At 42.9% G+C, this 72,089-nt stretch overlaps 4 protein-coding genes across 7 annotated transcripts in view; 3 read left to right on the forward strand and 1 right to left on the reverse strand.

Annotated features, from left to right (window-relative positions):
- The window catches only part of sgms1b (sphingomyelin synthase 1b), a 17,744-nt gene extending 10,138 nt beyond the window's left edge, over positions 1-7,606 (forward strand). For 3 of the 4 annotated variants that reach the window (XM_076298047.1, XM_076298045.1, XM_076298048.1), the window contains exons 2-6: positions 606-1,504; positions 2,025-2,142; positions 4,059-4,212; positions 5,148-5,314; positions 5,416-7,606. In XM_076298047.1, coding sequence (XP_076154162.1) covers positions 858-1,504; positions 2,025-2,142; positions 4,059-4,212; positions 5,148-5,314; positions 5,416-5,589 — 1,260 coding nt within the window. In that variant the 5' untranslated portion in view covers positions 606-857 and the 3' untranslated portion in view covers positions 5,590-7,606. Of the gene's footprint in view, positions 75-605; positions 1,505-2,024; positions 2,143-4,058; positions 4,213-5,147; positions 5,315-5,415 lie in introns of all 4 variants that reach the window. The other variant, XM_076298046.1, reaches the window with a different exon arrangement.
- Positions 7,607-8,491: 885 nt separating this feature from the next.
- On the forward strand, positions 8,492-27,166 carry asah2 (N-acylsphingosine amidohydrolase 2). Its single transcript, XM_076298737.1, has 20 exons — positions 8,492-8,624; positions 8,994-9,100; positions 9,807-9,950; positions 10,455-10,631; positions 11,150-11,277; positions 12,216-12,293; positions 12,428-12,548; positions 13,876-14,001; positions 14,356-14,442; positions 19,844-19,948; positions 20,332-20,413; positions 20,646-20,761; positions 21,500-21,594; positions 21,998-22,037; positions 22,845-22,943; positions 23,148-23,243; positions 24,446-24,598; positions 24,852-24,908; positions 25,014-25,102; positions 26,541-27,166. The coding sequence occupies exons 1-20, from the start codon at positions 8,492-8,494 to the stop codon at positions 26,743-26,745; spliced, it is 2,238 nt and encodes a 745-aa protein (XP_076154852.1). The 3' UTR covers positions 26,746-27,166.
- Positions 27,167-28,098: 932 nt separating this feature from the next.
- a1cf (apobec1 complementation factor) lies at positions 28,099-44,560 on the reverse strand. Its single transcript, XM_076298925.1, has 12 exons — positions 44,487-44,560; positions 42,334-42,477; positions 41,583-41,717; positions 40,931-41,061; positions 38,792-39,030; positions 37,741-37,905; positions 37,325-37,422; positions 31,679-31,958; positions 30,622-30,818; positions 29,626-29,762; positions 29,112-29,263; positions 28,099-28,677 (listed from the first exon to the last, which is right to left on the reverse strand). Exons 2-12 carry the CDS (start codon positions 42,430-42,432, stop codon positions 28,526-28,528), a joined length of 1,785 nt encoding a protein of 594 aa, XP_076155040.1. The 5' UTR covers positions 42,433-42,477; positions 44,487-44,560; the 3' UTR covers positions 28,099-28,525.
- Positions 44,561-64,822: 20,262 nt separating this feature from the next.
- Positions 64,823-72,089, forward strand: part of prkg1b (protein kinase cGMP-dependent 1b) — a 152,161-nt gene continuing 144,894 nt past the window's right edge. The window contains exon 1 of the mRNA XM_076298049.1: positions 64,823-65,419. Coding sequence (XP_076154164.1) covers positions 65,055-65,419 — 365 coding nt within the window. The 5' untranslated portion in view covers positions 64,823-65,054. The remainder of the gene's footprint in view (positions 65,420-72,089) is intronic.

The following is a 72,089-nucleotide window of genomic DNA, read 5'->3' on the forward strand; positions in this document are numbered from 1 at the left end:
TACTCTACGCTACGGCATGATCATTCCTCTCTAGCAAGGAAACGGGAGTTTATGAAAATGTTGCTTCAGAAGCGGTAAGACGGTCTGTTATGACTCAGTGGAGCTAAGTGAAAGCACATGTCAGTCTTCGATGATTCGATATATTTGTCTTAGATTTGTACAAATTAACATGAAAACTTTAGTAGATCTTTTTTTGTAGCCTATCTTGCTTACAACATAGGAAAAACTTCAGTGGTAGCCTATAGGCTGTGTTTTCCGTCTTGTTACAAAGCAACCTGAAAACTAATTTTTAACTTTGTCTTAAACCTATGTTACTGGAAAGGCGTCACTGAGGCGTGTCATGGAGTTCTCTGCTTCAGTTTTTTTTTGTTTGGACTGTTAGTCCTCAGTCAGCTTTTAAACTGGTACAAAGTTATTAAAGTCTTCATTTGTATGCATGCCAACAGCAGAATGTGTATTGCGCTCAACTACAGTTTACCCAAAACTGTCCTGGAATTATAATTATTTTCACCAATTCAGCATTGATGTATTGAAATTTCATAAAAGTAATTTTATTTATTTATTTTTTTATTTTTTTATTTTTAAAATCTCATTTCTCTCTACAGGAGAGAAATCGTCTACCCCTCCCTGTGCAGATTTCAGCAGTAAGATGAGCTGAATTGCTGCCAATACTGGATTATCCATTTGGAAGTTTGTTGGGATCTGCTGAGCAGTACCGTGGAGTGTGTCCCCCATGTGCTAAATGCGTAATGAGCACCATTTGAGGAGGTCTTTGTGTCTCTTAGACCCAGCCGCTCAAAACTCAATGCACCTGCACCCCTGTTCTCCCACAGTTTTCTGAGGCAGAGAGGTCTGACATGAAGAAAGTAGCCCAGTGGTCAGTGGAGGAGGTCTCTCGCTGGCTGATGGACGAAGGCATGCAGGAGTATTCTGAGCCCTTCCGGAACGTTGACGGCCACTCACTCCTGCAGCTCTCACAGACGGACTTCCAGAGGCCGCCCCTGTCGCTGGTGAGCTCGGACGGTGGGCAGCAGCTTCTGGAGCGCGTGGAGACGCTCCGCATTGAGCACCATATCGAGGCGCACAAGAACGGACACGCCAACGGCGACGCCATGCGGGACCTTGCCGACGACCTCATCACGGACACAGGGAACGGGATCACCCCCGCCGGAGGGAGCAAGCCCGGGAAACGCAACGGGATGGTCAACGGCTACCACAAAGATCTGGTCAAAATCCCTATGCCCGAGCCCACGCGCTCACAGTTCCCGACAGAGTGGGGCAAGACAGCAGTTGCTTTCTTCTACGCAATCTGCTGCTTCGTGTCCACCACGGTCATGATCTCCGTCGTCCACGAGCGTGTGCCGCCCAAGGAGGTGGACCCTCCACTGCCCGACAAGTTCTTTGACCTTTTTGACCGCGTGGAGTGGGCCTTTTCCATATGTGAGATCAACGGCATCATCCTAGTGTGCCTGTGGCTGTTACAGTGGACCCTGTTGAAATACAAGTGGGTTATCCGTCATCTCTCTCTCTCTCTCTCTCTCTCTCTCTCTCTCTCTCTCTCTCTCTCTCTCTATCTCTCTCTCTCTATCTCTGTATCACTGTCTCTATCTCTGTTTATAATTGCTGTTGGCAGTGCAAACACTTTAGGTTAATGGCTTCACACTCAAAACATGGTAGTTGTTTATATAGTGGCCGGTCTTTGGGACTCTTTCTTTCTCTGTACTCAGCCTCTAAACTAGGCACCTTGGCACATCTTAGATTATCCAATCCGGAATCTTCCACAGAGACGGACATTCCTGCCTGCCAATCATGTCACATAGCGGCTTTAAGAGAGGCAAAGAGATATGAAGTCCAATGAAACACACCTTTGTGTTCTCAAGACCGTTTGTTTAGCGTTTACCCTCTGTGGCTCTGTTGGCTTGGCTTGCTGTGTCAACACCACCATGTTTCCACTCCTGGTGTTTGCCATTGCTTTGTTCTCTTGCGCTCAGGGTATCCCTGATAACTGTTTCCTTGCTCTGTAGATCCATTGTTGGCCGGCGTTTCTTCTTCATCGTGGGCACGCTCTACCTGTACAGGTGTATCACCATGTACATTACGACCCTTCCCGTGCCAGGAATGCACTTCAGGTGTTCCCCAAAGGTAAGACACATTATCAAGTTGTTGTCCAAAGCAGCACTTCATGGATTAAATGTGAAAATTTGCCATGGTAGTTTTTTGTTATGGAGTTGACAGTTGAAATTTCATGGTTGATGTCACACTGTGACACTTATAAGTTACAGGGCTCAGGCAAGTAATGGCTACTGTCATATACTGTAGATAACTTCAATTTCAATGTTCAATTTAATTTAATTTAATTTAATGTCAGGGGTCATATTGCTCTAGAGCATGGTGGCCAGTGACTGGAAAGAAGATTAATATAATTGAGATTACTGTACTATAGAATTATGTTGTGTTATTCCACGTCTGGGATCATGCTTTTCATAAATAGCTTTGCCTGAAGTCCATGGGAGTTCTTCCAATTGGAAAAAGGAGGTGCCCCGGCCATTGCGTGGAAAAAATTTGGGAAAGCTCTATTTTAGGCCGACTAACCTCCCCTGATCCTCATTTTGCATGCCTGCTCTGTCTGTCCTTCAACTGTGTCTGTCAGTGGGGAGTTGCAGAGTTGTTGAAGGGGGTGGGGGTTTGAGAGGTTGGGGAGGGGGGGGGGGTCTGGGGGCGGGGTAGGTTGGAACTGTCAGAGACACATGCTCAACAGATGTGTCTGAAAGATCCTCCTCCCTGGCTATTTTGAGACCGATATGGCATCGGGAAGTTTTCTCTCCTTGCATCACTCTCAGGGGTTTCGAATCCCATAAGGGGAAGCACCCGTGCTCACCCGTTACTCGAGTGAGTCAAACCTCTGAGCAGTCACACAGAGGCTCGGTGTTTATTTTTTTATTTGTGTCACAGGCACATTACCGTTGCTAAGGAGCTGTTATGGGGGGAGCTGAAATACTGTTGTTCATCATCCACTGGGCGCAAGTGACTCACACAGGGGTGAGGGAGGGTGTCAGGATGGGTGTGTGGTGTGTCTGCATGTGTGTGCACGTTGAGGCCTGGACATACTAGCAGCAGGAAATGTGGGAAGTCGTTCATTTGGTGAGCCTGACAGACCACGGGGCATCCCCACACACAAACACACTACATACACACTACACACACACCCGCTTTTCACCCTGTGTCCTTCTCTCCTCTCTTCCGAATGACACGTACCACTCGGCGGGGTGTTTCCGCACGCTGACTGCCACTCCACACCCAATCCCAGAATACATCAGGGTTTGTTCTAGAAGAAACGGCCATGACACTAATTGGGGCATAATATCATTTCGAGCCGGAGAGTGGAAAGCTGATGGAAGAAAAACAAGGGAGAAATTAATGTCTTGGCTGGACTCTAGCAAAACATGTCAATAGACAGAGACACAGAGTAGATTAATGACGAGATGTTTGCCTGTTTTGTTGGTGGTAAAATGCCTGTTTGGGTTTTGTTGTTCACCGCCCTGGTATAATTTGTAGATGAGCCAACCGTGAGTTTTGTGTGAATAGACGTTGTGTTCTTTGAAACTTGTCATTTGTTGGTGCGTGAGAGTGTTAAGTGTGTGTGTTTTACAAATGGCCGCCAGTGTGTCTCTGTTGCTCAACGAACCCCCAAGTGTGTTGGTTCATTTGTGAGCGCTGGCTGTGTTCTCTGGAGATAATGGTTTTACTTCACCCATGTGGTGAGCCGTGCGTTCCTGTGGTTTTACCATTTGCCATCTTTCTGTGTGGCCAACTGCTGATTTATAATCTTGTTGTTGCTGTTACTTTGTAATGGTTTAGGCAGCTGAGTAGAACTGACTCTTGATATCTGATCTAAATTCGTCTAGAGAGGGAGAGAGAGAGAAAGTGTTTTGGGTGGGGTGGGGGTTGCACAAGTAAATGTCATCCACAAGCACAATAAAATGCCACAATAATAAACACAAATGCAGAGCCATTATAATGTGTGTGTGTGTGTGTGTGTGTGTGTGTGTGTTTTGCAGCTGCTCGGGGACTGGGAGGCGCAGATGAGGAGGGTGATGAAGATGATAGCCGGCGGGGGCCTCACCATCACCGGCTCCCACTCCATGTGCGGCGACTACCTGTACAGTGGCCACACAGTCATGCTCACGCTCACCTATCTCTTCATCAAAGAGTGTAAGTGGCGCTTGGCAGTGCGGACCAGTCAGACGTGAATAACCTGACCTCAAAGTAAAAGTCCAACCACACGTATCTGATCCAAAGCCCTTCACCAAACCAGATAGTGTGTTCATTCATTGCACAGGTGGGACCGATACATGACAGGAGGACTTTCTGCTTTCTGAAGCTGGGGTTGCACGCCTCTGCATGGTTCACTTTTCAAAACTGACTGAAGCTTAAAGGAACAACGCAGCAATTTTTCACAACCTCTGTTTCCTCGAAGTCACAGAGAACTGTTGGTACGGAAAAAAAAACAAAAACAATCGGTGCTACCTAGCTCGAGTTGTTGCAGTCAACAGCTAGAGCAGACAGGCAGCTACAGTGCTACACTCTGGGGGCATTTTTACAAATATTTTTTCAGACCAACAGTACTCAGTGACCTTGGGAAACAGATGTATGTGAAAAATGTCATCAAACTTGCAAAATGTCATCAAACTTCCGAAATGTGTGTTTTCATTGTGAGAAGAGGGCCTTGTCTATATGGATCCTGTAGCACGGTGGTTTGGACACAATAGTGACACCTGCTGGTGAAATTTGGTGACCTCCAAATACATACAAACTCATCACTGAATGTGCTCATTACACAGATAAGAGAGGATCTATGCCATTTTAATGTCTTACACAATTACTGAATTGTAAGGTCTAAGTGTTGAGATGCTCAGGTTGTTTGTTATTCTTCAGGGGAGCAACACATAAGACTGCTGTTGACCACAGGAAGAACAGTGTTCCTGTAAAGGAAAAAACTGATGCGTTGTCAATAAACCAATCAACCAATCAACTGCTATCCCGTATCCATCCGAAAGAAAACATAAATGATACTCTGCTGCTGTAGACTGTAGAAGTGAGTGTTAGTTTGATGATTTTAATTGAGATGAATTGCTTGTGTTCCAAAGACTCTCCAAAGAGGTTCTGGTGGTACCACTGGGCCTGCTGGCTAATGAGCGTGGTGGGAATCTTCTGCATCCTCCTGGCCCACGACCACTACACCATAGACGTTGTGGTGGCCTACTTCATCACCACGCGACTCTTCTGGTGGTACCACACCATGGCCAACCAGCAGGTTAGTCACTCTAATTAGACCCCATTTCCACTTCCCAGGCCTGGTTTGTGTTCACTTCTCAATCTCACTTTTAACCCGGAATGTTCTGCATTGTTTCTCAGGTCCTGAAGGAGCCATCACCGAGCAACTTCATCTCACGAGCGTGGTGGTACCGGTTCTTCTACTACCTGGAGGAGAACATCCAAGGCATAATCCCGCGGAACTACCAGGTGCCTTACCTGTGGCGACCGTGGCAATGGGGCCACGTGAAGTACACGAGAATAGACTCCGAGTGAGCGGATGACTTGAGCGACAGAACTGGCTGACCTTCCCAGTGACCTTTTCGTCTCTCAAGCTGCCACTGCATTTTTTGGGCCCCAATTTAACAATAAAAGGGGTAACAAGTGAGTAGAGACTCAAAGGGAGACCTCAAGTGCCAGATTCCCGTCACAAGAAGGTACCCATGTGGAGTACCGCCACCATAACCACCTCTTCCTTACAAGCTCCCAGAATCCCCCCCCCCCCCCCATATCGGACTGGTCAACACTGTGACTTATCGTTAAAAACATTTCATTTAAGGTCGCAAAGCTAAGAGTGCTTCTTTTTATGCCTACGTGCTTCTTGCCACAGGGCAAAGCTGTGCAGAATTTGTCCCTCTAAGTTTGTTTTGGGTATGTGCTAATGGTTGTCCAGGCAACCGGTTAAATTGTCCGTGCATGATTCAAGTCAATGACCCACCCCACGCCATGGTGGCCAGGACTTGGAATGACTGCGAGGACAGACCTGGAAAATGTGTCACAAGGTTGTTATGCCACTTTTCCCTGAATGTTGGGGTGAAGGATGAATGAACAAGTGATCCTGAAGTGTGCTTTTCTGTTAAAAGAAAAACAAGTAAAACTGCAGTGGGATAAAACCACGAATCCACCAAAACACAACTAGGGAAAATCTGGTGGAAGATTTCTTTTTTTTCTTTTGTAGTAGTAGCTTTCCTTAAGAAATATTGCCAAGGTGCAAAAAGAGAGAAAAAAATGTTTTTCTAAGAAATCTAAAACTTCATTTATTTTTCCAACTAATGCTTTGTATATGGCAAACAGATATCGAGTGGTATGTATACATTCCTCAGTGCCTTTTTAGACGTGACTGTACTATCAGCTTGTAAGTCCATGACATTGTGTTTCATATTTCCTTTGCAATGTATAACGACGATGTAATGCCGTAAGGCATCAGTGTTGTCGTCTTTCTGTTTCTTTTTGTTTGTTTGTTTGCTTTTTTTTTAACCTGAGAACCTGAGGTCCAGCAGGTTGCCTGTTTTGCCAAGCTCGTCGCCCCCTGACCTCTTACTCCCCTTTAAGATTGGTGGGCGTCGGTCACACAAAGCTCTCTCGTCCTCTGAATGTTTTGCTCCTCTCGTCTAGCCAAGACGTCTAGCCAAGATGTTTAGCTAATATGATTGTGTCAAAGCTAATTCAATTGTGGTGAACCATTTCATTCATGTTATACTGTTTTTATTTATTTTTCCTGTGTGTGTTTGTCTGTTTATTTTGTTGTTGTTAATATGTATGTATTTGCGGACCCCATAAACGGGACTGCAAGTTGTTCCGAGTCCTTTTTACTTTGTTATTGTCCAAGCCAAATAAGCTGTGTTGCCTGGGCCCTAAATGAAAAGGTCAACTGAGTTTGAGGTGACTTGGGTGCTCCAAGCTGCTGAGATTGTCCCCTGGGCTTTTTTGTCAGCGGTCACATGCGACAACTCCACCGCCACCCCCACACCCCATCTCTCTTCTCTCCCCTCTCCCTCGGGTCCTTTAAAGCACAGTGAGCGTGGAAAAGCACCAAGTTCAGACTTCCAGAGAGAGGATGGTCAGTGAAGGCCTCAAATACCCTCATCTTAATTTTTGCTACACAGAGATTGTTTGTTTGGGATCTCGCTAGTACTTGTTACAAGCTGTTACAGCCCTGAATGTTGATGCACCGATTTTACTTGACCTCAGGGAGGGAACAAGTTTTTTGGGAGAGTTAGCAGTTACATTTTGTTGTCGATGTTGTTGGGCAATTCCACGCAAAACTGTCACATCCATAACGCCAACAACACAATGCCATGGTATTTAGTTGGCGTTATGGACGTGACCGTTTTGCGAGGAATTGCCCTGTTACGTTAATGGAGAAGTGATGATGGGGGCGGGGAAGATGACAGAATTTTTGGTCTTCACTGTCCAAACTCTCTCTGAGGTTTTGCCTAACGTGAAGCTGCTAGACGTGATGGAACAGTAAATGGTCTGCATCCAGCAGCAAAATAAAAGAACTGTCAGCATGCTTTTGGTCTCTTGCGTTTTTCTTTTCCAAATTGTTTATGGACTGCATGGTTTGCTTTCTGGGAATAGAACTACCTTAGAATCACAGAATCCACAGGACCATATTAATATTTATTATGATCTAGTTAAATGGACAAAATCGCTCTGTGCTTTATTTTATTTCATAATGCACATACTTCTGAAATGTATTTGTGTTAAGAAACAGTTCTTGGTGAAGAGTCTGCTATTAAATGTTTTGGGAGAATGAAAATTAAGACCGTAAGCAATGCGTAATAACTTTTTTAGTTATGCAGTCAAGTTTTACAAGGCATAAAAATAAATCTATTATGTTCCGGAGTGTTTTAGATAGCGGTCATAAAAGTCCAGCCCTGCCACCTTTGTCCAGTACTGAACAGTATAATCTTCACTCTTGTGCCAGCGATTATTCTTCAGACAGGACAGGTGTCGAGGTGACTGCGGTGGATTTTACTCGTAAGTATTAGGTTTGTGAATGAACTTTTAAATATTACAGAATTTATTTGACGCATTAATGAAGTATTTCAAGGTTAATGGTTTACGAGGAGATTATTACGGCAAAGGAGCTGTTAACTCTCTTATCTCTTATGTGAGATACCTTTTGGTACATCAGTGGAAATTCTCTTCTAGTTTCTTGTCAGCCACAGTGGTCGGACAACTGAAAACATTTTCTTGCCGTTGCAGTTAAGACATCTAAAGTTCTGAATATTTGCAGCAGTAAGAACTTTAGTTGCTAAACCAGCTCCTCAATCAAGACAAGCCTCTGTTTAGGTTTTCCCACAACCAAACTCTGCAGCGTGAGACCTAGTATATGCGTTGTTGTGTTTGACCGTCTATTCCCACTCAGTCCAGTACAGTCCAGCGCGGAGGGATGGCACGGAAGGGAGAATGCTGCGGCCTGAGTTCCCTGGAGGTTTTGCTCGCCGTGCTGTTCTTGAGCATGACCGGGGTGTCCGTAGGTCTGATTGCAGTCATGGCAGTCGGGTGGAACGCTACATCGCCAGGTAATGCCTGATTCCTCCCTGCTCCTATTCCTACTTCTACATTGGTTGTTCTTTTTTTGTAAGTCACTTTTATAAATAAATAAATTTGAGCTAAATTAATAAATGTAAATGTATACTATTGACCAATTGCCTCTATTTGAGCTCATGCCAAATGCAAACCACATGACTCGGTACCCCGTGACTCTCAAATGTGTCATACATTCAACTTTATTTTCATTTTTTAATATATTCATTTTAAATACACTTTACAATATTACATCATTGCATCATCTTTAAATTGAAAGCATTTGTTTATAACTAGGACCAATTTGAAGCACTGAATGCCAAGGGAGAAATGGTTCCGTGTGTTTGTGATGTTTATCTACACAGAGGCACCTAAACCCACCAGTGGGCCCACACAGGGTCCCCCAGAGAACCACTTCCTTGTAGGGGTAGGCCGAGCAGACTGCACAGGACCTGTTGGGGATGTGCCCCTGGTAAGCTGTGCTGTAGTCTGTGTGTGTGTCTGTGTGTGTGTGTGTGTGTGTGTGTGTGTGTGTATGTGTGTGTGTATGTGTATGTGTGTGTATGTGTACACTTAAACGTCTTTAAATGCCCATGAATAGTTATACTGCTAGAGTATATTTACATTCTAATAGCTACCGTTACCGAAGGACAAATACAAAAATATTGACCTCTATAAGCAGTTAAAATTCTCAGACTCAGTCATGAAATTTTGAAGGCATACAATCCTACATGTCAGTAATTTCATATGTGGATTTGTATGTCTGACAGCATGTTCTGGTATAGACTTATTTTGTAAAGGGGAACATTTAGCACTGTAATTCAAGTACCGGTGGTATTAAAAACAGAAAGAGAGCCTTCCTTAAAATTTAAGTTTCAAGAATGGAGTCATTTGTAAGGGTTCATTAACTGACACATACACACACACCCACGCAGACACTCATGCTTAGACACAGACACTGTACTCACATGGGCCTAATTTATCTGATGTTGAGGCTATGAAGAGTTCAATCACAATAACATCTTTGATATGATCGAGTGATAACGTTTATTACTGATGTCCTCAGATATGGAGAGGAAAGAGTGGGAAAGAAACATTCTGTGTGATGCAACAGCCCATCATGCTTTTATCTCCTTCAGCTGTTCAACTGCTTTTATCAACTGTTCAACTGTTTACAGATGGGCTACGCCAACTTGGACCAAACAGCAGGGGGGATCCACTTCCGTCTCTACAGCAGGGCCTTCATAGTGGATGATGGGAGCAAGAGAGTGGTGTTTGTCACTGCCGATATTGGTATGGTCTCCCAAAGGCTGAGACTTGAGGTGGGTTAAAGCTTGGTCTAAAGGGAAGGGGGGGGGGGGGGGGGGGACTGGAGGAGTCTGGCAATTTGGCTTAAAAGACTTTAGAGGAACTGGGCCATGTTTGTCATGCCATGATTATTTTTACATTAAATTCCCTTCCTGACCAACATAAAGTGCTCAAAATATTGATATGACGGAATCAGTATTGGTAGTTGTTTTGATAACAGTGGCACCGAGACAATACTCCTAATCAGCTTGTTTGAATTTAGCAGTCTGCCAAATCTATTAGGATACATGAAATCTCGACTGTAGTCAAGTCACATTTATTTACATAGCACATTTTTGTATGCACAGAGACTTTATGTATGTCTATTATGTCTATTAAACTCAACATGTTTATCTCAAACATCTTCAGTATGCGTTACATGTCCTTGGCTGTAGTTTCCTTTCCTCTTATACTACATGTGAGTACACTGGGGAAGGGGAAAGAATGCATTTTTCATAGGGTTGGTATGTATGTTGCAGGTCCTGAGAGCTCTCCAGGAGAAATATGGAGACCTGTACAGACAAGACAACGTGATCCTGAGTGGCACACACACACACTCGGGCCTTGCAGGATACTTCCAGTACACTCTCTTTATGATCACCAGCAAAGGCTACATCAAGTCCTCCATTGAGCCCATTGTCAATGGCATTGTCAAGGTTCCTGTCTCAACTTTTCTCCTTCATATCAGTTGACTTAGACAATGCAATCACTGATGGAAGATAAAAAGAAGGCATGCATTAAGCATGATGGTTGCTTTGCTGGGTTATCTATAAAGTTATTTATTACAGTTATAGTTATAGCTAACAGTTGTAAGTTCAATGTAGTTGTGCCACATCTAAGATGGAAAAAGCTAAAACAAGAAGAGGTGGTCCAAAGGCCCTTATCATGGAACATATCCAACATGGAACCTTTAATCATTCCATAGTAGATAAAATAATAATAAAAAAAACAAGTTGCATCAATTTCAAAACGAGTGAAAGAAAATGTCTACATCAAAACCTTGCTGAAATGTGCTGAAAATGTCAGCATCAAAATCTTTGATCGCTTTGTTCGCTGGACAACAAAACCAACAGTCATGAAAGGGAAACACCCAAAATAAAAATGAAGAGTTGGATGAAACAATGGAGATGAATGAGTACTTTGTAATATAACAGCAGATTTCCTGTTGACACAGAGCATTGACAATGCCCACAAGAGTCTGAGACCAGGCCGCATCTTCGTCGGCCGGGGTGAGCTGGAGGAGAGCAACCTGAACCGAAGCCCCCAGTCCTATCTGAACAACCCAGAGGAGGAACGCAGGAGGTCAGCAGCACCGTAGCGCACCTCACAGCACAGCACAGCACAATATGGCACCGCACAGCACAACACAACACATTATAGCACAACACAGCACAATATGGCACCGCACAGCACAACACAACACATTATAGCACAACACAGCACAATATGGCACCGCACAGCACAACACAACACATTATAGCACAACACAGCACAATATGGCACCGCACAGCACAACACAACACATTATAGCACAACACAGCACAATATGGCACAACATACCACAACACGGCACAGCATAGCACAAAACAGCGCAGCACCACACAGCACAACACAGCACGGCACAACACAACATAACACAGCACCACAATACAGCACAGCACCACACAGCACAACACAGCACGGCACAACACAATACAGCACAGCACCACACAGCACAACACAGCACGGCACAACACAATACAGCACAGCACCACACAGCACGGCACAACAAAACACAACACGGCACAATACAGCACAGCACGGCATGGCACAACACAACACAACACGGCACAATACAGCACAGCACAGCACGGCATGGCACAACACAACACAACACGGCACAATACGGCCCGGCTGGGGCCATTAGAGGCACTCTATGGGAGAAGCTTTATGGCCAATAGCGTTTTATAATGGCTTTGCATTTGTGTTTTATTGTGGCATTTTATTGTGCTTGTACTCATGCAACCCCCACCCTACCCTACCCCACATCCTCTTTCATACACACACACACACACACACACACAAACACACTCTATCCCCAGTCAAATCAGACTCAAAAGTAAATTCCAGAGTAAACAAGAAAATGGAAAATGAACAATGCCAAATGCCATCAAAACATCCTGAAAACCCATTTGAGTGGTCTTGTTCTTCGGAAGCTGGCTTTTATGGTGAAAAACTAAGAACATTGCTTCTTGTTGCAGGTACACATCCAACACTGACAAACAGGTGGTGATGCTAAAGTTCACTGACCTGGATGGGGACGGCTTGGGTATGCTCAGGTGAGAGGTTGCCTCCATGTCTGCCACCAAAGGTCATAGGTCACCGCTTTTTCCAGAGGTCATACAGTAGGTCAAGAATTCTTGACTGTGGGAAATGTGACGTGTCTTGTTGCCCCATTTCTCTTTGCTTGCAGCTGGTTCGCTGTCCACCCTGTCAGTATGAACTACACCAATCAGATGGTTAGTGGAGACAACCTGGGCTACGCCTCCTATCTGTTTGAGCAGGAAAAGAACATCAACGCACTTCCTGGTGAGGTGAGGTCTCCTGTTGCCCTCTTCGGTTCCAAAAATGTCTTTGAAAGTGCATCATAATTGGTATCCTCCAGAGCCAGCTTCCCATGAATTAAGCCTAGTCCTCCTAAACTAACAGTATCATAATATTTACTGCAACATTTCCATTCATATTTATTTGAGGACAGTAGTCATTTGGAGGGATACATGAACCAAAAGCATTATGCTGCAGAGTGAGTGAACTGCTTTATAATTAATATCAATATGTTTTTAATCATGATGTTGGTATTGTTGGTGTTTCACTCATACTATAAAAGATAAGTTTCAGGGCAGCAATAAATTAACAAATGTAATCCTGTGTAATGGAACAGTTTAAAACTGCTGGGGTAATCGATTGAACTGATTCTAATAGTTTCCCAGTTCAACCCTTGAATTTTTCATAAATTTAAAAGGCCTCTATAATTGGATCACTCTATGGCAAATGGCACAAGTTGGTTGCATAAGTTTGTTAGAAGTTGTAATACATCCGTCACTTGAGAGCTCAAGACTGAATGTGGTCTTAATGTCCTCTCACTAATGGTTGCACTGCTGAAGATATGAGGATTTTAATTGGTGCACAGAGAGAAAATGGACAATGATTTAGATGAAGTAAAACATGTGTCAGAGAGAGAGAGAGAGAGAGAGAGAGAGAGAGAGAGAGAGAGAAAGAGAGTGTATTGTGAAAGACGTAGTTGGCAGACAGAAGGAAAATATCCCAAATCTTGTGAAAACAAGCTCCTCCTTCCCCAGAGTTTTTGATGTACATAGCAGCACTTCTTCCCCAGACTGAAAGAATGACAGCAAGACACTCTGGGTTATGTGGTGTTATCTTCAGAAACTAGTTTCATCAATGACTTGACATAACCTCTCATTTGAGTCCCCTGTCACCTTGTAGTGACAGAAATTAAACATCAGTGGCATTTAATTTGTTTTCACAAATAACAAAAGAGCTGCAATGTGGAGACTTGCAACGCAGTAACATCATTAAGTTTATAAATAATGTAATTACATCATACTTAAATCACATCTTGTGTTCCGATGAGGTCAGACATCAAGCATCATTTGAGCTGTTTATTGCTACATGTCCTACGCATTGGATAGTAGATGCGTCTTATTAACCAGTCAAACCAGTACAATAGCCTGCCATGATGAGATCCATACGAGTTGAGGTTACATATGTAACCTCAGATCTCTGACAGAGACCACAAGACCTCAACAAAAACACACACCAAGAGCGGGATTCCCAAAGGTGACTTTGAAGTGCTTTGAAGGAGAACACATATGTTATAATGTGTGTCCTGTTGTCCTCTAGGGCTCATTCGTAGCGGCGTTTGCCTCCAGTAACCTTGGCGACGTGTCCCCGAACACCATGGGCCCTTACTGTGTGAACACGTGGGAGAAGTGTGACTATCTCAACAGCTCCTGTCCCATTGGTGGGGTGGGTTGCCATTTTATATTTTACCTCACAGATCAACCACTTGATCAAACCTATTTATTCAGCTTAAGCTCAGCCTACTCAAACAGCACTATAACTCTGGCTGCACCAATAGAGTCAAAACCTCAAAATTCACATTTTTATAACATTTCCTGTATCATTTTTTCCCAACATTTTACTACACCACCATCACACAACACTTTGCTTCATATATTTTTCTAACCTGTTGCTGTAGATGCCCATTTCAGATCAGCACCAATGAAACTATTTTACTTATATATTTTTTCTTCATTACATTTGTATCTATGTACTGAAATGACAGAATAATTTAAATGATTTGTCTTGACTGCTGTGTAGACAAAAATGTGTGTTGGCTTCGGACCAGGGAAGGACATGTTTGAGAGCACCAGGATCATTGGGGAGAACATTTACAAAAAAAGCAAAGTAAGACAATCATTCCAGCACTTTAGAAATGTAGCACAATGCAAAGGCCATGCCTCTGGTTTGTCTATATGTAGCCTAGAGATCCAAGAAGGTATCTGTAGCTATGAATGTTATACTATGATTGGAGCAAGTTGCCATAGTATTTTGTGAATTCACCAATAGCCAATTCATTTCTGTATAATTTCTTTGCTTTATGCTGATGGATTTTGTGAGCTTTGAAGCAACAGTCTATAGGTCCTAATTTAAAAGGCAGGCAAAGAGCAAAGTCTATCCACAAGCCAAGTATAGATTGTGTTGCATTTGGGAGTATTGAGCAGGCTCATCAATGTTCATGTTTAAAGGTGCTCTAGGCAATGTTATGTAACGTCACTTCTGTTGACACTCATTACATTAATACACAGGATTAGATGTTAAAATCCCTTGTGCCAAAATCCAAGGTAAAAACACATTCAGAAGCCCCTGCTCAAGTTTAACTTTAAAAAGCACACTACCCACAAATCCGCCAACAAATGGTCACAAGCACAATGCAAATGGCCTATCCAACAGCAGTAGCCTATATAGTATGCGGCATGTCATTGGGGTTATCAAGTGGGCACCCTCATTCACCGATGTTTCGTTAAGTTAGGCCCACGACACCTCATGAAGGCTTAACAGTGAAACCAGCGTCCTGGAGACACTCCCCTCCATGCTACCACCATATTACCACATTGAAATATCCAATACTCAAAATACTCTTAACCAGCCCAGGCATGGTCTAAGTTGGCTAGGTCGGTCCGTCCCGTTGATGTGGACTGAACCATAAACCATAAAGAACCTTAGCCAAGTACCATCACCCTAGGCACAGCCCATCACAAACACAAAACAAATTAGCCAGTTAGCTTAGCCCATTATCTTAGGCCCCATCCCAAACACAAAACAAATTAGCCAGCAGTTAGCAGTTAGCTTACGCCCCATGCTGCCCCATATTACCACAACAAGCATCCAAATACCCTTAACCAACCTAGGCATGGTTTAAGTTGGCTAGGTCGGTCCGTCCCGTTGATGTGGACTGAACCATAAACCATAAAGAACCTTAGCCAAGTACCATCAACCTAGGCACAGTCCATCACAAACACAAAACAAATGAGCCAGTTAGCTTACCTTAGCTTGCGCCCCAGGAAGGGTAACTTCTCCTTACCCACGACCAAAACAAATGAGCCAGTTAGCTTACCTTAGCTTGCGCCCCAGGAAGGGTAACTTCTCCTTACCCACAACCATTCGCTTGCCCGTTCTGCTGCTAAGGACATGTTACTAACCACCTGCCTTAGACTTCGACCACAAATGCCCAATTCAGACAGCAAGCCAATAGCAGATCTGGCCACAAACCCACGTGCACCGATTTCAATAGGCCTTAATCGTGCACTCCAACCTCGCTTAGCTGCCTCCTCTGCTATTTCAGTATATTTAGCTCTCTTCAGCTCATTGGCCACTTCCACTCTGTCTTCCCAAGGAACAGTGAGTTCAATGAAGTAAACTATCTTCTCTGAATCCGACCATAGAATTACGTCAGGACGTAGCTTAGTACTCACTATATGTGGAGGTACCGCCATCTGCTGGCCAAGATCAACCTTCATTTCCCAGCCCGCCCCATTTTTCAACTGGCCGGTTTTGCACCTGGCCTTCGCGGAACAAGGTTTATCCCCCTGACGTACAAAGTTAATTTGCCTTACCCCTTTACTAGCTGCTAATGAATTGACTTCTCTTCTTTTATCCTCTATTGCCGCTGCCACACATTTCAATACCTGGTTATGACGCCACGTATACCGCCCCTGGGTGAGACTTACCTTGCATCCTGATAGGATATGGTGGAGACTGCCCACACACGAGCAAAGTATGCATTTATCATCCTCACCAAACCATTGACTTAAATTCTTGGGAGATGGGAGCACATCATATGTAGCACCTAACATAAATCTGATCTTACTAGCTTCCATGCCCCATAGATCTTTCCATTTAATCTGTCTTTTTTCCACCCCTTCCCAGTTCACCCACTGCCCTTGTTTTGCCTGCGACACTGCCTTAGTACATCTTACAGCCTCCTCCTGTCTATGCATTTCCTCCACTACCATTTTCCTCTTTTCTCCTGCAGAAGCCTTACTCCACAAGGGTTTACTTGCACCCACCCCTAGACCCCCCCGCCCGTGCTGCACATGGCCCATTATATCTCTATGCTTCAATGCTGATTGAGCTTGCTTAACTGCCTGCTCTGGGTTCCACTTCCTCCCTGCATTAACTGAGGGTGCAACTTTCCTCACCACTGGGTCCTTGGACTGAGTAAGAGTCAATTCCAATCTAGCCTTAGCACACTTAAATTCCTCTGTCAGACTAGATATTGGCAACTCTACAATACCCTTCCCATACAAGGCTACACTGCTTAAGCAGCGTGGGACTCCGAGCCATTTTCTGACAAAGGAGTTGATCATTTTTTCCAACCTCTCTACCTTTGACAGAGGAACTTCATAAACTGTCAATGGCCACATTAGCCGAGGCAACAAACCAAACTGCAAACACCACAGCTTGAGCTTACCTGGCAGCCCCGACTTGTCAATTTTTGCAATACCTTGCCTAGTGACCTGTCTCAAGGTTTCAACCTGTGATTTATCACTAAGGCTTGCATCATACCACCTTCCCAGGCTCTTCACTGGTTTCTCCAGAACTGTGGGAATCACCTCCTTATTTATAGCAAACTTCTTATCTGTTACCTTCCCTTTAATAATTGAGAGACTCCTAGACTTACTTGGTTTCACCTTCATTCTGGCCCATTGCAGATTACTATTTAACTTACCCAGCAACCTGTTGGTGCATGGAACGGTTGTCGTCAAGGTTGTCATGTCGTCCATGAAAGCCCGAATCGGGGGGAGGCGTGGCCCTCCCTGCAACTTCTCCCCGCCCACTACCCATTTTGAGGCCCTAATAATGACCTCCATTGCCATTGTAAAAGCAAGTGGGGAGATGGTACATCCGGCCATGATTCCTATCTCAAGTTGTTGCCAACCTGTGGTGTAATCAGCTGTAGTAAAACATAATTGAATATCCAGAAAGTATGCTTTTACTAGGCTTTTAATGCTACCTGGGATTCTGAAATAATCAAAGGCCTCCCACAACAGACTATGCGGCACAGACCCAAAAGCATTAGCCAAATCCAAGAACACAACGTGCAGGTCTCTCTTCTCACGCTTTGCTAATTGAATTTGGTGGCAAATCATGCTGGTATGCTCTAAGCACCCGGAGAAGCCAGGAATTCCAGCTTTTTGCACCGTGGTATCAATTAGTTTATTCCTTTCAAGGTAATTTGTCAGTCTCCGTGCCACCACACTAAAGAAAACCTTCCCTTCAACATTCAGTAGACTAATTGGCCTAAATTGATTAATCTCCACTGCGTCCTTTTCTTTGGGAATAAATATTCCCCCAGCCCTCCGCCAAGCCTTGGGAATACTCTGCTTTTTCCAAACTATCTTCATTAATTGCCATAAAAATCTTAAAACATCTGGTGCACTCTTATACAACCGGTAGGGCACTCCATTAGGTCCCGGGGCTGAAGAGGCCCTTGCACGTTTTATTACTTCTTGCACCTCTTTCCACCTTGGTGGACTATCGTCGCATTGGCTACTTAATTCACCAATAGGTGGGATATCAGCAGGAAGTACCATCTCCCTGAACCTCTCCCTATCTTTGTGCACTCCCTCTAAATACTCCTCAAGCTTCTGCTTAGGTTCCAAAAGACTACCACTCTTCTGCATTACGAATAAAGACTTAACAAACTTAAATGGGTCTTTATAGAATGCTAGTCGGGCTCGTGATTTCTTCTTCCTATTTTTCCTAATATTTTCAGCTCTTCTTAGCACTACTAACCGCTCCCTCACATCTGCCTGTAGACAGTCAATACCTTCCTTCTCATCATCTGTAGCTTTTCTCCACTGCTTCTTAAGCTGCCTCCTCTCCTTGATAAGTTTATCTATCTCCTGCTGGCGCCTAGATTTAACTACCTCATGTAGCCGTTTTGTCCTTCTCTCAATAGTCCCAAATCTTTCCTTACCATAGCTATAAATAATGTCTCCCATTTTCTCTAATTTGCTTTCAGCCGTCCCCTTGAGCTGACCCAGGATACTGACCAAATCACTATTAACATCTTCCCACATTCTACATTCTGCTGCGCCTGGCCATCTAACCCCAGGCCTATGACCATTAATCTTCTCCCTCCTTGGCTGACTGGCCTCTCTCTCTGCCTCAGTGCTAGAACTTACCTCAACAACAGGGGTACTGATGTCCTGCGAACTGTGGGTTTCTTCCTGTCGCTGGACTTCAACCGACTGACTTGATGCACTTCTTAAGAAATAGCTATCAATGCGGGGACCCTGTGTTCCCTCTACCAAGCACTTCTTTTTCCCTTGATGAATTTTCAGGCCCTTTAGACTTGTAACCTTCTGCCAACCACACACACACATCTGCAGCTTTTTCTCAGTTTTCTCTGAACTAGTGGCTTCCACAAACATGTTTTCCTTACTCGTAATCAAATTCGTTCCAGGGTCAGTAACCATGTCTATCACAAGTGAGTCATCTTCCGCCCCTGCTCTCGCTGACTCTAGGGGTATTTTTTCATTATGTCGTACTGTAGCTTAGTAGGGTGCAGCCCATAGCTTAGTGAAGCCTGGGCTACTGCCACAATGAGCTGCTAACCCATTGTAGCCCCGGCAAACAAAACAGAGAGCTAGCTCGCTACTCCCTCCCCCTCCCTAAACGGGGATCTCATTGGGGATTGGTTGGAACAGTTTGTTATCTTTTTATGGTTGTTGTCAAGTTGTTTTTGCTGTTTTTGGAGCCTGGGCTATCCACAGAGACCGCGTTTCTTTACAGTGTATTCAGGGCACAGGCAGTTAGCAGATGGTGAGGTGATGTTTGCTGTATATGGCAAAAAATGTTTTAGCTTAGAAACCGCGTAACATTGTTTAGAGCACCTTTGAGGTTTTACACTGTGGTGTTAAATTAGCAAATTGATTTTGCCTAGATATTAAATTAGCTTTCGTTAGACTTTAGGGCTGAGCTACACCAGGCGCGTAACTGAAGCGTTCCGTTCGCGTTGCGTCTGCTGCAACAATTAGCTTCCATTATAATCAATGGAAGTAGCTACACCAGACGTGACAGTGGGGCGTACATTCGGAAAAAATAGACCATTCATCTAAAATGGATTTTACGCGTCGCGAACGGAGCGCTTCAGTTACGCGCCTGGTGTAGCTCATACCTTAGACTTTGCACTTTGCTCATAATTAAAAATCCGGGTCCCATGTGTCTTATATCATATTGTCTTCCCTTTCACTAGTTTTTGATTGACAGCTGCCCCTGTGCTTTGAATGATTGCCTTTAGGAACTTTATGGGAATGCAAAGCAGGAACTGCGGGGGTCAGTGCACTTTGCCCACCAGTGGGTCAACATGACTGATGTCACTGTGCAGATCAACTCCACACACACGGTGAGGTGGCAGTAAGCACCAGCAAAAGAAAATAAGCCTGATGGGCAAGCACACTAACACTTAAATTAAATTGGATTTGGGGTATTCATTCACCGTAATACCAACAATGGCTGACCATCCAACACTATGTTTACAAACGATGCTTGTCCATGATTTTTAATGGCCTTAGGCAAGCCTTTCCTCAATTGGTCTTAGTTTTGGTCCATGCCATGTTTTAGATCCATGCATGATCAGATAAAAGACCATGGTTTGTGTTTAGCACAACATATTCATTGTAATGCTGCATTATGCATGCTGGGGGTGACTACTCAAGCCATAAACACAGGATTCAGTAATCCATGGCAGATGATCTAAAATACTTCTTTGTTCTTTGTTTCGGTCAGGCTAAAACATGTAAACCAGCTCTCGGCCACAGCTTCGCTGCAGGAACGACAGATGGTGGAGGTGACCTCAACTTCACCCAGGGTATGTGCTTATGTCTAATTTATCATGTCTAATGCTTCATGTTTGTACTGGGCTTTATCTTTTCTGGTGTCGTGCAATATCCAAGCTCGACTATAATTTAATTTCAAATGAAGTGTTAATTTACTTACTGCTAAAAACATAATTTTGGTCTAGAAGTGTGACAGTGACAGTTGACAGTGTAATCCACGGAAGAGAAGGAAGAGAAGGACATGTTTATTTTTCTCTCACTCAGGTGCTGTGGAGGGGGATCCCTTTTGGGATGGGATCCGGGACGCTCTCTTGGGTGAGCCATCCAACGAGACGCAGGACTGCCACGAGCCCAAACCCATTCTGTTCAACACTGGAGAGGTGAGACCTCCGTAGCCACACAAGTCCCATCTACTGAAAGTAAAGTCTGCACTCCAAAGATTTTGTTATGTTTTTCTTTCTTTTGTTTTCTTTCTTTCTTTCTTTCTTTCTTATATTTTCAGCAGCAGGAGCAGACAAAAAAGTCTGCATTGCTACATCATAAACTCTTTGGAGTACAGACATTCTTTACTTTTGGTCTGTTGGAAACTCAGACAGCTCACCAAAAAAAACAGGAAGAGTTCAGTGTTACAGGCCATGCGTTTCCCTTTGAGAAATGTAATCTACCATCACAAGAGGTTTAAAGTGATTACCATCAGGGTGGCTCTTGTGCTACATAGCTGTCCCTTTGTGTCACAGAACCAAGCATGCCTGCATAGAGTTAATAGCATGTAAAGGCATGCGGCCAAATTTAAAAGGCCTCTATACTTGGATCGCTCTATGGCAAATGGCACAAGTTGGTTGCATAAGTTTGTTAGAAGTTGTAATACATCTGTCACTTGGGAGCTCAAGACTGAATGTCAGCTTTTGTTAGTGTTTGAGTTTGCAAATTTAAATTTCTCATATTTCCGTTATGAAATTTCCTCTAAAAGTTGTAACCATGGTTACTGTAGCCTGCAGTAAAGTAACCATGGTAAACATGCAGAGGCGTTTACTCTCCATCTGATCTCTCCATCTGACCTTTATTTTTTGGTGTCATATCCACAATGATAAGGGAATCTATGTCTCCTGTATGCACAGATGAACTGGCCCCTACCATGGCACCCACAGATAGTGGATGTTCAGATCATCACCATTGGCTCAGTGGCCATTGTAGCCACCCCTGGAGAGCCAACGTGAGTTTTTTTCATTTGTTGCTCTCCTGCTCCGTCTTTTTTCACTCCTCCTTCTTTCTCTCACACTTCTCTCTTTCATTTGCTTACTCATTCCCCCCTCTCTCTCTTTCACTCTCTCTCCCCCCCCCACTCTCTCATATGTATATGAACATGTAGCGTTCATATATTATAAGTCGCTTTGGACAAAAGTGTCTTCCAAATGCCATAACCATAACATAGCGACGCATTGATGTTTAGCTAACATTACTCATTACCACAGCAGAGGCTCAGAGTAGGACAGAGCTGTGCTGTCCTCGGCCAGTCTGTGGGTGTGTGTGTGTATGTGTGTGTGTGTGTGTGTGTGTCCGGCGAGCCATGGGCGTGTGTGTGGGTGCTGACTCATGACCTTATTCATGTGTTACAGCACCATGGCTGGGAGGAGGATGAGGGACGCCATCAAACAGGTGGGATAAGGGCTGCTCCTTTTGCCTTGTCCATCTACTGTATATATATACACACACACCCACACAGACACACACACTGACATTCACAGACACACACACATACAACCACACACACACACACACACACACTGACATTCACAGACACACATACATACAAACACACAGACACCAGACACACACACACACACCAGACACACACACACACACACACACACACACACACACACACACACACACACACACACACACATACCAACACACGCACACACACACACACACACACACATACCAACACACGCACACACACACACACACACACACACACACACACACACACACACACACACACACACACACACACACACACACACTGACATTAACAGACACACACACACACACTGACATTAACACACACACACACACACACACACACACACTGACATTCACATACAGTCAGACTCTCTCTCTCTCTCTCTCACACACACACACACACACACACACAAAAGTTATCAGAGCAAAGCACCGTAATTGATGAACCTACGCATGTTATTACAGTAATTGGCAAGTTGGAAAGAAGGCGGATTTTAACCACTTGCACATGTGCATAATCTTACTGGTCACAAGAGGGGAACTTTCTTAGATAACGTTATTAGGGGCGTGTAAAGCCATGGAAATTGTTAGCGTATGTTACAAAACAACAACCATTCCATTTCAGCTGCTCCTAATTCTAAAGACGGGCTAGCTGCCTTGAACCGTAGCCTTACAGAAAGCACTCACTTTGTGTTTGTTTTATTTGTCATGCACCAGGAGCTAGAGGCCCAAGGGGGATTCTCCAATACTGAAGTCATCATCGCTGGTTTATGCAACATCTATACCCATTACATCACAACCTATGAGGAGTATCAGGTATTTTTGTTGAGGTTTTAATAACATTACTTCAACCAGAAGACCTCGTTATTTGCGAATAGATAACTGTATTGATGTTACATATTATATGTACATGTTACAGACATCTTGGACATGTCAATGAGCAAGATCCACTAGATGTTGCTTTCTTTACCCATGTAGCCATTACCCATGACAGCTTCTCTCTCCTCTGCTCTCCTGCAGGTTCAGCGATATGAGGCGGCCTCCACCATCTATGGGCCTCATACTCTTGGGGCTTACCTGCAGCACTTCAGGAGCCTGGCCAAGGCCATCGCAGAGGTGTGTGTGTGTGTGTGTGTGTGTGTGTGTGTGTGTGTGTGTGTGTGTGTGTGTGTGTGTGTGTGTGTGTGTGTGTGTGTGTGTGTGTGTGTGTGTGTGTGTGTGTGTGTGTGTGTGTGTGTGTGCCTGGCCAAGGCCATCGCAGAGGTGTCTGTGCCTGGCCAAGGCCATCGCAGGGGTGTGGGTGTTTGTATTGTTACAACCACCCGGCTCGTTCTGGGTGATTTAACATAGGGAGACCACACGTGGGTAAAGAGTTAACAAAAAATATGTATTTATTAAAGTAATCATATATGCAAAATGTGAAGTGAAGTCAGTATTAATGAGATGGTAAGAAAACAAAGGTGTGGTGTAAATCAGAGTAATGTGCTAAACCCAAACAAAAGACAAAGGCGACGCATGTAGCAATGGAGAGAGGAAACCCCCAACTTCAGCCAGGTAGCCTCTTTTATAGTGCAGTTGCCCCAATGAAGTGATCAGCAGCACCTGTGTCTTGACTCCGCCCTGCAAACCAGAGAAAGACAGACAGGCAGATAGGCTGAGACTGGCAGGGTCGTAACAGTATGTCTGTGTGTCTGTGCCTGGCCAAGGCCATCGCAGGGGTGTGTATGTGTGTGTGTCTGTGCCTGGCCAAGGCAATCGCAGGGGTGTGTGTGTGTGTGTGTTTGTATGTGTGTGTGTCTGTGCCTGGCCAAGGCAATCGCAGGGGTGTGTGTGTGTGTGTGTTTGTATGTGTGTGTGTCTGTGCCTGCCCAAGGCAATCGCAGAGGTGAGGCCCAAGGTCACCCACTGTCTACCAGTCCAAAGGGAGAGAAAACTCTATAGGCTACAGTGGCCCTCCAATCACTTTTTCTTGTGAACTACAGCTCTGTGTTTAGACTCACTGCTGTATGCCAAGTGCAAAACATGTGCATGTCTTGGTATGTTGAGAACAACAATCCATTTACAGTATGTCTGGATGTAGATGCATTGATGCAATAGCTGAGACTAATAATATAGGCTTACAAGTTAGCATCCTTGTTACATTGTACCATGTACAATTTCCCTTTGTGCCATAAGAGGACTACAAAACAGCACCAACAAATTAGATAGCACACTTTTGAGTTCACAACCTGTTGACAGCAAAAACCACCTCCAGAATCCTTAAGAAATGTTGACATTAATTTGATTCTAAGTGCAGAGCTTATTCTCTCCTTTGGCAGGGTAAAGTAGCTGAGCTGCCCAAGGGCCCCGAACCTCCGTTCTTCAACGAGAGCCAACTCTTCTCCCTGCTGCCCGCAGTGCCAGTGGACAACGCGCCAGTCAACACCACCTTCGGAGATATCCTGGAGCAGGTCTACCCCGTCTACAAAGTGGTGTGTATGTCTCATATCAACAGACTGTGATCAAGTTACTCAACCAGGTTGAATGGTGTTTCAAATAGCTGGATTGTCATTTTGGCTGGAGGTCTTTAGTAAGTATGGCATCGCAAAGACCCTTTTTAATTGTGTGTGATTTTTACCTTTTGCTGTGGTTTGTATATTTATTGAATATACAGATTTTGAGATTCATAGTCAGATATTCAGCTGTAAAATGTATGACGGTTGTCTTAATGTTTTCTTTCAAAAGGGAGAAGTGGCCTCCGTCACATTTGTTGCAGGAAATCCAAGGAACTCAGGAGATATGGTAATCAGCTCGGCTTGATGAAACTGGTGATGTGCGGTCTGTTTGTTTAATTTTTGTTTTGTTTTCTTCGACTAATTGCTTCATTTGTCCTTGTGATAACTTCAGACTGATAAGACTTTCATCACTGTCGAGAAGTTTCACAACGCTTCCCAAACATGGACAGCAGTTCACACAGATGCATCCTGGGAAACACGGTACTTTTCTTCTTCTCTTAGAAAAGAACCAGAAATCCTGTTTATGTTTACATATTTCCAGTATACTGTAACACTTACAAACTGGTTTCCGATGACTTCCTGTCCAAGGCCTATTTGTGTGATTAATGATGTTGGCTTGAGGCTTTGCGTCAGTTTGATTATTTTCATTGGCAAGTGTCTGATGCTTATTGTGCACTTCTCCGATCGGCCGTTATCTCTCAAGGACTGTTTATTGGTAATGGAGCTGCTGAGTCATCGTTCGTATCGCTCGTAATCTCAGCAAGCAAATAACCCAGAGTAACGTTAGCACACAGCAAGGACTGTAAATCAGTGCGGAGAAATGAAAAGGAGCATTTGGATCGTAGAGGAAAGAGGGGCAATCGTACAGTAGGCCCCACAGCATGAGAACCGCTCTGTCTGTCGTCTTTTTCCAAATCAGTGTCATGAGCTTTTCCTTTGTGAAAATGCATTGCAAAAACTGCTCATCTAACCAAGTGCTATTAATCTTATCAAGAATCTAGTTGGTATTGTTTTAAGTAAAAAGGACACTCACCTATAGCGCTTTCTCGTATGATCATTTTGATTTAGTTTTAGTAGGAGTTTCAGTGGAATTTCATGATAGGGTCTTGCAGGAGCACAGTGCCGCCACCAAAGTTGTTGTTAATGAATGTTGAAGTTGAAGATGAAGAAGCATTCAGAAAATGCCCTGTCATGGTGATACAGATGAAACTAGGTCACTAATAAACTGCAGTGTTTCCCATACATTGACTTATTTGTGGCGGCCCACCACAATATCAACATTAACCACCACACAATGATTTTCCAGGTTGTACTAAATTGTGCTTAAATCTGGTTAGCATCATAACCACACTGTGCTAATTGTTAAAAACTGTTGTATTCAAGTTAATTCTGCAAACCAACCACCACAAATGAAATTCAGTTCTGTGGGAAACACTGAACTGATTGCTCCAGTCTTCCTGAAGCTGGCGCATAAACATACATAACAGTGTGAGGACAAGGACAGCGGTTTTGTGAGGACCTAAAATCATAGGTCCCCCTAAAGGGTTTTAATTTGTATTTGTGTGTGGATGCAGAATGAGGACACTGGGCGCTCAGAAAGGTGACCACTAGGAGATTAGTTGCTGCAAGCTCTATTTGGAATTCAGAAACGTCGGTAACCTTGTTTAATTGGAACAACAGCGGTGCCACATCAGGGTAGTGAGGAACTTTCTGATGAAGGGCATTAAGGAAGATTGTTGTTTTTACCTTGGTCTAAAATGGTCACTCATAGTCAGTTCTAATTTTATGTCAATATTTAGATGTATAAAAAAAAACATCAAGAGGCTAACCCACCATGACTGCCTCTTTCTCTCCCTGTGTGTGTATATATGTGTATGTGTGTGTGTGTTTGTGTGTGTGCGATCCTTCACTTACACAGATTCCACTGGCTGAAGGGCGCTGGAGGTCAGAGCAATGCGACGGTGGAGTGGCATATCCCTCCTTCTGCTCAGACTGGCACTTACAGGATCAGCCACTTCGGACACTACAAGCGGCGAATTAACTTGATTAACTTTAAAATCATAGCTTATAACGGCACCTCTGATGCCTTTCAAGTCACAAAAGCCATGGCATACTGGTCCTGAGTCAGTGATTTGGTGACCGAATGATAAGGTAAAAAAGCTGAAGTACAATATGATCACAGATAGCCTTTACATCTCGTGTAAATGTTGATACACTTTTTGTTCAGTAGTGTTGATCGATTAGTCATGTCTGGTTTGATACAAAGACTTATGGCAAAGTCTCTGAAACGAGACTCGTTCCATGTTTGTGAGATGAGTTAGCTGTGAGATATTGTTGATATTTATTATGAGACTAAATGGAATATCACACAGTGTTATAGGGGCTACATGAGTAGAGAATTCTGCGATCATTTTCTGATGTGGCTGTTTTTTTTTTCCCTGTGCCAACAGTTTATTAATATATTCTGTGTTGTACTGTGATGCTAAAAATTTTACATATACCGGTAATTGCACAAATAAAAGACATACATCCCAGCTTGATTGAACGGTTTAGATTTATTGACATGTAAATTACATTTGAATTACCCAAGCAGAACCACTCTTGTTGAGGCACAATGGTGTTTCACATTTTCTTCCCGATTTTAAATTTGCATCCCTTTTTACCATGCTGATGATTTTCTTGCTAGTCTCTGATACCAATTACCAAGACACTGATTATATGAATCAGGCAAAAATACCCATTTGTCTCCGTAGACAAATAGTGTTGGACGTCTGGTATAAAAAAATAAAACTGTAAGTGCTACACACACTTTAATACTGTTTCCGCTTTTGGTATCTTCCTATAAAACGAGGGATACTGTGTGCCATTAAAGTCAGAGTCATCTCAGGCAAAATGCCCTTAATGCAGTTGCTTAACGTATGGATTGTCAACAGCCCTAAAACATTTTACACACATTTATGTCTTTAAAAAAGTGAACAAGTAATAAAGATGCACGGAATAACAACGGTTGGCTCAAAGGGAAAGCTAAAAAGTCCATAATTCTTTTGTTTATGTTCGTAAATACTGGACAAAAAAAAAGAATAAAGTGAAAAAACGAAATAGGCAGAAGAAACTCACCCCTTTACATACATGATCTAAAGCACTCATACCTAAAACACAGTGGGCTTTTTAGCAACCAAATAAGGCACAAAAGACCATGATTGAATTCTGCCCAATATAAGTATTCATCTGGACCTCACATTCTAATTCGTATAGTCCGTAAGTTCTGTCACACCAGCACAAAATGCAAAGTTACACAGTAGGCAGCTGTGGCTCCCTGTGATCCCAGTTTCCCTGAAAGAATGGTTAGCTTTGTATACCTCATGTATGGTTCTTTACATATAACCAAAACCCCCTCCCCCAACCCTTCCCACACACACAACCCCCCCCCCCTCTAACAAATAAAGAATTTCAACACATACTCTATCACAGATAACAGGCTTGTAAAAACAATACACATTACACATGAAGTATTTTCTAAGAAGAGTGGTTTCAAAGTGTGCTTATGTGAATAAATGAGACAGGCCCTAACAGGCTCCTTCGAAAGGCCATTAAAAACGAAATAACAAAAAAGAGATATAAACCACACAGGGGGGGTACAGAGACATCGTTCGGTAAACAGCCTTTAGGCTAGCCCAGACCCCTACAGGGGATGCCAATGAGATGACACGTTCACTAAACTACCACAAGGTTAATTGGTGTCATTGAGTCACATTTAAATGAACAATTGGCTAATGTCAGGAATACGGCTATTAAACATAACCATCAGAATCAAAGTAAAATCAATGGTTGTGTTGAGTTACGACATAATCACAACAGAGATGTTTTCGGAATCCAGGGAGGGAGCTAGTCGCTGTGCGGACCTTAGAACACTCCATAGCCGTCCCCTCGGGTTGCCACGGCGAAGGCGGGGTAGCCCTCATAGGTTGTGTAGGCCGTCAGGTCCTGTCCCAGAGAGACGGCTTGCTTGAGCTGGTTGGCTGCCACCGTGGCAGAGGTGCTGGCTATCGTATAACCTGCAGATATAACCACACACACACAGGCACACACACACACACACACACACACACACAAAGATACACACACACACACAACAGAATACATGACACAATATTGTGATTAGATGAGTATCCATACATATTTATTTTTTCCAACAGACACAACTTTAACAACCACACAACAAATTTGGATCCCAAAGTCAAAAAAGATGATTTATGACTTAAGTATACATTGACAGAAACAGGGAGACAAAAACACAGACACGAGAGATATAAAAACTATGAAAAATAGACATGGAAAATAATAATAACTGAGACAAGTGTGATGGAGAGTGTGTGTTAAAAAGGAGGTGGGAAACAGATGAAATAGAAAGAGAATGAGATGAGAGAGAGAGAGAGAGATGAAGATGAAGAAACAAAGAAAGACATCTTTGTTACGGACCTTCACATACCTGGGAAGGCAGCGACAGCGGCAGCAGCAGCAGCAGCAGCGGAGGCTTCGGCGCCCTCTGCCTGCATGCCCAGGGTCTGCAGTGTGTGCTCGGCCGCGTGGATCTTGGCCTCGTCCACGGCGGCACACAGCTTGGCTGGCGTGAAAGGATGGCTGAGGGAGGGAGGGAGGGGGAGATGACAGGCTGCTAATAACGCCTAATAGTGATGTTACATATGTACTGATGTTTATAGTGATAAAGTGATGTCTATATATATATATATTTATCCTGTAATTTGTAATTAATCTGTAATTAATCCGTAATTAATGGACTTGGTGGAGGCAACTGCCTCTACCATTAATTCTGTATATCGGGACACCTAGGCATCCATTATCCCTCACACACACAAACATACACATACACACACACACACACACACACACACACACACACACACACACACATACACACACACATACATATAGTATACTGTACATATAAAATTATTATGAGAATGTGGACTATGATGGCTTACACATTAGGGTACTGTGTGGCCAGAGCGGGGATGGTGATTTTGTAGAGGAAGAGCTGTCTCTGGTCAGGGCCGATGGCAGAGTGCAGCTGGTACACCGGCTGGCCCCAGTTATTCTTCTGACAGATGTCCTCCAGGATCTGCACAACACACAACTTAGTTCTACACAACTCGAAATGGATTTTGTTTGTATGTCACGTTTAGACAACACCAGGAAGCTCCAGAGGAAAATAAATACATAAATAAGGATGAAGAGGTCAGTGTGTCTGAGATTGTGTGCCTTATGCGTATGCATTGAATTCATACATGTTTGTTCGAAAGAATGTGTGTATGTGTACATTTTGCAGGTGTCTAAGAGTGTATTTGTGTGTGTGTATTTCTCTGTATGTGTGTCTTTTGGTGTGTTTTTATGTGTATTTATATATTATATTATTAAGTGTGTGTGTCTGTGTGTGTGTGTGTGTGTGTGTGTGTGTGTCTGTATGTCTGTGACGTGTGTGTGTGTGTGTGTGTCTGTATGTATGTGACGTGTTTGTGTGTGTGTTTGTGTGTGTGTGTGTGTGTGTGTGTGTGTGTATGTACATATGTGAGTGTGTGTGCGTGTATGCATGCGTGTGTGTGTGTGTGTGTGTGCATGTGTGTTACCTGTGGTGCGTGTATGCATGCGTGTGTGTGTGTGTGTATGTGTGTGTGTACATATGTGAGTGTGTGTGTGCATGTGTGTTACCTGTGGTGCGTGTGTGTATGTGTGTGTGTACATATGTGAGTGTGTGTGTGCATGTGTGTTACCTGTGGTGCGTGCGTGTGTGTGTGTATGTGTGTGTGTACATATGTGAGTGTTTGTGTGCATGTGTGTTACCTGTGGTGCGTGCGTGTGTGTGTGTATGTGTGTGTGTACATATGTGAGTGTGTGTGTGCATGTGTGTTACCTGTGGTGCGTGCGTGTGTGTGTGTATGTGTGTGTGTACATATGTGAGTGTGTGTGTGCATGTGTGTTACCTGTGGTGCGTGCTTGATGGCCTGCGGTTTCAGCCCCCCACCGCTCATAGGTGTGAGCTCCATGCCGGGCAGCAGGTCGTACAGCTTGTCCTCCTGCCGCTTGTCGGCCTTCAGCGGGTAGGCCGAGATGCCACGACCCATGCCGCCGGCGTACGCCAGGTAGCCCCTGCCCCCGAGCCCTCGCACCCCAGCCGCCCCTACAGGTATACTCATGTAAATGTCTAGGAATGCAAGAAGGCATTAAATCAAATCAAATCACCAGAAATCACCCAGGTGTGCAGAGTCAAATCAAGACTGTGTCCTTTTCTCTTTTTTTTTTTTCTTTTCTTTCCAGGCCAGCACAGTACAGTCACTCCGTCTGATCTGAGTGTCCCTGTGTGATTTTTGTTCCTGGTCATATGAATGATTAGGTCTGGTTGTTCTGCTATGTTTCACCAAATTTTAGTTTAGATTCCTTTTTTTTTTCATTATCACTTGGATATGATTAGACTGTAATATGCAGGTGTGGAAGAAATTATTATAACACAATGCAATGCAATCTCACATTTCACATTTCAGTTTCAAACAATCTCTAGCATGCAAAATTGATAATAAAAATATGCATTATCATAGTGTTTGCCAAATGAAATAAACACATTCTCCTGATATATAGTATGATATATCTATCATAAGACCGGAAATTAGTGTGATTTAAGGTTTCAGATATATTCATACAATTCCAAAAAGATGGCGCATAAATAGGAATAAGTGATTTAAAAAAAGCTCTGAAGCTGTGGCACTGAAGTAATCAGAAATATCCCAGTAACACAAAAATGATTCACTTGATTGATATATAGCCATATATATATACACACCTACTAATTTAAGAAAGGCTTCACAGATTATCTTCTGATTAGGTTGAGGTTTAGCAGTTGATTAGGTATTCTCTCATTTCAGTCCCCCATAAACGTAATAACATTATGTGTCACACTGAAAGCATGACCATGGTCATGGTAAGTGGCCTTTTTTCATGGTCACTGTACCCACTCCAGGAAGGCGACACAGACATCTCACCCACCTCTAACCGATGGCGTTCGGACCAGACCTCGTGTCGCCACGTGCCCCTTGGCACTGGGGAAACGGAACTGGTTGGGGATGGTGGCGTAAGCTTGGGGTGCGTAGAAGACCGGCGCGCCCAGGTAGGCGGCAGAGGGGTCGTACACCTGGCCCAGGGTGTAGGCGTACTCTCCCTGCAGGAGCGCTGCCCCACGCCCACCTGTGCCCCGGGTGTAACGCACGTAGCTGTCCTTGTCCACGGGCTTGGCTAGGGTCACTTCAATGGGAGAGCCGTCCACAATCTGTGGTTTTACGCGAGTAAAGTCAGACGAAATATACAATGCAAAGTACTTTGGTGTGTATGTTGAGTATTCTTTTACAATCTTCTTAAGTAACTTAAACAACATAGAAGTATTATGTATGATATGGATGTCCTTATCAAATATTATTACACAATATTAACCTAGGCTCTTAACAAAAACGGTAACACTTTACTTGACGGGTGAGTTCTTAACACATTCATAGCAGCTGTCATAAACTTCACATAAAGCATTCATGACTGTTTCATGAGACATGACTCAACATTCATACCAAACCTTTCATGAATGTGGAAGACAGAACGACGACAACTCGTCAAAATAAAAGTCCATCAATCGCAAAGCAGCATTGCCGTTTTTGTTCCAAACCTCTTACCTGACCATGTCACATCTGAGTCAATGGGCTAGTCCAGTGCCAAAAAGACAGAACATGGTCAAGCAAATAATTTTTGTTTCATAAAAATGTATTTGTTTTATACGGAGCCCCCCGGGTGACATGGGGGAAAAAAAACATGGGTTAGAAAAAAAAAAAAAAAGTAGTGGGGAAAAAAAAACATGAGGAAGAAAAAAAAAAACGATGCACTTTTGCGGGATCTCATTGCGGGATCTCGCAAAGTTTTGCGAGATCTCGCAAAAAGTTTTGCGAGATCTCGCAAAAGTTTTGCGAGATCCCGCAAAAGTTTTGCGAGATCCCGCAAAACTTTTGCGAGATCTCGCAAAACTTTTTTTCTACTTTTGGAACTTGCTGGGCTTCCTACTTGACCCCAATAGGCCCACAAACCACTACCGCCAGATGGCAATCGTATCATGATACTATGATTGCTCTATCACTGTTGCGTGTTGTGGGTTTTCTGGACACATTACATAGGCCTATGACATGGGAGGGAGAGGGAGACACCTGCGTGCAGACACGCACACACGCTGGCGCGTAGCAAGCGTGGGGGATGTGGGTGTTATAATGTACACAGTTTTGCTGGAACACAATTATATCCCCCACACTTTTTGTCAGATTAAATTGAAAGTAAAATATGGAAATAAACGCTCCCGTAAAGAGTTGGAACCGTATCTATAACGAACACACAGAGACACAAATAGGTCTGTTGATTTGATTGAACGGTCATCCAGGCAATCACACCAAGTTAGGTGAAGAACCAGAGCCGCTCTGATCAAATTCAAAGTGTACGTCTTTCAAGGCTGCTGCTTGGGTCTGCATTGTAACGTCTGCAGTGAGCAGATTTCAGATAGAATTGAAATGATAATTGTTACCGCATTATGCTAATTTAGTAAACCAAAATTCACTGTCTGACTGACAGTTTTTGCCACAATGCAGGGAGTCAAAGTGAAAGCGGGGTGCGTGCACCAAGGCACCTGTTTCTGCAGGAAAACCTTTGGCTACTGTTCTCAGAGCATTATGCTTTCTCTGCCTATGATCTGCAGCTTTTCTCAAACTATGGGCCTCCTCAACAATGAACCTACTACTGCTCCACGTAGCCGCGAAATTAAGTTATGCCCGGTGCTTCACACATCTGCTCATTTGCAGCATACTGTAGTGAATGGCTACTTGCGAACGTTGTGGATTACTTGCGAACATTGTGGATTACTTGCGAACACTGTGGATACTTGCGAACTCTGTGGATTAGGCTACTTGCGGACTCTGAATTATCTCTGGACACTTACGGTCAGTCTCATAACGCTCCAGGCTGGAGCTGCTGTACGGACTAAACCAGTACTTTCTCAAAGCCGGTCATAGGACCCTGTGATCTAGCTCAGTCTATTGATTGCCTTGTTATTGCAGTCTAGTGTGGCCTACTGTGTGTGTGTGTGTGTGTGTGTGTGTGTGTGTGCGCGCGTGTGTGTGTGTGCGCGCTTTGAGTTTAGCCCCCGGCCGGGGTTAATGGCCAGTCCCTTCCCCTAGTTTAACTCGGCCATAGAGAGGGCTAGTTTAAGCGGGTTGTATGAATGCGGGGTGGTTGTGTGTGGGAGGTAGTGGTGTATTAATTAATTCTTGTGAATAAACTGTGAAAAGTAAATCCCGAGTTGTGTGTGTGTGTGTGTAACTCCTCCTCCGACTACCAATAACATAATTACAATACTTATTCATTTGGTGTCATCAACTATATAGACATAGCCCAGTCATCACACATACAGTACGTCTCCAAGACGCTTGGAAAGGAACAGCTTAATTACATCGCATTCCATTTAGAACGTTTTATTTGATCTGATCTTACAAACGGCAGCGTCAAGACACATTTGAGTTCTACATCGGAGATAGAACGCTTATGATCGATCATGCAATGTGTGCGTCCCTGCAGCAAGTGAAACTGGAGGTAACGTGGGCTAGAAGCAACAATAGTTTAAACAAAACGTGGCTTCCTGTAACTATCAATGGAAAAATGCATAGAAACTGCTAATCATAATCTTTAAATTGACATTAATTAAGCTGGCTATATGCAGCACAATTTATATATATTCCCTTTGCATATGTTTGGGTAGACTTCAAACGTTTTTGAATTTGAGCTTACAGTTCTGTGTCCTTTTCATTTATTTAATAGGTATTAGTGATACACAGGGTGCGATTTGTGTAAAAAACAGAGGGGGGGATTTTGAATATGTTACCTTGAATACCTTTAGCTTAGTTTTAGTTTATCGTTGTGTATGACTTTAAACAGCGAGTGTGCTCAGCTCCTCTAATGCAGGGTTGGACTACGTTTTGAGAAACATACAAATTCACCTTGTTCTTGACCCATCTGAAATGACTCCTCTGCCTTTGCTGCCTCCATCCTTTCTGTATTTGTTATGTAAAATGTTGTATATGATGACACTGAAGTCTTGAGTTAGTGAATTGGTGTGTTAGTTGGTATACAAATAGCCTATTGCGCTACACGCTGCGTAGGCTGCGTGCATTCTCTCTCCTGCAGATTTGCGTTCAGTAGCCAAGTGCGTAATATTGTAAAAGTTGAAAAAATAAATGTGTTTATTGAAGCCTACAGAAAATAAATAGCTTACTATCATACTGTCAGTTAATTGGCTACAGTGCAGTGAAGAGTTTGGAGAGAAGTTATAGGGCAACTTGAAGTTTTATGAAAATAATTTACAAACCAGAACATATGGGCCATAAGCTTCTATTTCTTGCAGCTGTTAAAACACCCGCTAGATAGTTTAAATACCCACCAACATTTGTTTTTGCTGTACAGATTATTTCTGTAAGTTATTTGTCTACTAGGCCTAGCCTACTGGCTGATTTATCAAACGAGTGCTTTCTCGTTCGTCCTCCGCAAACTACTAGGTGTTTAAAGTAAGACGATATGCTGCTCTGAGCGCGTTTCATGTTTGGTTCAGCGCTGTTTTCCCTGCGGAAGTTCCCGCACTAAAATGTTGAGAGGGACTGAAAATGTTACAATGTTTTTGTGTTCGATGACGTTCAGAAATATGCGCCGTCTGCCATAAGGCTACTGAATAGCCTACTCTGATGTATTGACACTGAAGATCGCTAGATTTCAAGAGTTTAAGTAGGCTAGCAGTTAAGTTGCATTCATCGCTATCAATGGGTTTAATCCTTGTCCCCACCGGAGATAAAAATAATTTAGCAGAGGTAGGGATAGGAAAACCAGAGTTGGGGAAATCCTCACCATCCCCCCTACAAATCGCACCCTGGTGATACCTCGAAATTAGGCTGCTGTCTGTTAGGCAATTTATTGTAGCCTGCTGTGTGTGCGTGTCTGCACGCAGGTGTCTCCCTCTCCCTCCCTTGTCATAGGCCTATGTAATGTGTCCAGAAAACCCACAACACGCAACAGTGATAGAGCAATCAGAGTATCATGATACGATTGCCATTGGGCGGTAGTGGTTTGTGGGCCTATTGGGGTCAAGTAGGAAGCCCAGCAAGTTCCAAAAGTAGAAAAAAAGTTTTGCGAGATCTCGCAAAAGTTTTGCGGGATCTCGCAAAACTTTTGCGGGATCTCGCAAAAGTTTTGCGAGATCTCGCAAAACTTTGCGAGATCCCGCAATGAGATCCCGCAAAAGTGCATCGTTTTTTTTTTTTCTTCTTCATGTTTTTTTTCCCCCACTACTTTTTTTTTTTTTTTCTAACCCATGTTTTTTTTCCCCATGTCACCCGGAGGGCTCCGTAGTTTTATGATGTAACCTTTGCAGATAATTTCTCATCTTTTGCTACTGGGAATGTCCAACCATTCCAGGTTACACAAATACAAGTCGAATGTAGGCTAGTTTGCCTCCTAGTGTTTAACTCAGTGATTACAAATACTTCACAACTTGTATAGTAAAGTGACATTCAATGTAGACTTCATAAGATATTCATGAAATATTTACAAAAACGGCAATGCTGCTTTGCGATTGATGGACTTTTATTTTGACAAGTTTTCGTTGTTCTGTCTTCCACATTCATGAAAGGTTTGGTATGAATGTTGAGTCATGTCTCATGAAACAGTCATGAATGCTTTATGTGCAGTTTATGACAGCTGCTATGAATGTGTTATGAACTCACCCGTCAAGTAAAGTGTTACCACAAAAACTCTACCCCAGGAGTGTTACTCTAAGAAGATAAAATGCTAAAATTGGTTGTTTACAATAAATTTCAGTTAAAATCAATTATAAGTTAAAGTAAAGTGATTTCAGTTAAAATCAATTATATGATGTTTACTTTATTACTTTATTTAAAGTCTACTGTATTCTAATTCATCTTGAAAAGCTCCTAACTTTGAATATCGTCACTGGGGAGACTCCACAAACTAACAGAGCTAACAGAGGCAGTAAACAATTCCCCGAAAAGAATCTTTGAGGAGAACCCCAGGCTTCACGGGTGTTCTTTAGCAGAATTATTTTTCAGGAACATTCCCAAATATGGAAAATGGAGAAGAAAACCATTCCGACACCTTCGTATCAGGGCCATGAAGACCACAAATGATGCACTCATTTACATTTTGCTTTGAAGTACTGGGAGAGAAATTAGGTTTGATGAGCACGGCACCGTTTCTTAACGTTGACAACAAAAGATGAAAGAGATACTATTGGTTGCACATCACAACGCTATCTCCATTGAAATAGATGGGGTCAAAGTTCAGCAACTGATATAAGTCACTGTTTTTGTTCATGAATAAACACCTTTTCCAAATGAAATGCTAGCTGAAGTTGTGACAAAAACACTTTTTAAAGATAAGATAATAAAGAGAGCTGACATCTAATCTAATCTAATTTTATCGTAGATCTAATCTACAGTAATCTAATCTAATCTAAAGATGGTTATATCAAGGTTTCACATAGAAAACGGAAAATGGCGTATACTATCTAAAAACACAACTGACATGATATCGATGAATAGACAAAGACACTACCTTTCCATTCAGAGCATCCATGGCACTGATAGCATCCTCCCTCTGACCAAAGTGGACAAAAGCGTAGTCCCTGATCTTTTTCACCCGTTCCACAGATCCTGTTCATGAAGCAAACACACACACACACACACACACACACACACACACACACACTTTAATGAAGGAAAGGTTGCTAGACACAAGGTAAAACATCACAAATATTACTTACAAAGAAAAAATAATGTTCAAAATGTTTGGGAGTAATTCATTTGTGACAGTGATAGATGAATCCAGCAAGCTGAACAACTGAAGCTAAACAAGGACAATGTCAAAGTAATTTAAAGTAATTTTCCTGATTTAAATGTATTTTTCATCATTTGTATAACACAGTGGCCTCTAGAGCTGCACTCTGGTCTGTGAGGCTCCCCCAAGCGTACCTGGTTTGATGCTGTTGAACTCTTTTTCGATCGTCTCTTCTGTGGTCCCCAGCATCAGGTTACGCACGTACAGGATTTTCACCGTTGCCATGGTATCCTCATCCACTTCGACCTCTGGCTCAGCCCAGTCCACCGCAATGGCGTGACCCCAAAGCTGGATCCGCCCTGGAGAAGCGGAGAGGGAGAGAGAGCAGACCGAATGTTGTCATCACGGTTACATTTGGGTCAGGTCACTCTGGGTCAAGACACTCAATTCTCGTAACTTAAGTCCCATCACCCAGTAATGGAAAACGAAATTGATCATATACCAATGAACTGGTTTCCTGAAGGAAGCCATTCACAGGAGAAATTACATTTTGAATAGTCTCACCACTGACGAGCTAATATACTTGAACTGGCTGTCTGAAATGCTGGAAGAGTATTTCAAATTGCTACTTCAATTGCTACCCTTCAGGGGCGCTCACATTGGAAACCTCACATGTTTTGATTTGACAGCCAGAACTTGAGTTCAGTTTCACTTATTGATGTATTATTTTTATTTAATTTTCTGCAATTTGACATGGCCATCCTTAACTGTGCCACAACATAATTTTCTTAGAATCACATAACCAAGAATATTTTGAATCGGTTGACCTCGTCTGACACTCTCCCTCTGGCAAACGTTTGTACAAAGTATAGCAGCAGTTTCCATCATTCCTTCATTCATGTGATGTAAATTATACTGGGTAGAAATACACTATAAAGTGGTACTGTCTGGGCATTCATCATAAAGATCTTCATTTCAATAGATCCTCAACATTCAATTTCAGATCCTCAGATTGTCAGCAAGTATTAAATCAAATTCGTTCATTTTCTTTTATTTTTCTAACTTTACATATAAAATGCACCTAATAATTTTTCTTTTTTTCATTATTGCTAAAGATTCTAAAGTTGTAAGCTTTGTAAATCCCTTTGGATAAAACCATCTACTATACATTTTAATATATAATAAACCTTGAACCTTACATTTTTTAGTGTACATTTTTTAGTGTCCATGCTGCTCGTCTGTTACCTGGCAACAGTTTCCGACGGGCCATGGCTGCGGCACGGTGGCTCTCATACTCCACAAAGGCGAAGCCGCGGTTCTTGCTCTTGTCGGCGGCGCTGGGGTACACGATGACGTCCACGACGCCATCGGTCACTTTCTTCATCTCTGCCAGGATCTCCTCCTTCTTCTTGGTTTTGGGGATTCCACCGACAAACAGGCGACAGTTGTCCACGCTGGCACAGACTCCCAACAGTCGGCCGTTCCTGAGGGAACGGTTGAACTTTAGAATTTGGGAAACTGAGAGGACATCCTTCGGCGCTTCTTAAGCAATGTTGTTAATTGACTGAAATTGTGTATTGCTTGGTCTGTTCACTATACTTTGGGACACCAAGGAGACCACCTTCTACAATTCTTCATTCCTGAAATTGGGTTCGACCAGTTAGCCTATAGCTTCCTGCTAGCTACCCACTTTCTGTGTATTATGCTAAGTTAGACAAAGATGTAGAATTTAAGTATTTTTTATTAGTAAGGTGTCAACATAAGGACTAACGTTTCGACGTGTGCCACGTCTTCATCAGAGTCAAGTATGGAAGTCTGAGCTAATCTTTCTCAGCCTACCTGAAGCAAGGCTTGGCTGATGGCACTGTGTTGCACAAACAAAATCAGGAGGGTGCCTTCTTGGTCAGTCAGCGATTCTGTCTAATTACTATTGAGTGTTTGTGTGTGTGTGTTTGTTTATGTGTGCATACATCTAAGTGTGTGTTATCATGTGTGTATGTGTTTATCTACTTATGATTGTGCTCACTGTCCATAAGGAGTACATCTAGTTGATTGATTATAACCACAGTAGGGTCTTGCATACAGTACATGGCTAAATGCTGTTATAACCCTTTTATAAAGCCAATTAAATACAGCACCTGGAGGAACATTGTTGACTTCCTGGAATGGTGTATTGTTTGGTCTTATTTACTTTGTTTGTTTCCTGTTTACAGATCAAGGACTGTGAACGAACACCAGTGCTTTTTGGGCAGACATCACCAAACACACCTAACAGAGGGGTAGAGCACCAAGAGAAGATGTTGAATTTGATGTGTCTATTAGGTAGAAATTGGGGACTACTCCTTTAATCAGCCAGAAAGAAGAGAAAAGATTGCTCTAGTAAAGTAAAGGTGCCCACTGGGTTTGTATCTTAAAGAACACTATCACTATGTAAGGCACAAACAACATCTGCACTTTACTTGACAGTATCGACATACTGTAAGAGTGACATGACACTGTCGTGAATGACACTGTCATGACACATGAAACCTAACCCTAACCCTGACCCTAAGCCTAACCTCTAACCCTAATCCTAGCCCTAATCCTAACCCTAAACCTAACCCTAATCCTAACCTTAACTTGTTATGACAAAAACCGAATGTCACTTAATAACAAGCATTATGTCATAAACGTTTATGACTTGTTTATGACCCATTCATGACAGTGTCATGTCACTCTTATGTCGACACTGTCAAGTAAAGTGTAACCCAACATCTTTATCAGACAGACTAAGGTTCAGACTTGGCTTCTTTTTCTGACAAGAGAAGTTGTGCAGACCGCCTTTTCAGTTTTAAAAAAATCTGCCACCTTTTTGTTCCAAAAAGCAGCCGGAAGCATCTTTTTCGGTTATCCGCTTGTCAAAAAACAATGTGACGTAAGGCGTTTTACAGCTAGAAGTTGAACGTTTCTCAACTTTAAAAACAGCTCTGAGCTGCAGAAAAAGACGCCCACAATCGCGTTTTAAAAGAAGCCGTGGACTTTTTTGATAAAATGCCGGCACGGATGCCGGCAGTTGCAAAAATTATGCCATAGCTAATATAAGCGACAGGGCAGATCATCATCAGATAGCTAGCCCATAACAACTCTTCCTCAAGGCAATTGAACTTTTCCCCTCTTATGTTCAACTTTCACCCACTTGGCAATGACCTTTGCTGATAACTTACTTACATTTGCAAGTCATTATAGACACACCTTCATCGACACATAGGCTACCTCACCCCCAAGACAAAAATATAAGAGAAATTCATGAAATGATGAATTCATAAACTTTGACTTGTGTCCATCTTCTCCACCAGACATCCGCTGAGTTGTCTACCTCCATATGAAAAGAGAGTGTCTACATACCTGATTTCATAATTATTGAGGTGCTTCATGGCGGTCTTGGCCTCTTGCTTTGTGCCGAAAGTCACAAATGCATAGCCTCGGTTGTTGCCGTTGAAGTCCATCATCATCCGTACCTCATAGATCTTTCCAAACTGTGAAGTGTAGAAGTAGAGCAATTTGGTTTCTCAAATGGCCTCACCAGGAGATCACTTTGCACAACAAACCATGTTTTATATAGCTTATTATGCAGACTGTAACAACTGTTGAAAACATTTGTGCAGTGAGTGACTTTCACAAATGTGTAGAGTGAAAGGCTATGCTCATATAAAACATGTTCATACACATCTTACATGTATTAAGTAAATGGCACAGAATAGAGCTCAATACAATAAAAAGGTGTCTGCTAAATTCCATAACCATAACCATAACAGTTACCTTTTTTTCTAAAAAATATTTTTGGGCTTTGTGTAACTTCAATTTCACAGGACAGTGAAGAGAGAGAGATGGGGTGAGATTGGGAAATGACCCGGGTCAGACTCAAACCCTGGTCCCAAGTGGGTGCGTGGACCCAAATATGGTATGGGCACTGTAGCCAGTTGTGCCACAGCGCACCCCTTACAATTAGCTTTTGAAGCATATTTATTGATATGAACTGAGAAAATGGAGCTGTTACCTTCTCGCAGAGCGGCACCAGCTCATCTTCAAAGAGGTCACGAGGCAGCTTGCCCACAAAGATCTCGCTCCCTCTCTCAGGAGGGGGGCCTTCCCAGCCAGGAGGGGGGCCGCCATATCGCCTCTGTCCATTTTCCTGTCAGAGCGCAACACACACACACACACACACACACACACACACACACACACACACAGAGAGAGAAAGAGAGTAGGAAGAAGAAGGTGAGTTATATCAGTCTATCAGCAGTTGGTTGTGGAAATGCAGCAGGAACATTTAACAGCACCCAAACTGATTTATGCTATCAGGGTGATATCAAGAAGATAAACATTTGATTAATGAACAACAGTGGCAGCGCAGTACCAATGAAGACGTTTGGTACACATACAATCATTGTTAAAGTTCAGTTATATCAGAAACCAGGGCATGAATACTGGGGCTGTTTCTTATAGCTTCCTGTGGGTGGCAGCACATCATCATAACAAAAAAAAAACATCTCAACATTAAGTAAACATTCTTACATAAAGATAGATTGCCAGTGAATTGGTCCTATCTTTAATCTATTTCAGATGCATTTGCATGGATACATTTGAAATGGATACATGTATGGATACTCAAATGGGTAAATTTGACATGGATACATCATGGATACATTGATTTGACAGTATCAGAGAAGATGTTCTGTTGCAATTGAACTACATGGTGACCACAAGAGCAAGTGAAGGTAGGTGGTGATGGTAGTCTATATTCCTACCTGGTGCAAGTGATATCCTGTGCGTTGGATGAGGGTACGCAACGCGGCCTCTTTCTGGGTGCCTGCCAGTCCATCCCCGGATTTTTGATTGGTTTCCATTGTGAATGATTATCAGCAATAAATCAGAAGAATTAGGGGTGCTCACTGAAATTAAACCAAAGTTCAGGACAAGATCAATGACATGGGAAATGGGCCTCGCTCATTTGAATGACATTGGCTGCTGTTGCCTTTATGAAACAAGAGATTTGTTTTTTTCCCACTGGATTTTTTGTCTTTGCTTTCTAGGGAAAAAATTGCTGAATGGAAAATTGCGTTCTTATGGCCAGTCTGGGTAACTGTCTCACATGAAAGAAGCCAAACACTCTCAACTGTATCATTATAGTTCATTAGAACTTAAATAATAAAATAAAGCTTATCCGGCAATTATCCATCATCTGGCTAAACTGCACCCAAACGTACACGTCTTTTTTATGTCTGAATCAATGCAGAGGCTATGTTTCAGCTATTGTCTGTTTAGGTAACCGACAGATCCCCGAATGGCCATGTTCATGTTGACAGCATAAAAGCAGCGGTGCTGTCTAAGGTCAAGGACCAGAGCATAATTATTAACTACCTCGAATCAAGCTGGCAGACCACCACTCTGTGCTACGACCCTATATATCCCCGAATCGCTCCGTGTTTCATGTTAATAACAATGAATATAAAAACTATGGCTAATATTGGTCTATGAACATTTTCATGTAAGCTACTTTACAATTAAATTCTGCCACACCCCCAGAACGCCCACTCAAAGTGGTTTTAAGTGGTTTCTATCCTATAATGACTGAGGGGTTAATTAAATCACCAACACAATGGTTTTTAGTTAAGCATCCATTAAAATGTAGGCTAATCATCATCTGTGTCTTTTATTCACATAATAGATCAAAGAGATAGCTGACGAGCGACCAAATTAGGTCATAGTTGGCAAACCATTTGAGTTGTCCTTAGAGTTGTTGTAATGTCCTTACGCCTATTCATTTGATATATTTTAAACATGTTCGTTAATACTCTAGACGGCCATGAAATCTCATCTTTCATTATTTCCAAGAAACCGAAATTACTCAACTAATAATTGCTCAGTGGCTTTTTCGACAGCCCATGAGCCGTGAGGAAAATGTGGAGACGTGAGGTGACTTTTCCATTCATCTTGCATCTTCTCATAACAGCGGGAGCTCGAGGCAGTATCGGTTTTCAACCAACGTTCTCAACAAGCACCACGCCAGGAATAAAATTAAAAGTAAAATCACCTGAGTTTCTACATCTGTTAAAACGATAAGCTGTAGTTCGGTGGCACAAGTCACCCAAATAGCATAATGGCTATCTGTTTCTCTCATAAACCTTTATTGTATAGCCTAAGCTACGACAGCGCTATTTTGTTCTCTTTAAAATAACTTACAAGAGAAAATGACAAGAAAAGGAAAACAAAACAGATATTGAAAAAATATGCCTGTCTTTTTAAAGCATCACTGGCAGGCGCATGAAACGTTGCTGTCAGGCTAACTATGGACTCTCTAGGACGACCTGGTTACGGTTTGCATAAACAAGATAACTGGACGACAGCTTATCTGCCTGACATCAGTACCTGCTTTTTGGAGCTCTGTTGACTAAGGCTAAATACACACAGGATCGAAGGCCACCACGTTGGCTAGAACTACCTAGTCGGTAAGTCTGTATGCTGTGTGTTAATATCTGCAAATACAACAGATTCAACACAAATATAAAGTGTGCTGCTTTAAGAGAAGGTTATGGATTAAAGCTGAAATGGCAAACGCTTGGTTGTACATAGGCCTACAGAGAAATTAAAATAATCTGCAGAATTTCCGACTTCACTGGGCACCATATGTTACTACAATTGAACAGTTTAGTGGAAGTTGTATGCAATTTTGGCAAATAAAGACTGTGGTTTATCCAGGTTATACCTCCACCTTTCACATGGATACATTTTGTTATTCAACCTGTCAACTGCTCCACTAGTAATACACCGAAACACAATGAAGAAGGTGGCAAACTTCACCTCTCTATCCAGAATTGTTGCATCAATGTTAATTCAGCTACAGGCCATTAGGCCTACACTGAATAGTTATTCCAATGAATGGATGAAAAAAGATTGCTACCTCATTGTGTTAACCTCTCTTCCAACTCCTCTCCCACTTCTCTCTGCTCGCATGCATTCAACCTCCTCTCCACCGATTGAACCAGTTTTGCCTGGCACCATTCCCTCTCATATCTCACCTCCACCACGTACCAAGCATCAACACAAGTCGCATAGCTCAGCATTTGAATAAAAGTGACCACGTACAGGTAATAATAAACGACTACATCTCTACCACCACACCTACGCCTCCACTACCAGACCCAGGCGTCAGCTGAGAAACAGATGCTGGTGTTTACCCTCATGCCATGTCCCTCACATTAAACTATACAAACACACACACACACATACATGTACACAGGCACAGACACACACTCGCATACACACCTGCGAGTTGAGGAAAAGAGAGAGAAAGAGAGAAAAAAACAAGTTTAAAATAGTGTACCTAAGCAATTTCAGAGATCACCACCCGGAAGCCTCAGACCTTCATTCTGGTGAATTTGGCAACGTGTCGCTGGGGGTGACTTGGTAATCCCATCATATCAAACTCCAAAGGTTCACTGTCTTGCTCTGCGGCTTTACAAGCCCCGGCGGTTAAACATTAACTAGCTCCTATCTCTCCTCTCCCCGCGGCCTCCCCCTCTGCACCCACAGGCCTTTGACCAGGAACAGCAAGAGCATGGAGCCAGTGAGGCCTTGCTGAAGAGGGACTGTGTCAGGGGATTAGGACAGCGTATGGTGATCTGAATGTCCTTTTGCATCACGCACGCTTCTTGTCGTTACTACCAGTTGAATTTGAAATACGATTATTACACACATGTGTGTTTGATTTGGTTCATTCATTAACTTTACTCATTTGAATCATTATGCAAAGCATTTTTCCAGTACGTTGGTAGCATATGTATTCCATAGAGAGATAATTGTGGTTAAATGCTGACATAGTTGAGCATTTAACAAGAAAGAAAATGTCTCTCAAAATCTATGCCTTGTGTCTTTTTATTTAGAACTTTCCAATGTGCTGTTCAGATATTTCTATGGGCTCCAATTTCTTTGGAATTTACCCCATTACAGCATTAGGTAATGCTTAATGCCTTTCTTCCCCATCATCACACAAATACAGACAACAAACACGCATGCATGCACGCACGCACACACAAACACACACACACATACACACACACACACACACACACACACACACACACACACACACACACACACACACACACACACACAAACACACACACACAAACACACACACCAAACATCACCATTAAATAGATCGATGAGGATGTACGCCTGTGGATTTGAGTCTTTGACAAGGTCTACCCAGGGGCCTCTCAGTGTGGCGTCTTCATTGCCATTAGACCTAGGCTCCATATAAGTGTGTGTGTGTATGTGTGTGTGTGTTTCGTATGAGCGTGTCGTTATTGACCGGGCCAATACACTACTGCGGCTACCTTGTTGTTCTGCCCCTGTGTTTGCTGTCTCGCCTTATTTGTTTGAGTTAGATAGGGGAGCCAGGTCGGGGTATTAGGGGTGATTAGCCCACCGGGGGTGGGGTGGTTGTCCGACTTCAAATGAACACAGATTCTATGTCATATCTGTTTTTTGTGGATATAGTATAGGTTAAAATGCTTGTCCATAATATACTGAACAAACCTTTCAACTGATGTATTGGACCTGCTAAGGATTATGGCTTCCCTAATGAGAGTGAGTGAGGGAGAGAGTGAGAGAGAAAACGAGGGAGAGAAAAAAAGAGTAAAAGAGAGAAAGAAAGGTGAGTGATAGAGAGAGAGGGCGAGAGAGGGTTGTGGTTTCTGGCTTTGTATCACTGGCCAGTTCTGAATCTGAGTCTCCATGTTGTTGGTCATTTTTAGTTTAACGTTTCTCTGCCGTCCACAGAGAAAACAGTCATTCAAGTTGCTGTGAACTTATGTGAACCTCAGCAAGAACCTTTGATTATTCTCCCCAGTGCCTAACCCTGACTAGAACTTGTGCAAGCTCCATTTATGCAACTACTTTTTGTGTGTGCCATTGCCAATGTCTGTGTGTTTGTAAATGTGTGTGTATGTGTGTGTGTGTCTCTGTGTGTGTGTGTGTGTGTGTGTGTGTGTGTTGGTTTGTCTGTATGCCCGCCCATGTTTGTGTTATCTCTTAAAAAGTCAGATAATATGTTCCACTCTCCATGTTGAGTATTTTTCATTACTGATAATGTGAAGAAAGGGTTAGTGAGCTGAATGGGAATTTACACACACAGGTGTATTTGGCTAACTAGCGCCCCCGTGTGGCCTGACATTGACCGACAGGGTGGAGGCAGGGACAGGCAGGTATGTGTGATGCTATCACTGCAGGGTTGCTAATTTGGTATGATCTCATCAGCCATTTAAATCACATCACAGCACAGCTTTAACAATGTTGATGAATGCTGCTAGGTCTAACCTGCTTTTGAACTGCTGGAGGAGAGCCCAGTATGAGGTAATTAGATAAGTGGCTGTTGTAGCTGAGTGGGTTTCTGCTGCTGCTGCTGCTGTTACTGCCGCTGTCTTCCAAGAATACATGTGTGTAGCCATGTTGAAAATGTGACACACATTAAGCTTGCATCATTGGGCAATGTGTGGGCTCTCAGTCTCAAAGATGCAGCCGTGCAGTCACTGCACATGCACACACACATACCACACACACACACACAGACACACACAAGCATACGAGAGACAAAGGCGTGTATAGGTTTACATAAACAAATTTAAGCACATGTACAAACACACATACACACACACACACTCATTTTCTATCTTCTATCTCTCTCTCTCTCACACACACATACACACACTCATTTTCTCTCTTCTCTCTCTCTCTCTCTCTCACACACACACACACACACATTTTCTCTCTTCTCTCTCTCTCTCACACACACACACACATCTTCTCAATGAGTCCCTGTTTTTCCTCCGCGTCTCTGCATTATGCAACCCCTTTCTGAATTAATCAGGTGGGATCCCTCTGTCAGCGCGTGGCTTGCGCCTGCTGGCTGTGTGAATGTGTGTGTGTGTGTCTATGAGTGTGAGTGAGAGTGTGTGTGTGTGTTGCGCCTGCTGGCTGTGTGAATGTGTGTGTGTGTGCGTGTGTGTGTGTGTGTGTGTCTATGAGTGTGAGTGAGAGTGTGTGTGTGTGTCACGCCTGCTGGCTGTGTGAATGTGTGTGTGTGTTTGTGTGTGTGTGTGTGTGTGTCTATGAGTGTGAGTGAGAGTGTGTGTGTGTGTTGCGCCTGCTGGCTGTGTGAATGTGTGTGTGTGTGCGTGTGTGTGTGTGTGTGTGTGTCTATGAGTGTGAGTGAGAGTGTGTGTGTGTGTGTCACGCCTGCTGGCTGTGTGAATGTGTGTGTGTGTTTGTGTGTGTGTGTGTGTGTGTCTATGAGTGTGAGTGAGAGTGTGTGTGCTCCGCTGTTTTCCACATCACGGGCGAAAACGTCTCTCTCCCAGCAGAGGATTTCTGCCTCTGTTCTTTTTCTGCTTGACCTCCTGTGTGCTGCTGCCCAGCGCTGTCAAAAGGGAAAAGAAGCAGCACTCAGCCAGCAGAAAAGCCATCAGTTAGGAAACAGCATTAGATAAACAAAATGTCTAAGTGTGGCAACATCCATAAACACACTCATCGGGTCAGCATATTTCAAACACTTGTTGCCAATGTCAACAAAGAGAACAAACCCCCCATATTGTAGCCTTTTAAAGCAAATCCTGCATTGAGCCCTACACATGTATATCTGCTTAATGGCTGTTCGTTATGGGGAATTCAAGGATTGCTTGATCTAAAGACCACTATTTTTCAAGATGAAACGAGAGGAAGACACATGTGTTCAGACGCATCGCTGTGGGAGAAAGGGTGGTCAGCAGGGTGCCTTCTTTTTTTTCAGCTAGTCTCCATCCTGTTTAAAGCCCAGCTTGACAGATTGCTACTCTCTCCCTGTTACCTGCTGTGGTGAATTGAACAGCGCATTCTTCAGTTCTTCAGTTAGAGATGTCATCTTTCAGGAGCTACCATCTTAGCATGGCAACATAATGGAAGATATCATACCTGTAGTTGGAGGAAGTCCCCGTCCTCACCTCATAGTCTTGGTTGCCTTTGGCTAGAAAGATCTGCTATTTTATTAATGTGTACAGCAAGTTTCTTAAGAACTTTAATCGTCAGTTTCTTGAGAACTTTAATCATCCAATCGGAACTGGTTATGTGGTTACTCTGCAACATTGCTCAAAAAGTTGTCCCATGAATCACCTAAAGACGCCAAATCACCCCAAAAGACGTGGGCCAAGTTTTGCGACCCCCTTCTCTCTAACCAGCGGAACTTGGTTTTGAAATGCTGCTAGATCGGCATTGGAAGCAGAGGCAGAAAATGTGTTCTCTCATAGGTAGGCTATGTCAACACCAAAGGCATTATGTCAATGGCAGCCTTTGACTAAAAACCTTTAGAAAAAGGTTCCTAATCCAGACTGCAAATTATTTCACGACCACCCCAATATTTTTGTACCCAGGAAATCCAGAGTTCTCGCGAGAGCACAATGGAATTGTCTCTACGAGACACTGGCAAAGAGCAATGATGCACGTTACTTTTACCCCAACATTCCGGGAAACCAGCTAAACTTATGAAGACAGCGCTGCAACGTTGGAGGACAGTACACATTGGTTGTAGTGTTATCCAATTGCGTGCAGTGAGATTTTTAAATGCATGCTTGTTGCCGCCCCTCGAGTTGGCCCTAGAGTCCTTTGCACCATGACCCCGAGCCAAACACCCTCCCAGAACCTGTTTTCCCTTGGTTGAACCCTGGTCGAGTAGCGCTGTCAGAAACGAATGACTTTCTGCAGGCGCTTATGGAACCTATAGAGTATCTCGTAAATCACCCCACTAATAATGCCCTGAATGGTACGAAACTTCTACAGTAGTACAACTATGTTCTTTACTCATAAAATGAGGCATTGAAAAGTTTGTAAGTACACCAGGAGTTTATTTAAATAACACTTGCCTGATGGATTCTACTCTCTGCTACTATCTACCACTGCGTCGACGTTACTGCCGTGATTTGGGAAGTCCTGGCAGGAAGCATGCATAAGGATGTAGATCCAGGAATGTAGTGATGGGGACGAGACCGCCTATGCCGAGTCCGAGACAAGACCGAGTCTTTGAAGGGGTCGAGACCGAGTCCGTTGGTTTTCAAATACAGTCGAGTCTGAGTCAAGACCGAGTCTTTGAGGAAGCAAGTCTGAGTCGAGACCGAGTCCTTTAGGAGTCGAGACCGAGTCGAGACCAAGACCATAAAAACATGTCAGTTTTCATATTCATGATTTAATATCACCCCAATTAATAATCAACAGTTAGGCCCAGGCTTGGAATTTCACCATTTTAGGGGCAAGGCCACATGGCCTTCAGTTGGGCATATTTGGTGGGGGGCACAAAGGCCACATGTCAGGGCACCAAGGCCAAAGTTAACTATACAGTAGTAGGCTATAAAAATAATCAAAGTTGTATTTAGCCTATTCACAGCAGTAGACCTGCATCACTGTATGAAACATTACAAAAACATGAAACATGACATATTACATAGAACTGTAAATCATCTGATCATCTAATATTTAGATGTCTAGGCTATATTTAATATTTATATTTATTTTATATTTGGCTTGTTATGGAATCATGTATTGAACAATTTAAGCACAGCTCAGCTTTAAGAAACTCAAATAGCCTAGATGCATGCTTTTTTGCATTTTTTGATCATTAAGACTCCTTTCACAAACTCTTACTCAGCTGTATATTTTAATATTTACCTATATCTAGGCAATATTTGTAATATTTATTTTGTATTTGGCCTGTTATGAAATCATGAAGAAAGATTTAAACACATTTTAAAACCTTAAGACCAAAGTTGGAGACATGAATGTAGACCTTGCTGCAGATTACATTTTTAATTTAACCGGAATACTCTGGAACGGCTTACTGTACAGGGGACTGCTTTATTTCTGGTAAGGTCTGCTGTTTATTCTGATATATGGTTTGTCATGTGTTGAACTAAGGGTTCGTGAAGTATTCCACCGAGATGAATGGGTAGGGGAGATGGGTATAGCACATTATGTAGACGTTATGATTAAATTTAATTATATTATTTACTTTTCTCGCGAACCGTTCACCACAGCAATTAGCGGCTAACATCGTTTAAAAGCTGAGAAAAAGCTCTTTCATGTGATGTGATACATGTGTCTGTGTGATGAGTAGGCTTAACAATTGCGAGTATTTCAACTGAGAAGAATGGGTGAGTTTGGACGCACTTTCTGTCTTGCCATGCGCTGTCATTTTCTCCACTGTGTAAGACTGAATTAGTTTGCGCTGTGATGCTAAGATTATTTTGACAGGCTATTGGCTAAATAAAAATCGCTATTAAACGGACGCAAAGCAGAATATTGAAAGAAGGACGGCACCAAGGCAAGGCCAACGCAAGGGGCAAAGACGTGGCCGCCGTAAAATTTCATTTTAATTTTTTGTTTTTATATGAACATAAAAAAATGCTCTGGTCTCGAGGACTCGGTCTGAAATTACGAGTCCTTCTCCTCCCACTGTGGTCCGAGACCGAGTCAAGACCAAGTCTTTGAAGGAACAAGTCTGAGTCGAGTCCGAGAAAGCAGAAATCGGTCTCGAGACCGGTCTCTAGTCCGAGACCGGACTCGAGTACTACATCACTGCAGGAATGCACTAATATTTTGTTCATAGTACCAGTTTGCAACAATTATTAGTTAACACTAAGTGTAAACACTTCGGAAAAAAAATATTAAAAACTGGATATACCAAAAAACTTTGATGTTATTTAAATAAACTCCTGGTGTACTTACAAACTTTCCAATGCCTCGTTTTATGAGTAACGAACATAGTTGTACTACTGTAGAAGTTTCGTACCATTCTGGGAATTATTAGTGGGGTAATTTACGAGATACTAAGTTGGTTCCATTATCGCCTGCAGAAAGTCATTCGTTTCTGACAGCGCTACTCGACGAGGGTTGGACCAAGAGAAAACAGGTTCTGGGAGGGTTTTTTGCTCAAAGTCAAAAAATCAACAGTCAGTGTACTGATGAAGGAATAGATTAAATACACAGATATGGAAAGTTTGCAACGTGACATCATGCTCCCTTTAAAGATTATTTTTAGTATTTTTATTTTGATATTCTTAAAATTAGGGTATTTGATATTTTATTTAAAAATACATTCTGATGTATTTTTCCCCATCCCTGAATTGAGGTATACAGTACATGGCACATTGAAAAAGGTCTGGCCATTACTGTAAATGAGATCATCTAACAACAAGGCGGCACAGGAATTAAGGAATAAAGGAATTTAACATCTTGCTTTGTGTTTGTGTTTATAACAAAAGAACCCTGAGAAGGTTCCCCAGGAAGACTTCTGGGCGCTTCACACAGCCAGTTCTGCATGCTCCCATCTGCGGAGATTAGAGGTGATCCCTTATCTGATGTGCTGGACTGGGTTGAGTTGAGTGCAGTTGAGTTTATCGGAGAGAAACCTTGACCTTTGACCTTTGGTTATGACACAGAGGGATTTACTGGCAATGACAGATAGCAGACAGTGGGATAAGGGGGCCATTAGCTGAGATTCAAAATAGATTATTATATGGTGCTTTTATATGAAGATTATAGATTACGGACTATAATATATCTATATACTGTATATATATAGACTAAGACTATGGTTTGTGTCCAGAGTAGCCTAGTCTAATATTTTTGCACTTTTTAACATCATAAAATAAATTTAAATGTAAAGACTTTTGAAAAAGTTATTTAAGTATATTTTTTGGGCTTTTTTGCCTTTATTTGGACAGGACAGTGGAGAGTGTCAGGAAGCAAGTGGGAGAGAGATGGGGTGGGATCGGGAAATGACCGCAGGTCAGATTCGAACCTGGGTCCCCGTGGGCACTTGGACCCGTACATGGTACGGGCGCTGTAGCCTGCTGCGCCACAGCGCCCCCCTTGAAAAAGTTTTTGAAATGCTGTGTGACGCCCATCCTCATGAGTAATAAATGACACTGAAAAAAGGATTGTATTATCTTTGTACAGTTAGGCTAGGCTGGGTTTTAGACTGGGTTATAGCACACACGGAGAAGAGAATAGCATGCATCCTCTTATCTACCTCTGGGATAGACGGTAAATAAGCTCATTTCCCAAAAGTTGTGTTGTTGGGTTCCTTTAATCATTTATTAAGAGATGTGATGCATTGCATTTGACATAACATGGCCGCTAATCTCTTATCACTAAATACGGCTAAACTGATTCTAGCCTTAAACCACACATGAGCTTACCATGACTAACCATGGCTAAACACTTTAACATTTCAACCAGTGGCTAACTTGAATTTCAACCAGTGGCTAACTTAAATTTCAACCAGTGGCTAACCTAAAGAGGCTGGGAGGTGTCACTGCAAGATTTTTTGTATATTGAGAGAACATGTGCTTATTCTACTACATACAGTAGATTGTGCGCTCACTTTCCTTAATCATGCGCTTGTTTTACTAAATCGTGTGCTCATTTGATTAAATCATGCGCTTGTTTTTCTAAATTATGCCTCGATTTACTCACCCCATAGCAAAATCAGATTTGCCGATATTGGACCACCATTGCCTTTAATTTAACTTGTGAATATAAAGAAACATCAAATGTTAATCATGAAAAGTATAACTGAATAAATGAAAATAAGTGTTTGGACCACAAGCGGCAAATGGTGGGGTGTTTGTTGGCAACCCGCCAGTGGACCGATGGGAAACCCATGAGCAGGGGCGCCACTGGGGGGGGTTAGGACGATTCTATGGGCCCAGCACTGACGGGGCCCACAGAGAGACAGGGGGCCCATTATTGGGGCCCCCCCAATAATACTATATATTATCCCAGAATTATTGTCTGTCATAGGGCCCAAATTATCTATTCAATCTATTCAATCTTATTTTTTCTTGCGGCATATCACCAGGTACTTACCCAGTAATTTCTGGACCATTTTGTAGGTCATCAAAGGTGTAAAAATCATAAACTTGGTTGTTGTTTACACAGGTGGGAGAGCGCAATAAATAAAGTGTATCCTTGTTGTTGTATCCTGCGTCATTCTGTGTAATGTTAAATAGGCTTGGTTGTTGATTGGCCACGATGGGAAATCCCCTACCTTACCTTTTCTCTCCTTTACTTTCTCTTCATTGTTTTTTAACGACTACATCAGAATGTCTCAGGATTGTGATAGGCAGCGGGAGTGGGGTTGTTGCCTGGAGTGGCATTCCACGGGGATTTGGGAGTGACATGAAGCTTTTTTAAGTATTCAAAACACACGATGATGCTGTCGTCTGCGGGCAGAATTACTGTCATCCGCTAAGCACATCAGAGCTCATCTTTCCCTTAGAGAACTTAAAAATCACAGTCACTCTCCCTCTCTCTCTCTCTTTCTCTCTTTCCCTCTCTCTCTCCGTTAAGAAAATCTGGGGGCCATTGAGAGAGCGTCCCTTATTGATCTTCCTCCACATTCGTCTATTTCTGTTCCCGGAGTCAAGTCTGAATATTAACAAGCCAGAGAAGAGTGTTGGCCTTTCATGTGATGTTTATCGATCGAGGGAGGGATGAGGATGAGATTCTCTCTCTCTGTCTTTCTGACTCTTCTTCTTTTCTCTCTCTCTCTCTCTCTTTCTGTCTGCCGCTCTGTTGCATACACTTTCTCACTGTGTTCATTTCTCATTCACTTTCTCTGCCTTTCTTGCTCTTTTCTTTCTTCTCTCTATCCTCCTTTCCTCTCTGTCTGCTTCTTCATTCATTTATATACCCTTGTCTTCACTTAATTTGGTCATGCCCAGTCTTTTGATGGATACAGTATCTTATCCTCTTTATCTCTGATACCCCCCCCTCCCCCTCCCAATGTGCTGCAGCTCACTCTTTGCATTACATTATTTTTACGTTCCTCTCTTTCAGTCTCTCCTGGGGTTGTTGCGCATAGAGAAGTGAAGTCATTTCCTCCCACAGCGGTGGGAACTGATTAAATCTGACATAGGACCAAATACCTGGGGACTCATTTTAATGTCACACAAGACTGTGAATTCTTGCTAATGTAATAGTGTGAACCCTGACTCTTTGACTGGAAAGGACTAAGGTATTCCACTGACTGCTGGATTAAAAGGTTATGTGAGCACATGTTCAGGAAATGTGTAGGCCCTACTTGCATGAGGAAGTGTTTATTCATTTATTAAAAACAGAATAAAACATTTCTCGTGTTAAAAAAATAAATGCATTATTCATATCAGGTTAGTCTATGTGGAATTGCACTTCAATCAACGCATCAATATGCTGACAGTGTTCTCTGGTTTCATGGGGATATTTTTTTTTGGGGCATGTTCTTTTTGATGTAACAGGCCTTCAGTGCAACAAAGAGGTTAACATCAGTGGTCACTGAAAAGAAAAGTGTCTCTTCAGAACACATACTGTACAAAAGATATCGCTTTTTGAGAGACACAAATCCTCCAGGAGTATTGCTGTCTTTCCTAAGGGAAAAAACAGTAACACCCTCTATCAACAGACACACTTTTGGAGATTCCGGTAATTGAAGGTCAGGTCACGATAATTCTGACCTCTGTTGTCAACGGAAGAAGTAAAGTTTGGATAATTCTGATCTAGTGCTTCCTGCTCCTACTCCACTTTCAGTGGAAAAGCTCCAAATTATTCTCATAAGATTGACTAAATTAATAGCTATGTAGTGGATGTCAGGGCATCAGAGAGTCCCTCATGTTAAGTGAAAATAATAATAATAATAATAATAATAATAATAATAATAATAATAATATTAATAATAAAAGTAAAATGCATAACAGCAGAATTAATGTTTACATATCACTGAAAATTTTGCTTGAGAAAATAAGTCCAAATGTAATTATTAGTTCAGTGACTAATAATTAAAACACATTCAGTAGGCTACATGAACACTATTTATGTTCAGTTTGAAGTTAATGGCTCTAGGGGTTAAAATGTAAAGGTATGCTATATGGAATTCCAGGAAGTACTGAGGTCAAAGCTGGGGTCACCAGCTTATTTCAAGGAAATGTACAAATTCATAGCAGACATGACGTAGGTCTTACACATGAGCTTTGGTTTCCTCCAAAATCTGTACACCAGATGATCCAGTCAAAGATAAGACATCACAGTCACACGTTTCTGTCTGTCCCTCCCACCACCTGTCTATCTATCTGTCTGTCTGTCTACTATGTCTGTCTATCTATCTATCTATCTATCTATCTATCTATCTATCTATCAGTATCTATCTATCTATCTATCTATCTATCTATCTATCTATCTATCTATCAGCATAAATATTTTCAATGTATATAATTCTATATCTAATATGTATGATCATTTGGTAACATTTTACATGACAGTATCGACATAATAGTGACATGACACTGTCATGAACACATGACACTGTCATGACACATGAAACCTAACCCTAACCCTAACCTCTAACCCTAATCCCGACCCTAACCCTAATCATAACTCTAAACCTAACCCTAAACCTAACCCTAACTTGTTATGATAAAAACCGAATGTGACTTAATAACAGAAGCGCTATGTCATAAACGTTTATGACTTGTTTATGACACGTTCATGACAGTGTCATGTCACTCTTATGTCGACACTGTCAAGTAAAGTGTAACCGATCATTCTAAGCAACACAGCGTAGCTCCTCACCTTAAAATAACGGCTTCAAACTCGTTCTGATGCCACGAGGACTTAGCATAAGGAGAATGCAGTGTCTGACATTGCCGGTGCGTGACTGTGTTCTCATGGATAGAAGCATGACCCTTTTAGGCTTTAGAGGAATTGAGTAGCCTATCCCCTTATTCCTAATGGGTATCAATGTTGGAAATTGCCGAAAAGGGGAATTCCTACATCATGTCACTTTTACAGTTTTTCTCAGTCACTTTGGTGCATTTCTGGAATCATAATGAACAGTTAGTACATTTCAGTTATTCTCAGTCACTTTGGTGCATTTCTGGAATCATAATGTACAGTTAGACTGCACCGCATTGTGTATCTAATAACCTGCAAAAGCACATACCTTGCTTAAAATGCTTAGTTTATGCCTCAAGCAAATAATTATGCCAATGAAATGGTCAGTGCAATCAAAATGATAAGTCATGATGCCATTGTTTATGTCAAGATAGTCAAACTGTTTTGTCTTTGTCAATATGACAGTTTATTCTGTACGTTTTTTCTGATGAACAATGCGCAGGGCAGCACTATTTTCTATTTAAAAACTACAAAGTTACACATTATTGTGAATGGAGGGGGTTGATTGCAAAACAGTTTCAAAGTTTTTACTGTTCACAGACATTGTGACTGTTTAAAGAAAACCACGGCTTTTACAGCATTGTGCAAATAAAAAATGACTAATATACCATAAAACACCCCTTGGTTAGAGCTGTGCACCACTGTACATCTGTCTATACCTGACGTTCCTGTCTGTCAGGTCACATATATGTATGCCAAACAAACTATGGCAACTAGTTATGACTGCTAGTTCAACAAATTTGCATAGATAGATAGATACAGTAGATAGATACTTTATTGATCCCCAAGGGGAAATTCAAGATTGCATCTAATGACACAAGCAATGAAAAAAGGCCAATTTGTTTTATGGGGTTGGACTTTCAGCAGGGAACCAGTATAGTGCATTTTGACCAACATGACATTGGCCATTGAAAAAAAAAAAAACAGTAGACATTTGTACAAAATCAGTTAATCAAATAATGCTATTTGTTCAAGATGGGGAGAAACTGCTTCAATGATGTGCACAAGTGATACGATGATATAGAGTTTGAACAAACAGTTTTAAGAATTACCATTCTGATCTGAGAAATGAGCCAAAGCAAACTGAGAACAAAAACTGTAAGAGAATGTGAAGGACTCAAAAACATAAATAAGAGACATTGCAGAAGAAATGTCTGACGTGCATTATGCATGATGTACCCTTGACTCTCATGTAACCGATGAAAAGGCCTTTCATTTAGTGCTGTGCCGCTGTCCCCGCTGTCAGCAGAGGCAGCAGTCCAAACACCGAAGCCTCAGGCAGCTCACCCTTCTCAAGACGAACGCAAGAACAATAAATAACAATCAGCCGAGCGTGGCTCCACACCCGACACTGATCCCGCTTGATTTGCGTTCCGGTAACGGGATGTGGCGACGAACGCTGGGGAGATTACTGCACAGATTGTGAGAACGCCGCAGTCCCCCCCCCCCCCCCCCCGTTCGATTCCAGCTCCTGTCTGCCTCAGAGGGTCGTGGAGAACTCTTCTGGCAACGTGCCCGGTGGATGACTACCCGTCTTGAGGGCTAGGGCGTGGAGCCTTATGATCCATGACAGCTCCTTATTGCGGTGTCTGAAAATCGTATGATACAAGTGCCATGACCTTTTCAGACATACACTCAGTCTAGGCAAGCACAGGGCAAACGAGACGAGAGAGAGAGAGAGAGAGATGGCGGGGTTGGAGAGAAGGAACAGACAAAGACAGACAGAGGACAGAGAGAAGAGGAAAAAAGAGAGGAAGGGAACATAGACCATTAAAGATACTTCAACTAGTCTCCATCAAAGTTCCGTCCAAAGATTATAGAGCGCTATGCTCTGCTCTAAGATCTTTGGTTCTGTCTACACAGAAGCCTCTGATATCAAGGACTTTTCTGGCAGTTCCTGAACTATTAGCTTTATTGAGACTAATGAAACACACAGGACCTGTGAGAGGCATGGCTTATTTCAGGGGAACTCAGTTGAAGAACCTTTGCCATATATGCATGAGCCCAAAGGGCATCCGTAGAGAGACCGGATGAAGACACAGATGAAAGGACCATACCGAGAGAGAGAAAGAGAGTGGGAGAGAGAGAGTCAAAAAAAAATAGGAGGCAGAGGTACAGTGATGAAAAGATAAAGAACTATATAAGGACATCATAATAACCCATGGCAACAATACACCTCGGCAGTGTTTCTCTGGTTTCCCTTTCTGCTGTTTCTGCCATTTTATGTTCCACCATCTGTTTATTTTACAGACATCTGCAACTCTTTCTCCCACAGCGTTTTTTTCAGCACTGACAAAGCAAGCTTTTATTTCTAATGACACGAAAGAAAATTGAGGTCAGGCCGCCCTAACCATGACACGAGAGTAGGGCACAACCAGCTTCACTTCTTCCCTTGAAGGTCTTCGCTGCATGTGTTTGGGACGAGCATTTTCAGATTTGACCCATTAGCCATTCTAAGAAGCAATGAAAAGTAAGAGGAGCAGCATCATGTCTCTGGATGACCACAATACTGAGAGGTTAGATGGGGATGGAGCTGATTCTATGTGGGCTGTTGTTATGGTTGGACCTTCAGTCATGTATTGAAAACTTCATAAACAAGCAAGAGGAATCCTAGTAAGTAAACACTGAGTCAGAGATGCCATCATAATGTGGCCACTTGGAGCATCACATGCATCCTGTGGCACACAAGTTTGTGTCTGTGTAAACTTCAATGCAGCTCTGGAATGACTGCAAGTGGGGAACCGCATAGTCTGTTGTGGGAGGGCTTTGATTATTTCAGAATCCCAGGTAGCATTAAAAGCCTAGTGAAAGCATACTTTCTGGATATTCAACTATGTTTTACTATAGCTGGGTACACCACAGGGTGGCAACAACTCTAGATAGGAAATCATGGCGGGATGTACCATCTCCCCACTTGCTTTTACAATGACAATGGAGGTCATTGTTAGGGCCTCAAAATGGGTAGTGGGTGGGGAGAAGTTGCAGGATTCAGGAATCAGGATTTTCCCGATTAGAAAAGATCCCTGATTATGTTCATGGGCATCTTTATTTTCAGGTATTTTGTGATAATGACATATTGCTATATGTATATGTGTTTCTTTGTGCTAGACACTGCTGCAGGTGCTTTATTGCACCTGTGATTGTATTGCATGCGCGTTGCCTGTGCTCATGAGTGTTTCTGTGTGGGCACGTTTGATGGCAGCTAAATCCCTGTCATTACAATAATCACGCAAAGCCTGTAGTGGCTCGCCTCCTGTGACGACCACAACATCCACATTGATTAAGACTAGAGTCCACTCACTTCACCTCGGCCGTCCACTTTCTGGACTTAACAATCAACCTCATAGCATAACCTCCCCTCTGTCCACAATGGAGCATGAACAGTTAAGCCCCCCCCCACACACACACACCACTGATGATTTCTGCTGGCTAGGCATATGAGGTAAACAATATTGATTTTGCAACATCCTGCCCTCACTTAGGGACCCTCTCCGGTTTCAATGAGAGAATCTGTATGCGTTACAGGAAAGGGGTGACTAACGTCTGCCAGCTCTCAGCCTGAAACCCGAGCTGCACCCGAGGGGATGACACCAGTGGCACACATTCATCCCAATATGATATCTGGTGATGCTCACGTTTTTGTGAATTGCAGCAGCTTCTGCTCCAGCTGAGAAGGTTCAAGGTGACCGCTACAATCTGCCACTTGGTGCGCGCGCCATGTGACAGCACTGCTCTGTGCCTACTTCAGCCACTTATCAGTAGGCCACTACATGATCTGCCCAGGTGTGTCCCCGAGATTATCTGTTTGTATGGCTTGAGAGAAAATTAGGCTACGCACTGCAACTTCACCTCTTACACAGTCATTGATAAAACAATTGTTACCAGTGCAACCAATTCAACCCTGATTCAATATAGTGAGTGACCCTGGGGTTATACAGTTTGACCCATAAGGCAAAGCCCTCTTTAAAACAGGCTACTAGTTACAGCTTCAAACTATTTACCATCATGAGCAATTAGGGATTGGCTTGGGCATAGGGTACTAACTATAACTACTAGTGATGCGCAGGGGATAAATACACACGTTAGAGTGACAGCCCTTTCCCGAATTATCTACCAAAACACATTGTCTCCCCAGTCATAAGCTCGGCTTGCACAAGGTTACATCACCAATCAAAACGAATAATAATTGCTGCTATTTCAGGATTGAAGCCTAGGGTTAACATTGGAAAAAATATGTGAATGGTCCTTCCCCCTACGTCAGAGTAGCCTAGCCTACGCTCACTACCCAGCGCGGCAGCTGACTTCTTTGCGCGCTCACCCGCACCCGTTCCACTTCACTACGCAGTGACCCGGGTCCGTCTCCAAGGAGGAAAGCTCTAACAGCTCTAATTGGTTTCTCAACGCAATACAGCCATTAGCCTGTGGGAGAGTCCGTGGACAAGCACTTAGCTGGCCGTTGGTAAAATTGAAATCAGTGGCGAAAGCCCGCGTTCATCTGTGCGTCAAGGAACACCGGGGAATATCCAGGGTGCCTGGCTAGTTAAGTGTGGAATTCGCCGGGTTTACATTGTCAATAGTGCTGTAGGCAAAGTTTTGTTTCCTTTCGTCAGCATGAGTGATTTAGAGGAAGACTTTACCAAGATTCTTCTCGTGAAGGAGGAGAGGATTAAGGACATGGAGCGACGTCTTGCTGAAAAGGAGGAAGAGATCCACGAATTGAGGAGAAAACTGCACAAATACCAATCTGTCTTGCCGAGCGCCCAAATTATTGGACCGCGCACCAGGCGAGCCCAAGGCATCTCTGCGGAACCACAGTCATTCAGATCGTTTCAGGACCTGACGAGTCAAGCATTTAGAAAACATGCCAAGTCTGACAGGTAGCCGCTTACTTTTTGCCACACGTGCTCCATTTATTTCTGATTTTTTGTTTTTGTGTTTTTACTGTTGCCCCTTATGTGAAAGACAGACACGGTACCGAAACGGCAACCGAAAATGTGGTGAAGGGAAGCTTAGAACATTGGGTTGATTAATTGATCTGGGCTTTCATTCGTGAAGAAAGGGGAAGACAGTGGGAATAGGCTTGGCTCCAGTGGTTTTAATTGATCGCGTCTATGGTTAATCTCTCTGGAGTATTGTCCTCAGGAAGTGCATAACATTGTCGGATGGGATGAAAGGGCCTCGCCGCGTATTATGGGACAGTTAATTCTTCGTAAAAAACCGTTATACGCCCAGAAAAATGCGCTTGTTGATTTCCAAGCGCCTCCTATTCATCTTCGTTGTGGACTATCTCTAAAAAAGTTGTCTGCAATGCAGCAGACAGTGTCCTTTCTAAGAACTAGTTAAATATCTAAACTGTTACGCTTGATGTTCCCCTACAGATTGGTCAGTGAACCTTGCAAAGAGGGCAGAGGAATAATATGACTCATTATACCACCAAGCGCAAGAGAAAAGCAAAAATGGCATATACCTGTTTATTTCAACGCTTACATAGAGTAATAGAAAACATGTATTATACTTTAGGCAAGAGAAAGATGCAGGCCTGTATTACATTATGTCGAAGTGAGGTTCTCAATTATACTTAAAACGTTGTAGTCTTGAGCCACGAGGCCACTGAAATGTAGAATGGTGAGCAAACAGATATCGGCCTATACAGTCGCTTTTTGATTGCTGTACAGTTTGGGAACTTGTTTGTAAAAAAACACATAACTATAGCTGCTACGTAAACACCTATATCTACATTAGTACAAATTGATATAATGTTTTTCTTTCTGCCTGCGTGGGTGAGCGTAATCAATCATTGGCTCATCCTCCGTCGCTCTGTGACACTGTAATCCCGAACCCCGCATCTTTACCTTGATCAATTCTTAATGCCCGTTTGATGAATTATTCATTCCAATGGCACTTCCATATTAAGGATATAATTTCAAAGAGTCGTTCTTTATTTATAAGGGCGCAAATGAGCTTTCTACTCTGAGGTTGACATGATTTATGTGCGAATTTCTCCATTTCTGGTGATCTCCAGGGTCGGAAAGTCAGGTTTGCAGTCCAATAGTTTTAATACTTTTCTCTGTTATCATACTTATTCCCCAAAAGTCTTTGATTTTGCTCAAAACTATTAATGCAGGGCTGGTACCACTGGTGTTTTAACAACTGCATTAGTCATATGTCCTCCCTTCTTAGTTTAAAGGAGGTGAAGTTTACCCTGGCTACATATGGCTGTCAGTTCTCTGCTCCTCTGTTCTTCTCTCTCTCCGGAGCAACGTTTGACCACTAGGTGTCGGCAAAAGAACGTACAGGGGATTATAGGATGATTCGTTAGGTTTGGACGGACTAAACAGTTGCTATAAATTACATTTATAACAGTGCTATGACAGTAGCTCAGTGCTAATAACAGCGATAATGCTATCAGAGTGTTTCCTGTTTTCTTTAGGAACATTCAAAACGTGAATGTCTGTCTACGTTTATTAAGACATCCAGTATGGATTCGCATTTGAGTAGAGTAGAGTGAGTAGATATCAAGAAGTAACCTATGGTTGCACACTATGACCTCCCAGTGCTCACAAAAACATGTGTACCATGGAGTTTGTCATTGTATTAGTAATGGATATAACGAAGGCGACAGCAGCATACATTACCAGTGTCCCTGCATACCCCTCCCCTGCTTTCATGAACTGTGGCCTGTTTTGTCTCCATAACGAGGGGCTGAACAGATCTTGAATAAGTAGGCGCTTGTGAATGGTAAGCCCCTAGCGAGTCCGTCCCCCTGCTCTCGCAGTGTTTCTAAATTAGAACCCCCCAGTGTAATCAACAAGCTCCTCGAAAAACACTTGAGCATTGAACAGTGCGTTATCTTGATCGGACACATAAAAGGCGCTCGGTTTCGTGCGTTTAAGTGCGCGCGCGGCGGTCTTGGGGACCCGGTGCTCTGGTCTGCATTTACATGTCACCTTGCGTTCACTTTGATCTACGCGTGGTCTGGTATCTTGCAAGGGCTCTCCGAGGATGTCCGTGTCGACCTAATTGGCCCGTGCGCCTAAACATATTCAGCAGGGATGGATGAGCTGAGAGCAGTCAATGAAAATGAGCTGACACAAATTACAGACGTAATGAGGCTAGCCGTAGCTGGCAGAGCGAGGTATAAGAAATATAGGTCAAGAGATATGTGCTAACTTGCCCAATCCTGTATAAAAGGACTTAATTCGATTAAATGAATCAGTGAGCTTTGTAGCCTATAAGATACGATACATAACATGCGGTTCTCTCGGTGATCGCAATGTATAAATACAACCACAAGAGGGCGCCTTTTACCTTCTTCAGGCTACTTGTTATTTTTGGACGAATGGGGAGGTCGCTCGTCCTGTCTCAATCTTCACACTCATGCACTCAGACTTTGATGCACATACCCGGCAAGGGCTAGGGCTATCCCAAGGTGAAATCGTTAAGTGCATGACTGCTTGTTTTTCTGCCCTTTCCACAATGTACATGTCTGCAGACTAAAGGGTTGGGTCGTTGTGACGCGAAACACAGGGGAAGCCACATACATGAAAAGGAAATAGTTTACGACTTATTTATTTGGTATTGTCAATTTAAGTTTAGGCCTATGTCACAGATGCCGTCCAATTCCTGTTAATAGCATGTTTAGCCCTTACAGCCTCCCAAACTCAATCACTTATCAGTGGACGGAGGGCCGTCACCTCAGGAGAGGAGATTTAGCAATAGACTCAATAATGGGGAGGTCATGGATCATAGAGGACAATAATGGAAGTTTGTGTGTGTAATTTACAGTTTGTGTGTGTGAGAGAGTTTTGTGTGTGTGTGTGTGTGTGTGTGTGTGTGTGTGTGTGTGCGTGTCCATAACTGCAGTCTAGTGTGTGGGGGATATGTGTCTGCACATATAGACCGCACATGCCCTATGATAACATTTACACACTGAAAATAATTCTGAATTCAGCAGAGACAATTCTGCGGTTGAGTTTTTGTAGCCAAGGGTTCTGTGCTAAATGATAGCATACCAAAGTTCAGAGTAGAATAATGATGTAGACATAATGTCATCTAATTGGCCAAGTGACATAGCACAGTGAAATGTATACAATCAAATCTCAGGATTACAATTCTTCACTCCTCTCTTACCCCTTTCTAATAAACATTGACAATTATTTTCTGTTTTTTTTTTCCTCCACTATTCCAATACACTAATCCCCAATAACTTGCAAGTGGCTCTGGGGATATAAATACTTACAAGCAAAAATATTCTTATTATTGCTTGTTGACAGCCACATTTAGTAATTTTTATATTCCTGCGTCAATCCATCCGTGATACCCCCCAATCTACAGTAGGGTCGTCTTTTTAGGGCTGCCTCTGATGAGAGTGATACGCTCCTTCGATTCTGTTTCCCGTTATAGGTGTGTTCGCGCTGTCTTATTGGCTATGCGCACAATTGAGCGGAGCTTGGAACTTGCTATAAGCCGGTGTTCTGAGCTTCGGCATCCTGCGTGACACTCGCGTCTCCAGCCAGTGGCGACTGACGTACTTGAGAGGATGAATGCTTCGTGAAACTTCTGTCCACCCATTTTTTTCTACTTGATAGGAAGCCACTGAGCATTTTTTGGAGCGTCACTGAAAAGAGCTCTACTTCATTTCCTTCTTTTGCCAAGCAGTTAGACGCTTCCACAAAGCAAGGCATTTCGCCACCGCGGTTCCTTTTTTTTTCTTAAAAGAAGCCTTTCCGGTGATTTTATGCCACTGCGTGAGGATTCTGAAATAACTTTGCTGGCCCCTGAGAAATCCGAAGGAGCTATGGGCACTTTACGCGATCTCCAGTACGCGCTGCAGGAGAAAATCGAGGAGTTGAGGCAGCGAGACGCGCTCATTGATGAGTTGGAGCTAGAGCTTGACCAAAAAGACGAATTGATACAAAAGCTGCAAAACGAACTGGATAAGTACCGTTCCGTCATCCGACCGGCCACTCAACAAGTCCACAAGCAGAGCGTTCTGCAGGAGCAGCAACGGACGAAGAGACAAGCCATATCCGCCGAGCCTACCGCCTTTGACATTCAAGATCTCAGTCACGTCACCCTTCCCTTCTACCCGAAGAGTCCTCAGTAGGTGTCTGACCTACCCAAGGTCTTATTCGCTCAGGTGCCCGTTGCGCACATTGAAACGCGACCTCTGTCTTTGCAAATTGCATTCCTAATCACAGTGTTTGTGCCTTATAATACCAGTAAGCCGTTATACAAACAGAAATTTCACGCAAGTCTGCACATTCCCTTTAGAGAGCAAATTATACACTCCCCAATTGATTTGATCGGTGTGTGTGTTCTTTGGAGACGAATTACATGTCAGACACATGATCACATATCAACTGAAAAGTAGACACGTCAGTTACAATTAACCAGCTTCTGTACAGGTAATTTATAGACTGTCAGCATAACTCCAGAGTCTGCATAATGTGACTGGTTGTGACAGTGTTAGTGTAGTGTAGTGGGAGAACCAGAAGCTGACGTCATGTGAACATATTTGGACTACATGCAGTCCATCAGGAATGCTGGGACTTGTTGCATTAGCCCTACTTCAGAAGTAGTGTGTGTTTGCACATGACAAAAACAAAGGTTCAGTTGAGGCTGGAAGACTTGAGAGCTGTATTTGGCTTTTGAATTTTGATATTTATTTATTATGTGCTTCAGTGTAAATATGAATGACCCTCGCAACGTAGTAGGAATATTCATCAGTCATCTCTGTTCATTTAATTAAGTGACATACTATTTATCGACTTTATGCCCAGAGTCATCATCAAGCCTTATTTGTACCGTAGTATGTGAACAACTGATATCATTTCCAGTTGAGCACTGTTCTTCAGTGCAGTACACTTTGAAGTGCGGTCGTTAATCTGCGGCTGATAAAGTACATGCTGCCTGTGTGTGGTTTCGTAAGAGGCAGATATGAAGAAAAACATCAGTCACTGTCACGGAAGCTAGCTGATGTTCATAGCTGGAATGAAGACCATTAATCAGGGTCAATGTGCTGCATCGAGGTGGGAAAGGGCAGTCAACTGTTACACTTTATTTATGTAGATTACAAAATATTACATTTACTGAACAGTATTCAGTCTGAAGAGCAAAGAATAGGGCCAGGCGTGTTGAAACCACATGTTGTATGTAGTGTTGCTATGTTGTCTGGGACAGTGTGATTAGATTGTCCTATTGAGTGCAACACATTTCTTGAGAAAAAAATGTGAGTTGAGTTTTTCAATAGCGTGTTTTTGTGGTTGAATACGGTGTTTTTAATTCTTTGGTCAGAGTCTGGAAGACTGAGGAATGCAGGCAGAAGTTCATCATCTGCTTCTTATTCACCGGCGCCTTTCCCCCCACTCAGAAATATAACTCAGTTTTTATTTGACTGTGGACTTTTAACTCATGAGGTGTCTCCACGCTGTCATTTTTATCAAGCACAGCTGGAAGCCTCAACTGTCGGAGAGGGTTACATAACAACTCAAATTAATTATATCCATCTCTAATTCAGTGCTTATTATTATAAGCCCACTCAATTTTGGTGGCTCTGAAATGAAGAAGAAGAAAAAAAAAACAGGAAACAACAACATATAAACAAAAACAAAAACAAAAACCAACCAATATCTGGTTTGGAATGTACGCCCACATATATATCAGTAGTGTTGAACAAGGTCTCGGGAGTTCCGTCTCGGTATCCGGGAGCCCATGGGACAAGAAGAGAGTTCTGTGCAGCACTATTTTTGGGGCCCAGTCGCCTATTTATGACAGTTTTCGTCTCCCCCACCCACTCGCTGTTCCTCTTACTCGTGTAGCCTTGAGACTCTCAGAGCTGGCTGCTGAGAAGACGAGAGACGCTCTCAGCAGTGCCTGGCACTCCGACTAATAGGATGAGTGTATGAAGCTTCGCTCGATTTCTCTCTCTCTCACACACACACACACACACACACACACTTTCTCTCTCTCTCTCTCTCTCTCTTTCTCTCTCTTTATATGTCTGCACCAGTCTTCTCTTTCTCCCACACACTCCCTTGTCTCATCCACCACGTTGTCAAGTAATGAAATCCACACAAGTGTGTGTGAGTCCACTGTTTTCTGTATTTGTGTTGGGTGGCGCATGGGGTGGGGTGTTTTTTTTTTTTTTTTTGGGGGGGGGGGGTGTAGTCTTGCCTAGGCCCATGTAAAGTTCAACGGAATGCTTCCTCACACAGCCTCCCTTTTATAAAGGCAGCATATTTTTCCTTTTATGGCAATCCTTGTTTAACAGCTTGAGCCTAGAGCAAGATAAATCTTCTCAAACAAAAGAGAAGACATTAGAACGGGGGGGGGGGCAGTCCAGTGGTGCGTGTGTGGTGTGTGTTTGTTGAGGGGGGGGGGTGAGAGGGACAAAGACAGAGAGCACATGGAGAAGAAAAAGGAGAAGTTTAATGGTGAGAGTGCTGCACATGGGTGGAGATGTAGAGATGGCCGCTGTGGTTGTTGAAGTGCTTCCCCCAAGCAGGCGTCCAGCTGGCCGTACATCGCATCAGTATTCCTCAAAAACCTGCTGGGATGCGCTAATGATGCTCTGATGATGCTGAAGACTTTCCATTAATCTGTGTCCTCCACCACACACATACACACATGCACACACACGCACACACGAACTCCACCAGGCAGTGCATGCCGCTCAGACCACACCACACACCACACCACCCCCAACATCCTCAGCTCTCCTCAGAGAACTAATGAGTTATCCCTGCAGATTGTCATTAGATTGGAGAATGTGGCAGTGAAGGGTGTGTGTGTGTTTATGTGAGTACACCCAATGTTTTTTTTATTTAAGTATATTTTTTGGGCTTTTTGCCTTTATTGTGACAAGACAGTGAAGATAGATACAGGAAGCAAGTGGGAGAGACAGATGGGGAGGGATCGGGAAATGATGCAGGTCGGACTCGAACCTGGGTCTCCAGGGGCACTTGGACCCAAATATGGTACGGCTGCTATAGCCTGTTGCACCACAGCAAAAAAAATAATACACCCAAATTTTAAGTGAATTCTAAACAAATGCATTTTAGTGATTTCTTTAATTGCTTGAACAAATTGATTGACTAATTGACTAAAGCTCACCATTGGTATGAATGTGTATGCACACTGTCATTGTATTCACTTTTTTACGCACTTTATTTCAAGCAATTTTAAAACCAACCTGTTGAAAGTGTTTGACACTTCCGAGACCCAGTGAGAGCCCACTATGTGCTTCTTGTCACTGATAGTAGTTATTAACTTTTACTCTGGAATTCATGAAGTCTGAATCGGAATGAAACTTAGACTTTAGCATAAAACGGGCTTGTCGCAGATGTTTTTACAGTGCACCTGAAGAGAAAAACAACTCACTTTTCATCATTTTCCATTTTGTGCTTGTCTATTCTGACAAAAATATGATATGATTATGGCTGAAATGTAAGTGGTTTGAGGTGAAATGATTTTTCTGGTTGTTGACACCAGTTTGTGTTTACCCTACATGCGGGCAGATCCATAAGAACAACATTGTAGGCCAGCACGCCAGTAAAATTGGGCTGTCAAGTCCCACGATATTATTTTTCAATCATCCAGAGTTGCGTAAGGATTCCAATAAATTACACCTCTAACCCCCCTGTCCCTACGCCCCCCTTCAGCCTTTATTACCTGTCATTACCTTGCAGTGGCATGCTCAACCCAGCGGGGAAATACCCTCACAGCAACATGGAAATTGTAACCGGTAATATGCTAGCCGCTCAGCCGAAGCCCCGCCGTAACCATGGCGATTGAAAATTGGGCTTCCTTGATGGTGCGAGCTCGCGGCCCCTGAGTGTGGCGGAGAAAGAGAAGGAGGAGGAAGAAGAGGAGAAGGAGGATGAGGAAGATGAGGAGGAGGAGGAAGAGAAGGAGGATGAGGAATATGATAAGGAGGAGGAAGAGGATGATGAAGAAGAGGAGAAGGAGGATGCGGAAGATGATGTGTAGGAGGAAGAGGAAGAGAAGGTGGATGAGGAAGATGAGGAGGAGGAGGAAGAGGAGGAGGAAGAAGAGGAGAAGGGGGAAGAGGAGGATTAGGAAGATTACGAGGAAGAGGAAGATGATGAGGAGGAGGAAGAGGAGGAGAAGGAGGAAGAGGAGGATGAGGAAGATGATGAGGAGGAGGAAGAAGAGGAGAAGGGGGAAGAGGAGGATTAGGAAGATTATGAGGAAGAGGAAGAAGAGGAAGATGATGAGGAGGAGGAAGAGGAGGAGAAGGAGGAAGAGGAGGATGAGGAGGAAGAGGACTTAGGCGAATGATTTCTCCCGAGGTGTGCTGATAAACGAGAGTGGGGATGTGCTGGTATATTTGCCATGCAAAAATGCGAGGGCATGACATGTCACATGCTGCCCGTGGCGCGTGTTTTCTTTTACACCCTTCTACTGGCTGCTCTCTCCAGGAAGAAGCTGATGAGGGAAGAAGAGAGCCATACAACTTGTTAATTGGCTCTGTGGCCGCTTGGGTTTGACGTCTATGGTGTATGCCTGGCGTGCGATCCAGGACCGTGATGTGATCGCAGGTTGGGGCAAGTGGTGGTGTGGTGGTCTCTTGCAAATTTATTTGCTTCTCCTCTCATTGTGGTGTCCTGAATCTGCAGAATTGAAAATCAAAAGTAGCGAAAAAGGGAAAGAGTCTGATAAAATCTCTCTGTTTATCTCTGTTCCATCTTACTATTTGTTTCCCATATTGTGGCAAACATCACACAGGTCACAACGGAACCTTTCCTCATACATTATGCCTAAGTGAAGTGCACTGTGAAGGTGTCTATTCTTGTCTCAAGTAGGGAAATTGTGGGATATTCAAATTTGGGCTGTAAAAAAACGAAAACGGCTGTCATGTGAGTCATCTCTCAACCCGTCTCTACATCGAAGTGGTACATGATAAAACCGAGGCCTGTTAAAGTAATGGACGAATCATCAAAGCTTTCAATGTTAATCAAATAAAACATCACGACCCCCCCCCCCCCCCCCCCCTCCCCGACTCACACACCTTGGAACATTTGTCCTTTTATGTTGCTGTTTGACTCGTTCTTTTTTGACCCGCGAGCAGCAACAGTAAGCTAATGTAGATCTATAGATCTAAAAGAGCAGTCTTAAACCAGAGGGCATTTTTGAGTTATGTTCCTGTTGGGCTGCTTCAAACACCTGCTCCTTTGTTCCCAGTATGGCCAGGTTATGGAGGTGATTTTGACAGTGCATGTTTCATGTTACTCCAGTTCTGCTACAAGCCAGGGCTTATTGCCACAGGGGGGGTGTTATTTATTTTAAATCATAAATATGATTCATATTATGTGCTGAGCTCTGGCTACTGAGTTGAGTGTGTGTGTGTGTGTGTGTGTGTGTGTGTGTGTGTGTGTGTGTGTTCCAGGTTGTGCAATTTGTCAAAGACTCTTACAGAACAACAGTCAGGCTTTGCATTGGCAGAAGTCCCATGTTTCTCAAGTGAGATTATAGACAAAACATACAAACTCCAGATTTATCATGGAACAGTTGGGGGGGATCTCTCTCTCATTCTCTCTCTTTCTCATCTGTCTCTCTCTCTCTCTGTCTCTCTGTTATAATGAATAACATGCTGATCAACAGTAGTCTATGTATGCCACATTGCCTTAGGTTCTTGTAACTGCTTCCCCATTTCCCCCAATTCAACTCAAAAGTAGTGACTCTCACCCCATTTGCCAGGAAAGCAATATTTTGTCAGTATTTTTGGATATTTTGTCATCTTTGGATAGTAGATGGTCTGATAGATTTGGTCTGTAGATGTGGAGCTTTATGAAGGATTGAGAAAACTGTATACAGGAACCCGTCTGTACACCGTTGTGTTATCTCTCAGGATCAGCCAATGACGCATGAGAGCGTTTTATGAGGTAGGCCTGGCTCAGGTCAACATCAGGTCAATGAAGACTGAAAACACATGCTTGGCTTGGGTATTTGTTTTTGTTCTTGACTTAATTACTTTATTTACTTTATATATATGTGTTTAAGCCTACCTATTTAAATGCTTACTGTATGTGCTTACTGCAGGACTAGTCATTTTCCCCAGTCAAATCCCGTTTTGCCATTAAACAATTCGGATTCTGATTCTAAGATGTGGCCCTGTAATATGCAAGATTATACCACATTGCACAGATCACATTATGCCTCTCTCTGTGTGTTCACTGTGTTAGCTTTTCATTTTACCATCTGTTGCTATCCGTTCGCCTCCATTTTCCTTCTGCTGCCAAAAGCTAAAATCGATTATAATTTGAAATTATCTGAGTCATTTGACTTTTTAAAATGATTCCACAGCCTCTCAAGATGCCTGGATTTTTGTATCTCTGACTCATAAAATTAATTAGTTCATGAATGCTAAGGGGCTAATAGGCCTTAGAGGACTTTAGCTTTAGTCAGCTGGCATCAGATGTTTTTAGGCAATGAAGTTTGTTTCCCAAAGTCTAGCTAGCACAAGAAACTTACACAAGAGTCGCTAATCAGCAAACACAGTGAATGTGAGTGCTAATACAGTATGTCCCGCTGTCCAGGTTGGACTAATCCCTCCATGTGCCTCTGTGATGATACATCCCTGGGCTTTCCACCAAAGATTCTAGAACAGAGCTCCGATCTAGAATCTTTGCTTTCCACTACGTGAGGTAGAACAGGACAAAAGGCTCTTGCTGGGCTTATCACTGCAGTGGCCAGTCCTGCCTGAAATGGACCAGTGTGCCAGCCAAAGAGGTGTTGCAATACCAGTCTG

Source organism: Alosa pseudoharengus, unplaced genomic scaffold (genome assembly GCF_046254945.1).
Source record: "Alosa pseudoharengus isolate Yale_2024_CS ecotype anadromous, Long Island Sound unplaced genomic scaffold, YU_APseudo_1.1 YU_APseudo_1.1_scf_21, whole genome shotgun sequence".
NCBI classification, from domain to species: Eukaryota; Metazoa; Chordata; class Actinopteri; order Clupeiformes; family Clupeidae; genus Alosa; species Alosa pseudoharengus.

Excerpts from the sequence above, each read along its gene's own strand:
- asah2 (XM_076298737.1), top strand. The coding sequence starts at position 8,492 with ATGGCACGGAAGGGAGAATGCTGCGGCCTGAGTTCCCTGGAGGTTTTG. Across the intron at positions 8,625-8,993 it reads GTGGAACGCTACATCGCCAG|AGGCACCTAAACCCACCAGT; the intron begins GTAATGCCTGAT and ends TTATCTACACAG. Across the intron at positions 20,762-21,499 it reads TTCTGTTCAACACTGGAGAG|ATGAACTGGCCCCTACCATG; the intron begins GTGAGACCTCCG and ends CTGTATGCACAG.
- a1cf (XM_076298925.1), bottom strand. The coding sequence starts at position 42,432 with ATGGAAACCAATCAAAAATCCGGGGATGGACTGGCAGGCACCCAGAAA. Across the intron at positions 37,423-37,740 it reads GTTCAACAGCATCAAACCAG|GATCTGTGGAACGGGTGAAA; the intron begins GTACGCTTGGGG and ends CTTCATGAACAG. Across the intron at positions 31,959-37,324 it reads TGGATGCTCTGAATGGAAAG|ATTGTGGACGGCTCTCCCAT; the intron begins GTAGTGTCTTTG and ends GTAAAACCACAG.